The following is a 69,533-nucleotide window of genomic DNA, read 5'->3' as shown; positions in this document are numbered from 1 at the left end:
TCCACCTAAACAGTCAGTTTTTCTCCTTCCCCGAATTACTAACCCAAACTTTGATTTCCCACCTTAAATAAAGCACTCCTGGTCTTCAGCCAGGTGTTAGGGCTTGCTTTTCAGGTTCATGGACACATCATGCTGTGAACAATTCAACCAGAAACTTGCCTTAACTTATCCAGTGATGTTAACCTATAATTTCCTTCCGACCGCTGGAGTGGAAAATTGGTCCAGGTCTGCTTTGCTCCTAAAAATAACAAAACTAAGACATTTTCATTATTATCACGAGTGCTTAAACGACCCACTTCTCTCTCTTCCCTGTCACAAACACCAATTATGTTATGTATGTAAGCATGTTCTTCCTTGCATGTCATGTTAATTGAGTGTAAGCTGCTTTCTTCATTGCATTAATTCATTGTGTTCTTCGTTGCATTTTTTATTTATTCATATTTAATTTATGCATCTTTTCACTGAGCTTTAGATTCAAACTATCTAACTTCTGATTCATTTCAAAAATAATCTCACATGTAACAATTTGTGTCTGTGTGTTTTCTATTTGTGTTTACCTCTTTTAAACGTGATATGGTGGACATCCCTAAACAATCATGAGTTCCGGCTTCAATTTCAACCCAATCATACCCTGTATTCTCTCAATCAAACTCGTTCGGCTTCACCTGACACTGGTCCTTTTTCTTCACAGTGTCCTGTGTGGCCTTCAAATCTCCAGCAAACACAGGCTCAACTCAGCTGCTGTCTTCTTCTCTGTTTCTTTACAGTCTTTTCCTTTAGGTTAAGTCCCAGCATGGCAAATATGACACTCAATGTCCAGTGCTCTTCCACAGTTCTTTGTCCCACTGTTCAACTGCCCAGCCTGTAATTCACAGCACATGTTACATCACTTTGCTTTTCTTAGATGCTTCTGCTGGTTGTCAGTCATCGTCAGTGTTAAATGATTCAGTGGCACTGTCTTTTGCCTGCTGTATTCAAGTCCACGATGTTCTACCGGTCTTCATCAGGAGATTGACTGTCCTTTTAGGTTCTTCTCAGAATCGTGACAAAGTGCTAGGTCAAGCTATAAAATTTCAGCCAAAGACTGGCTTATTCTCCCAATGTTAATCTATCCTTTTTACCGGTTTACTCAAAGTTCCATATTGAGAGAAGTCCACCTGTATTGACACACTAAAGCATATAATTAATATCCTTTTCATTTCTTTTCTTAAAAGCTCCATTTGCTTCATGTGCCTAGAGTTTAACTCGTCTCTCTCTCTGGGTGCACACTTGTCACAGTGAGTTTCCCTTTTATGGGCATGTAGTTCCTGTTTTTTCAGAGTAATCGAACTCTTTTTATTTTTTTATTAAGGTCTACAAACCCTCTGTAACTCTACTAACTCTTTATCTAAAATGTAGCATCATCCACACAATAATTTCATAATCGTCTCACACACACTACCTTTTATATATAGCTCCGACAAGAGTTCAGGAATATAACTCAAAATACGCTTTCCTAAGAGTATTTTAGACATGCTTTTCATAATCAGAAAAAGCAAGTCAAAAAACCACTGAAACCTCTAATCATTCTCACAGCACACACATAACTTAAAAAAATAAAACACACCAGCATTTGTGGCTCAAGATAGGTTACTACTTTAAAATAATATATTGGTCTTAGGTACTGTACAATTCACTCAATCTATATATATATCTATCATAAGTCAGTCAACTCCTATACATCCACAGTAATGAATTCACACTCTATTTATACAATTGTAGTGAGCAAAACCAGCATCTCAGTCACAGGCATTTAGCAATATTTGCAAACAATAGTTATAAAGCTCAATAAGACTCTAAACTGAAAGCAACACTCTCCATGTGCATCACCGCTCCTCATTTGCATTCACACACACACCGTCTAAAAATAGAATCAGCAGCCAGTGCACTGTTGACTCAGAAACTCCTTTCACACAAAAATCTCTTATTTTATATTACACAGACGTCTTATAATTACAACTGCACAGATTTTAGGCCTTTTAACCCCCTACATAATTTTGACAAATTTAAGTTAACGGTACAACCGATAAAGTCCAACTTTTTTGTAATCAATTAAGCAGTATCTGTCCAACAGTTTCTGCCCTCATTTCTAAAATCCCTAACTCAATTTAAAAGTGTCCAACACCCAAGGACCAACCTTTGCTGCCCAAAAAAGCGCAAACACCGTTCCAAACGGTCAAGTGATCCAATCACTAGCTAGTTTGGAGCGTCGTTGTTCTCCACACTTGCCAAGTGAACTATCCCTCCCAGAGGAAAATGCCGAGCGTCCCCGACAAGTTGGAAGCGTCACCTTCTGACAATGCACTTCTTAGCAGTCCAACTGCCGTTCTAGAATAATTTGTAATACTTTGAAACAACAATCAACACCTCAGAACAAGTGTATGACTGACACAGGTCCAACCTGTTTCTGTCCAATGGGGACTCTAACCCACAAAATGACCAATTCCCTATTACACTAAATTCACTCAGCAGTCCAACTGCTTTCTCTTTTCATTCCTTTATTCTCTTTACTCAGTACTTGGGACTCGAACCCACTTGCAAACTTCCGTTATCTTTATTTCAACTTCAATTCTCATGAGATTTTCATCAAAATCAAAACAGACATTTACCAGTAATTTCAGTGAGTAGACTTAAATTTTCAATGTCCAATTTGGCACAATTTGGAATAATTCAACAGGTAGTGCCTTACCTTTGAATAAGCCGGCTTATGTCCACTCACTTCGACCACTGACTCGTGTCTGCCCGTTCGAACTCATCGGAATTTGTCCGTCCTAAACTCCAACTCTCTCCCTCCTCAACCACCGGCCAGTGCACCAAATGTTAAGGGTCCGAAATTGAGGACGAGAGTAAAACAACGATGGTCCAGAAGAGCTTGATCAAAACAATTGATTTTAATGAATACACACAGCGTGGGGAGGTGTAAACTGCAAAACACCAGTTGTAAACCTCCTCCCAAAAATACACTTCAGATTGCCTTTATAACATCAGGGTATTATAACGCCCCCTCTGTTCTTAAGATGCAAATTATGTGCTTGTAAACACAAGCACATAATTTGCATCTTAAGAACATTATTTGCCTCTTCTACAGACAATGATCATTTTGAAGAGATAAATGCAGAGACAGGAGTTCCCCTTTCTGGCATCCTTTTCCAAATATGGTGATGAGGTCCCCATGGACTTGTCCTCCTTCTGTCACCTGTTGTCAAGTAAACTCTAGTGCAACATGTTGCTGAACACATTCAGCATATAAGCTTTTAAGATTATAGATTTAACTCAACGATTTGAAGTGGTTATAACTGCACCTGTAATAAACATGTTAATATGTGATTATGATAACCCCTGTAATACAAATTATAACATAATGCCAACAGCTTCAATAAATGCTTTGATGAAATGATAATTAGTGCAATGATAAAGATGATGGTTATGTAAAATAATCCCTGTAATTCTACAGCGGGCAGGTGAGTTCCAGAAGAGAGTGGTTTACTGGAGAGCAGCAGAAGGCTGTAGTTATGGAGGGTATCCGGCCCAGTTTTATGAGCGAGACAGTAGTTAGACCATGAGGAAAACATAGCAAACAGGACTTACTACTTAGCAGAAACAAGATACAGGAAACAACAATTTACCACCATAATAATAGGACAAGCTGGCAGAGACCCACAGTCGATCCTAAATACACAGCCTTTAGATGAGTAAATGACTTACAGGTGTGCAAAGCAAGCCCGGGCTCAGCAGCTCCACACTCGACTAGATCTGACCCACAAACCTGCCTGTGGAAGAAATACAGAGAAGAAACACCCCAGCCTGCCTGGACTAAAGATACTTTGTGTACGATCACTGAGGAGCTGGCAGTTTTTATAGTGTTTATTTCTGTTTTGTAATGCATCTAATGTATTCTTTCACCACTTCTGATATTTAATATTCAGTTGATAACCACAGAAACTATATATTATAATTCATCAGCCAGGAAGAAGTGACGAAAGGCGAAGACGGCCATGCAGACTGCAGGACGCTGCAGGAGGGTGTCAGCATTCATTAAAGAATCAAAGACATACAGCATGAAACAATATTGTTTAATCTGGTCCAATTTGTCTTGTTAAACAGTGTGTTGCTTATTTGGTTGTTTTGAACATTTCAGTTCCTGTGTGTTGCCACAGGGGGGCACTGGGGAGTTATGGTGTTAGAGAGAAAACGATCAGCATCCAGAAAAGATATGATGGCACAGAGCTTTGGGTCCACCACAGTGCTGCATTATGCAAAGTTAAAACAACAAACGGCTCAGTCGTGTTGATCAGAACTTTCCAAAGTAAGTTGAAGAACTACTGAAGCAAATAAGATGAGAAACATGTAACATTCTTTACCTCAAGTCCCCCGAATCAATAATCAGCTGAAGAAGCATTATTGAGTACAGACAGAAACATCACACTTTCACTACATCCACCTGGATAAGCAGAACTGGGCTCTCTGCCCATTTGTGAACTCACATTATTTACCAACTTCAGAAGTTCAGTTGAAAAGTTGTATTATAATTCACCAAGAAGCAGATTGCAGAGAAGCTCATCGTATGTCTTAAATGCTCAGTAGAAGTGCCCCCTGAATGCCAGCCACATTTAATGCAGCCACGGGTATGTATTAGCTGGCAGCTTATTTGGTTCCTGGGCCCTTTCCACTGAATGACATCTATCTTCACATCACATCACTTCTTCTTTTGTTCATTTATGTTTCCCTTTTCTTTTGGTCTCAGTAATCACTCTCTCTTTACAGTGTTTTTGTCTTTGCACTCTATATTTCTATATCTGATTTATTTCCCACAAATGTCCACTAGATTTCATTCATTTACAGGATACATGGTAACAACAACCTGAGATCTTTTATAAGGAATCATCAGAGTTTCAGAGCGAACGTCCACCTGTAACCATGGTTACTCATTATCACCTGCATCCACAGTGTCAGAGGAGAAACAGGCTGTGCTGCTGTTTAAGCCTGAAATTAATCTGAGCATCACGTATGATTTGATGGTTCAACGTGATCGATTTGTGGGGATTTTTCTTTCGCTCTATGATCTGAATACATTTGTTATTATGAGTAATGATTTTTTTTTTCCATTAGGCCTACACAAGAAAATGAATGCATTGATGTCTGACTCGGTGCATCCGAAATATGAGCCCTAACTTGTAACAGTAAATGTTTGAGCAGTACTTACAGACTCCAGCTCACTGACCCAAGTTTGTATCTCAGCCTGTGACCATCTCATGTTGTGTCTGCTGCAGCAAAAACAGGAGGCAGCTCCTTCTCTGCCTACCTCACCTCAGGGGAGTGTTTCAGAAGTGACGTGGCCCACATAAACTGTGACAGCCTGACTACACTTGCCCTTTATTAAGTTTCATTCATTTTGCACTGAACTGATCCCTGAAGGCCTTGGGCTAACCACGCACTGGATTACAGTTAAACTGTGTTTTCAATCTAATTGACCATTTCGTCTTCCTCCTAATGTTGCAGCACATATTATTTTACACAGAGGTGTTGTGTGCTTCAACAGCATGGCTTGTCATTATTAACAACAGTAATAACACCTCTATGTGAGTGCACTATCATGACATCAAGAACACTGGACAACCTGTACTGTCTTCAGTAGACAAGTTGGGAAAATGCAACATTGGAAGACGATGTCAGAAAATATGAATATCCATCCTCCTGCTACTGCAGCAGTGATGGTGGAACCACCATCTGGGACAAGGAAAACGCTTTCTGACAAAGCATACAACTATTGATCTGCTGCTCCCAACCGGCTCTGGGGTCTCCCTCCTCCTGAAAGAGAAGCAATTGAGAGGGGACGTGCGCAATGGTGAGGCTAGGTGCGCCACTTATGTTAATAGGAAACCGGGTGAAGGCATTCCCAAAGCACGACACACGCAGGGATTTTTCCACTTCTCAGAACCCCATCACTCTTTCCCTGGGTCCTTGGAATGCTCTCCCTAGGTCAGAAAGTCCGGGAGGTGTGTTTTACCTGGTAATCCTGGATAGATATGGTGGGAACAGATCCGACAGGGGTAATTAGGATAAATCTTGTCAACAAAAAACCCAAGCCAGTATTCCACGTCGCTGCTCTACCGCAGCACCAGAGGAACGGGAACCAAAAGCCAGGATTAATTAGTCCTCACGGTATAATTATCTGAGGTTAAAACCAAAGGATTTGATAGATGGAAGCGCCACCGGGTTCAGTGACAGTAACCTGTGGCTGGACTGGATGGCATTAAATGCCGAGGAACAGCAGGTGTCAAATTGTGTGGCTTGTGCGTCGGCTAGACCACGTTTGTTCACAGAACCAGCACCACTAACACATCCAGAGGATCAGTGGGGCTATGACTGTATGCTGCAACTGACCAGAGGAGTGGTGAGCACTGGAAACTGCACGGTGTTGTCCAGTTTATTTCCCCAACCGATAAACATAAAAGGCGGGACCATTTATGCCGAAAAAGATAATTATACGTGTTTTAAGTTCTCCACAGATCACGTGAAATATGAGGTGGGAGAAATTGACCCAAGTTGGTGTTCGGTTACCAAAGGCGGGAGAACCACAAACAATGTAAGTCATGCAAACACTTTGATTGGGACCTGGGGGACGAGAAGTGGGCTTTATTAAGTGCGGACATAAAACTCTTTTGGCTCGTGTTCCTCTGGGGGAGTGGAGACGTCTGGAAAATGGTGAGGCTAGGTGCCACTTATGTTAATAGGAAACCGGGTGAAGGCATTCCCAAAGCACGACACACGCACACTGACAGCTAGGCGCAAAGAGACACGTTCTCTGAAAAGAGAGGGCTTTGGGAACACATGCTTATGATCCTAGGATGGACTCGCCGACCTGGATAGACTCAATAGGAGTGCCCAGGGGAGTTCAAATGAGTATAAGTTGGCAGATCAAATAGCTGCCGGTTTGAAAATATTCCAATAATCGCTGCTCTCTTTCCTGTGACCCCTAACAAGAATGTGGATAGGATTAATTATGTTCACTATAATCTGCTGAGACTCTCTAACCTTACTCGAGATGGGATTAAAGGGCTAGTGGAGCAAGTGGGTCCGACCTCGTTGATGGGGTGCAGAATAGAATGGCTTTAGACATGCTGTTAGCAGAACGAGGCGGTGTATGTGCGATGTTCGGTGATCAATGCTGTACTTTTATTCCTAATAACACAGCTCCAGCGGGTCAGTCACGGGCTTTAGAGGGCTGAAAACGCTCTCTAAGACCATGCACGAACATTCGGGAATTGAGAATCCGCTGGATGGCTGGATGACCTCGGTCTTCGGACAGTGGAAAGGGTTTGTACTTCCCATTATGCTTTCATTAGCTGTGTTGGTGGGTATTTTGGTGACCTGTGGCTGTTGTCTCATTCCTTGTGCCCGAGCTCTGTTAGAAAAGGTGATCACGAAGGCAGTGGATCCAGGAGCAGAAGCCCACATACCCATGATGCCTTTGATGGACATGGGAGTCGTTCTGTGGGACGAGGAGTGAAGCACCTGAAGTATGGTGACCTCTGGTCAGTCAGAGGTCAAAAGGGGAGTGAGAGGTCTGGAAAATGCTTTTGCCATGATGTAATCTGTAATTTCCACAAAGCATGCTGATCAGTGTGATTTTCAATGATTGAACTGTAGTAGAGACGAGCAAACATATTGGTACATCTGAGAAGAGAGAACTTTTGTTATGAAAATGATTTTAATCTTTTACACATGATTGCATTTGAGCTTATTAAAGAGCTGTGGCTCATTTGGGGGCTCGTTCCGGTGGTTGGAGTGAGGACAAGACCAGGGAGGCGCTGGACAGGGTCCGAGGTGGTCAGGCGGACAGACGGAAATCAGTGGTGGAAGTGAGGGGACATTCGCCGCGAACTAAAAAAAAGGTAAGACACTACCTGTTGAAGTGAATTTCCAAAAAGTGTCAGATTGAACACGACAAAATTAGAAAGTCTACTCACTGAAAGTTACTGATGAATGTCTGTTTTGATTTGATTCTGATTGTAATCTCATGAGCATATCGGTTGAAATAAGGATAATGAAGACTAATAAAGGACAGTACTGAGAGAATTTTAGTGTGGTAGGGAATTTGATTATTGTGTGGGTGAAGCCCGTTGGTCATTTGATCTACGTGTGATGGTCAGTTCGTGGGTTCAAGTCCCTTATGTCCACAACGGGAGATCTGCCTCAATCTTATCCGGCTCCGGGTGTAGATTGTTGTTTCAAATTATTATAAATTTTTCTAGAACGACAGCGGCGTCTGTTAAGAAGCGCATTTTCTCCTTGGTAACGCTTGCGCTAAGGCAGGACGCTGACCTTAGACCTACTAGGACAGTAGGGATAGTACCGTCGACAGCGGGGGAGAGGTTGGGAAACTCCGAAATTGCTAGGGGATCGATCGAATCCCCTATTTGCGCTTTTTTGGCTACGATAAATTTGGTTAGGGTATTAGCAATCGGGCCACCGTCAGGGACGGAATACTGGCTAAAATTGGTCGCAAAAAAGTCTGGGACTTTTATCGGTCGGACCGTTATGGGTAAATTTGTCGAAATTTATAGGAACTAAGAGGCCTAAAAAATCTGTGCAGTTGTAAAAATAAGGACGTCTCTGTAAGATAATAATATAATGGTAAGAAATCTTCGGCTGAAGGGAGTCTCTGTATCAGCCTGCTGACTTCTATTTTTAGATGGTGTGTGTTTATGTAAATGAGGAGCAGTGACGCTCATAGTGACTATCGCTTTCGGTTTCGAGTGGATTGAATGTGTAACTATTGTTTGAAAAATTCTGGTAAAATGTCTGTAACTGAGAGGCTGGTTTTGCATATTATGAGAAGATAAATAGAGTCGAATTAAATGTGGTGAATGTGTGATCAGTGACCGAGCTTAAGGGTCACCGCTATGTGTGAGTGCGTGATGAGTTTGACTGAGGGAGAGAATGCTGCAGCTCTGTGAGTTATTTTCAGATAACCTGTGTCTATGTAAATGAAACGGCTGCTAACGTGAGTGCACGAAGGAGTTTGAACAGTTGTTTAATAAAGAACGTGGCTGCGAAATCCCTAGAGTTTTGGGAAGTTTATAGAAATTGTTATGTATTGCTGAATGCGTGTATTTAAAATGCTGGTTTTGTTTATTACCATTTTGTGAGTAAAGTCTTAATTTTTGACATGAGTGTATGACTGTTTTGCTGAGTTTTGAGATAGAATATATGAACTGTGATTTGATTTTTCTTAAGATAAAAAAGGATGTTTGTTTCTGGATCTTGTCAGATTGAATATTCACGTACAGGGAGTGTTATTCATATGAGATGCATTTGTTGGGCTGAAACGCCGCAGAACCATTATGGTTTTACCGTGTCCGCAGATATAAGACGGTCAGAATTACAGTTATTTAACTTTCTGTTTCGTAGTTTCCTGATATTCCGGTGTTTGGAAAAATACATTGAGACACACGAAAGAGACCCAGGTGAAGCTGCCACTGCGTTTTTATCGTTCTGCCAACATGCCTTTAGTCCCTTTGACATAGAGTACCACTGGACCGGGTAACGGACGGTGAAAGTACGAACATATGCAAATGAGTTGGCCGCTGTGAAACGCACAAGGATCTCTGTTTTGGTTTAAAGTGTTTTTGAGGTCATAAGCATGATTTATACATATGGTTAACTGACTGTAAATATTACGTTGCTTTGTTTGTATGGGGATATACATGGGGCTTTGTTTCATTGCTGCAATGATGTTATTGATGAGCTGGGTTTTGAATGTTGTTGTGATGCAAAGCTGGATGATTTGAAGTTAAAGCTGTTTTAATTTAGGCAATACATAACGGGTGATATTGACGTTTGAGTTTTCTTGTGTTTTTACCTGAGGCTTAAATAAACAGATAAGTACCTCTGAGAAACCCGGTCAAATTTTACTGTGCATAATAACACATGGTGCATTTAAGTATAACTCACTGCGGCCTATGTTGTAGTGATAGGACTGATTATAAAAAAAAAAAAAAAAAAAAAAAATTTTGATGACCTTTTGAGATTAAATTGTGAAGATAAGATAAAGTACACAAAGTTTAATAGGATGATTTGAGTTTGTTAAGCACATGGCCATATAATAGTGTTGGGCTGTAGCATGCTGACATATCAGTAGAGAATTGTTAAAGATGAATGAGCTGTCTTGACCCAGAGAAAATGGAGTGGTCGTCCTGTTAGGATCGAATGATACTCCGGCTCGGTGGTCAAGTTCAGACATAAGCCTTAAGCAACCATGAGCCACTAATAAGCGTGACAGATTAATAGATATAAAATTACAGGATTGAGGGTTAAAAAAAATAAATAAATAAAAAATCACAGTGAAATGAGCACGCAATAAAGTGGACTTATTAGGAGTAGAAGAGTTATACAATAGAGGGGAGTTGGTGTTGATTTACCAGTAAAAGCAAAAAACAAAAAATAACATAAAATAAAAACGGGTTGGTTGGTTGAAATAATAAGGTTTAAAAGTGAAGAGTGTTAATCTGGATTTGAGGTTTATATAGGGAACAATCAGCTGGAAAATAACCGAAATGCTGTTGGAGGCGTTCTGTAAAGTGGATATTTCACTCGTGGAAGGGTGTTTGAAATTAACTGTGTTTGCCATGGAGAAACGGAGAATGCCCGTATGAAGTGTCCATATCCGCAACAGTTGAGTTAGATGATTTGGATGAGTATGTAAATAAATGTTTGCTATTGTTTACGGATTAATGGAATTGGCGGACAATGAAAATAACCCGGGGTGGGTGCCATCTAACGCGGCGGAGTTTCTTGTCTCGCTGGTGGAAGCGGCAGAGATGGGTGCCGAGTTTGACATGCTTGGATGAGGGCGTGTTAAGGTGGAACCCGGGTCAGAACAGATGAAGTGTGTTGTGATGAACGGGTGGTCAAGTCACGGATGGCTTATGATAAGTTGGGTTAAACTCTGTGTGTCACCAAGCAGGAGAAGACGAGGAAGCGGCTGTCAGAGTGGCGAGACGGGTTGTGGAAACCGAAAGTGAAGTACAACAGAGTAACTGAGGAGGCGGAGCTAGAAAACGTCATAGGAGGAGGTGAGTGAGTGTGTGGCAGAATGGGTGACAGGGCGACCTCTGGTGAAATAAAAGGGTATAAGCCCTTGAAGGCTCAGCTTGAACAGCTGAAGAAAGCTGTTCGACTGGCTAATGCTGGAACATTAAAAGCGGCTGAAAAAGAATGTCAGGTTATGGAGCTTGAGGTAAGTAAGCTCATCACATCTCAACAAAAGAAATTGAGTGATGAAATAGCTCTGAGCTTGGTGTTTCAAGCTGAAGGAAAAGATGTGAAGAACAACTGAAGCAACTGGAAGAGGAGTCTGTGGGTCACTCAGTGAATAGAAAGACCAAGGCAGAAATGAAGGACCTCAGAGAAGTGCATGACAAGTGCTCTAAGTGGTTGTTTTTGTGGAATGCCGCAAAATCTTGGATGAAGGAGGATGACACGGTCAGAGCAGGGATATGGTGAGTATAATGGCTTCAGTAAAACAACTAAAAGAGGAAAATAAGAAGTTGGAGGAGCAAATGAGGAACTTGACCACAAAAACAGAGGAAACTGCTAGACCCTCAACACCCAAAATATACCCATGGGCTAATTTAATGCCAAGTGCCCCACCCCCACCCTATGCCATGCCGGTGATGACTTTGGATGGAGGACAGGTGCGAGGGCCTAAAGGACAAATAGGAACAGTCCTGGGAGGAGTGGTGAATGTTGAATACACTGGTGGACACATAAGGAGACAAGAGGAAGAAGTAAGAGCAGGGGGCGCCAGCCCTTTAGTGAAGGTGGGAGACTGGAGGCCTCAGCTGCAGATGAAGGCCCAACCTCGCCACCAAGGGGAATTAGGAGTGATATGCTGACGCCGTCCGAGGAACACCTGTTGGATCAGCTAAGACAGGACAGACAGGAGGAGGGGATGCACACCCGAGAGGAGGGGTGGCCCACGATGGAGCTGGGAGCCCGGCCCAAGCACAAGGGATCGCCAGGTCCGCAGAAGGAAGGACAGGCCCAGATGAGGAGATCGGGTGGAGCAGAAAAAATGCCCGACCGGGAACGCTGGGAAGGAGAAGTGCATGGTCCTATGTATGAGGAGCCGGAGGCATTGCTGAAGGTGTTCAAAGCATTGGAACTGGCGAAGAGGAAAATGCTTAAGGATTGGTCAAAGGATATAATAGAGGATGGGGTCTCCTGGAGTGATGAAGAGGAGGATGGCGATGAAGAGGAAGCAGCCGAAGAGGGAGAAGTTGAGTCAGACCCAGGTCCAAGCATAAGGCTGAGAAACCGCGAAGTAAAAAAGGATGAAGGCGGAAAACAGAAGCAGGCCCCTCCAGGTCGGAGAAGATCAATGTTTGGGCCATCAAAGGGAAAGACACAGGTGAAGAAAAATAGAAGAGTAATTTTTGATAGAGGAGTACAGGAGGGACAACTGAATATGCCTCTGATGTCTGGTCCATGTGGTGAACCAGTGTATAGAGCATATAAAATCAGAGATTTGGAAGCATTGGTTAAACAACTTCGCCCATTACAGAAGGAGGGGCTAGTTGGCTGAGGAAACTGACCACACTGACCGAAGCAGAGGAGCTTGCTCTCGGTGATTTTCGCGGGGTCGCTGGGCGCTGCCTCCTGGGGGGAGGATTAGCTGATGTAGAGGGGCTAGCTGGCACCACTACGTATGCTAATGACCTCCCTCTTGCTGAGGTCCAAAGTGCCCTGTTTGATGCTGTTCGTGAAAAGTATCCAACACGCAACACCGCACGATTCCTAAGATAATTTGGGACCCTAAAGACACACCAGGGGAGTTCTTAGCTAAAGCTAAGGAGCAGTGGTTGATGGAGACAGGCATTCATCCAGGTAAGGAGGGCGAAAGTCGGGCGTGGTTCCGTTCTCACCGTTCTAGCAGGACTGCCAAAACAGGTCACAGCAGACTTAGAGAAGAATCCAGACTTTGCAGTGGCAGACTCTGTGCAGTGGGAGAGGCATGTGGTGCATCGCCTCCAGCAGGAACAGGATTCGGTGAATAAACAAAAGAAAGAGCTCGAGGAAGCCCAGGCTCAACTTGTCAGGTTACAGTTGGGGGAAGCCCGCGACAAAATTGACAGTAAGAAAAAGGAAATGAAAGAACAGAGCAAAAAAATCATGGTGGCAAGGCCGGGGCTGATCCGGTGCCTGACTGGCGGATTTGGATCCGAATCTCTATCCTGATGACCGCTGGCCCGCCAATGCACCAGGGCAACGAGACCCGCTGGGAATTGGGGACCGGTGGTTCGCAAAGGGGGCGTGGTGGATCCGGCAGGAGTGGGTTAAGAGCTCAGAGTACGGGGTCTCAACACAACTATGCCAGCTGGGGCAGCTGCTTTATCTGTGGAGCAGAGGGGCACTGGGCTCGAAGTTGCCCAGAGGGCCCCAATAACTACCCGAGGCGGGGCTACTCACGCCAGGCACGCGGAAACATCAGAGGAGGAGCTGCGTACAGGGGGGCGCACCAAGCTCCGAATCCCAGTGCAGCGCCTGTCGCCCAGTATCCAGTCGCTGACTGGGGCTGGGACGGGGAGCAATACTGACGCCGCCCGGAGAGACCGAACAGTGTGGGGGCGGCAGAACCCATGCTGTCGATGACCGTGGAAGGTACAGAACTACCCTTCCTGGTGGACACTGGAGCAACTTATTCTACAGTGAGAGACACACCCGACTGTGCAACGCTTTCAAATAGCACAGTCAGTGTTGTGGGTTTCTCCGGGATTCCGATGACTCTGCCACTGACTGATCCAGCTTTGACGCAGCTGGGAAAACAGACTTTGAAACACCAATATGTGGTGTCACCACAGGTGCCTGTAAATCTCATGGGCAGGGATCTGCTTGTGAAACTGGGAGCAACTATTATGTGTTCGGCAGACGGCCTGACGGTCTCTCTGCCAGGAGGAAAAGAATTCCCGTGCCTGGGATCGCCTTCAAAGACTCAATATCTGGTCAGAGACCCTGAGCAGGCCACAGCAGAAATATACTGGGGACGGCTGGTGGAGGAAGGCATTCTGAGAATATACCAGGAATGGAGACCCTGGATAATGAGCTTGGCCGTCTACTCTGAGCCTAGAGATCCTTACCACGTCACCCTTTTTTATGATAAGGAAGAAGACGACACCTATAGGGAACAATTTGAGAGTGATCTAGAGGAGAAACTTGGAATGTAAAAACACACAATATTTACATTGGACCAGAAGGTGTCGCCGTGGCTGTCAAATTAACGGATGAACAATTGCCCTGGTACAATGTGGGAGAGGATTCAGCCCCTCACATTACTTTGGCGGTCCATGTTGGTCATGAGGCACGAGAACTGGGGCCAATGGTCAAGCGGGCGCTGGACAACTCTTGGTGGCAAGGTACGCAAATTCCAAATGTTTGGTATGCTCCTAAATGTAAAATCTATCGTATACTTTGTTGGTCTAACGATGCTGTGATTTTAGAACACAAAGAAATTTCCAGAACACATGGCAGAGAGAAAACAGATCATCCAGACGCGGTGGCTGAACTCCCCAAACTGCCTGACACATTGTGGTCCAGAGGGCCAACGGATGTGGGTTTGGCTTCCTGTTCACCTGTTCTTTTCGAGCTGAAGTCGGATGCACCCATCAATAAACCACAGTACAGGCACAAACCAGAGGCTGGACGCAGGTATTGCAGAAACCATTGAAGGGCTGTTGCAGGTAGGGGTGTTAGAACCATCACACTCATACTGGAATACGCCTATTTTACCAGTTGAAAAACAGGGCACGGGAAATACAGAATGGCACATGATTTGAGAGCTATTAATGCCATACTACGCACTGAAACTGTTCCTGTGCCTAACCCATACACAGCTCTCACTGCAATTACATGGGACCAGAAATGGTTCACTTGTATTGATTTGGCTAATGCCTTCTTTTGTCTTCCACTGCACGAGTCACTCAGAGACATTTTTCATTTACATACAGAGGCAGACAGTTCAGATATACACGGTTGCCACAGGGCTTTGCACTGTCACCAGGCATTTTCAATCAGGTGCTGAAAGAAGCCCTGTCACCATGTCAACTGCCTGAGGGCTGCACACTAATCCAGTATGTTGATGACCTCCCTAATTGCAGCTCCTTCCGTGGCGGGCGTGTACGGCAGCCTCGCCGCAGTGTTGAACCGACTGGCAGAATGCGGCTTCAAGGTCAGTAAAGAAAAACTGCAGCTGGTCCGACCGGAGGTAACTTTTCTGGGCGGGTGATTGCACACAAATCTGTGGGGTTAATGAGCACACACAGAGACCAAATTCTCACACATCCCAAACCACGAACTGTGAAAGAATTGCTTTCTTTTCTAGGTTTGACAGGTTACAGCAGACAGTTCATTCCAAACTACGCAGGTAAAACCGCCTTTAAGGGACCTGATTAAGAAAGTCGGGCGCTCGAAACCTGAGGGCTGAGTTGTCTTGGACACCGCCACAGAGTCCGCGTTCATTTCATTGAAGCAGGATTTGTCGAGGGCCACTGATTTGGCCACGCCAAATTACGATGAACCATTCTACCTGGATGTTTCTGAAACAAATGACATTGTAAATGGTGTATTGTTTCAGAAAAAAAGGGGAGTAGAGATGTGCTCATGTATGTTAGCATAAAACTGGGCCCAATAGAAGCAAGACATCCAACATGCACACGACACGCAGCAGGGGTCGCATAAAAATCATCCAGAAAACAGCACACATAGTAAGGAACATCCACTGAAAGTGCTCACCACACACAGTGTAGTGGCTTATGTGAACTCACAGGCGTTCACAATGACCCCACTGAAACAACAGAGGTTGAGCAAAGTTCTAGATGCACCTAACCTGACATTCACACATGAAGGCATTAATATGGCAGATTTAATGGGGTCAGGGGAACCACATGATTGCGTGAAGAAAGCCCAGGTTGAAGAGAAAGTGAGAAAGGATCTAAAAGCGGAACCCATAGCAGGAGCAGAGGAGTGGTTCACAGATGGATGCTGCCACAGAGATGAAGAAGGACTTAAAGCAGGGTATGCTGTAGTTCGCAGAGTAGGACAGGAGTATCAGGTAATAGAGGCAGGAAGGATTGAGGGACAGCAGTCAGCCCAGAGAGCTGAAGTGATAGCCCTGATCCGAACGCTGCGGTTGGCCAAGAACCTGAAAGTGAACATTTACACTGACTCAGCATATGCGTTTGGAGCCGCACAGGTGGAGCTGGCTCAGTGGAAGAGAGCTGGATACAGAACTGCAACCAACGCACCGATTTGCCACAAGAAGGAAATGGAGGAACTGGAGAAAGCCCTAGAGGATCCAGAGGAGGTGAGTATTGTAAAATGCAAAGGACATTCACAGGGAGACAATCCGGTGGCAAGAGGAAACCGGACAGCGGATGAAGCTGCAAAAAAGGCCGCAGGCTACAAAGGACAGAGACAAATGGTGCAGGTAACGGCAGAAGAGGAGGGGAGCACCAACACCTTGGAGGAGGTCAGACAGGCTCAGAAGGAAGCATCCCCAGAGGAAAAGGGGGGGTGTGGCAGGCTAGAGGAGCCTGGCAGGAGGAAGGCCTGTGGAGGAGCCGGACGGGCGCCCAGTTTTGACGACTAAAATGGCAAAGCAGAAGGTAAGTGAAGCTCATGGACTGGGCCACGTGGGTATAAAACAGATGGAGAAAAACTTGTGTCGATGGTGGCACCCGGAATTAAGGAACATGGTACAGGAGAAGGCCAGAACATGTCTAATCTGTGGAGCACACAATCCCAAACCAGCAGTGAAACCAGAGCCGGGTAAGTTTTTGATCCCTGAGAGACCAGGAGAGGAGATTGTTATTGATTTCACTGACATGATTGAGACAGACCCGGTGGTGTGAGGTATTTGTTGGTGTGTGTTGATGCCTTGACCGGCTGGCCCGAGGCTTGGCCAACCGGAAGGAAGACGCAAAGAGTGTAATAAAGTGTTTGATTAACCATTACATTCCGCGACACGGGTTTCCCCGAAGGATTAGATCAGATAATGGCACACACTTTAAAAACCAGGATCTGCAAGAAGTAGAGAGAATGTTGGGAGTGCAGCATAAATTTGGGACAGTGTATCATCCCCAGTCTCAGGGAAAAGTAGAAAGAATGAATCTGAACTTAAAAAATAAGATGGCTAAAATATGCGCACAAACAGGGTTAAGTTGGGTAGCTGCACTCCCCATTGCTTTGATGACCATACGATGTTCTGTGAATCAGTCAACAGGCTTTACCCGCACGAGCTGCTGACCGGGAGACAGTTTCCAGCCCCTTGGACAGTGGTCTCGGCGGAGCAGCCCCAGAAAAGGAACAGGTCTCATGCTGAATATTTTAACGAGTTGAAAGCCCTTGTGTCCAGTTTCACAAAACAGGTGACGTGTGAGAACCCCAGAGAGAAAGGAGAGGTCCCTGACGCCAAGGCGGTGTGGCTAAAGGTCATCAAACGCAAGTGGAAGGAACCCAGGTGGACAGGTCCATACGAGGTGACAGGGCGGACGGCTACAGCGGTCCAGCTGAAAGGGAAAGGCGACACCTGGTTCCATTGGACGCAGTGTGCGGCAGCAGACGAGAGCCTAGTGGACGAGGACCCGGCGCCACCGGACACGGGGAGCAACAAATCTAAGAGGCAAAATAAATCCTCTCCCCCGTGCAACGGGCCGATCGGTAGTCTACCCGAAAGGCCGAAGCAAGAAGAACCGCTGAGGAGGAGGTCGCCGCGCCTGCAGAAAGGAGCAACCACAAACTGAGTGGGCGGAGAAGGGTAGCTGAAAAAGAGAAAAAGCAAGCAGCAAAGAGACTCAGAAAAATCACGCTTTGTATTCTTTTATTTTTAATCATTAAATATACGCTGAAAAATGCCACGCCGTGAATTAGACCCTCATGAAGAGAGGGCACAAATTAAAATATTACTTGTTATTGTGAGTTTGATGTCTGTGATGATATTAATTATGGCCGTATGTTTGCTCGTTTATACTTTGCAGAAAAACCCAAGCGAACTGTCCGGACCCGGAGGCCAGCCCACTCCAGCACCACAAGAGGGATCGATTCACGAAACGGGGCCAAGGGTGAGAACACAGCGTGAAATCTCGGGTAGAAAGGATGGGTGTCTCAGCAGATATAAGGGGCTAGAGTTGGACTACGTTAAAGGGTCCACAAGTGCGTATACGTTTGACTTATGTGAAGTGATAGATTGCGAAGGGGTAAATAGCAGCTGGAGGGGATATGATGTGTGGATTTGTAGTCACCCTGCCATATGCACACGGGGAGGGAGCCCTCACTCCAGTCGGGAAGTCACGCTGTCCTGGGGTCTTATACTGCAGGGCAGTGGTGTATTCCTGGTTGGGGAATGTGGTAGGATGGACCGGAGTGGGGTGGCAGCCGCAAGTGCCTGAAGGGTTAAAAGGGATAGCAATACAGAGGGATTTTTCCACTTCTCAGAACCCCATCACTCTTTCCCTGGGTCCTTGGAATGCTCTCCCTAGGTCAGAAAGTCCGGGAGGTGTGTTTTACCTGGTAATCGGGATAGATATGGTGGGAACAGATCCGACAGGGGTAATTAGGATAAATCTTGTCAACCCAAAACCCAAGCCAGTAGGAAACGTGTCGCTCACCGCAGCACCAGAGGAACGGGAACCAAAAGCCAGGCGAGTCCTCACGGTAGATTATACGAGGTTAAAACCAAAGGATTTGATAGAACGCGCCACCGGGTTCAGTGACAGTAACCTGTGGCTGGACTGGATGGCATTAAATGCCGAGGAACAGCAGGTGTCAAATTGTGTGGCTTGTGCGTCGGCTAGACCACGTTTGTTCACAGAACCAGCACCACTACATCCAGAGGATCAGTGGGGCTATGACTGTATGCTGCAACTGACCAGAGGAGTGGTGAGCACTGGAAACTGCACGGTGTTGTCCAGTTTATTTCCCCAACCGATAAACATACAAAGGCGGGACCATTTATGCGAAAAAGATAATTATACGTGTTTTAAGTTCTCCACAGATCACGTGAAATATGAGGTGGGAGAAATTGACCCAAGTTGGTGTTCGGTTACCAAAACGGGAGAACCACAAACAATGTAAGTCATGCAAACACTTTGATTGGGACCTGGGCTAGAAGTGGGCTTTATTATTATTGCGGACATAAAACTCTTTTGGCTCGTGTTCCTCTGGGAAGCGTGGGGACGTGCGCAATGGTGAGGCTAGGTGCGCCACTTATGTTAATAGGAAACCGGGTGAAGGCATTCCCAAAGCACGACACACACGCACACTGACAGCTAGGCGCAAGAGACACGTTCTGGGAAAAAGAGGGGCTGAGGGAACACATGCTTATGATCCTAGGATGGACTCGCCGACCTGGATAGACTCAATAGGAGTGCCCAGGGGAGTTCCAAATGAGTATAAGTTGGCAGATCAAATAGCTGCCGGGTTTGAAAATATTCCAATAATCGCTGCTCTCTTTCCTGTGACCCCTAACAAGAATGTGGATAGGATTAATTATGTTCACTATAATCTGCTGAGACTCTCTAACCTTACTCGAGATGGGATGGAAGGGCTAGTGGAGCAAGTGGGTCCGACCTCGTTGATGGGGGTGCAGAATAGAATGGCTTTAGACATGCTGTTAGCAGAACGAGGCGGTGTATGTGCGATGTTCGGTGATCAATGCTGTACTTTTATTCCTAATAACACAGCTCCAGACGGGTCAGTCACTCGGGCTTTAGAGGGGCTGAAAACGCTCTCTAAGACCATGCACGAACATTCGGGAATTGAGAATCCGCTGGAGGGCTGGATGACCTCGGTCTTCGGACAGTGGAAAGGGTTTGTACTTCCCATTATGCTTTCATTAGCTGTGTTGGTGGGTATTTTGGTGACCTGTGGCTGTTGTCTCATTCCTTGTGCCCGAGCTCTGTTAGAAAAGGTGATCACGAAGGCAGTGGATCCAGGAGCAGAAGCCCACATACCCATGATGCCTTTGATGGACATGGGAGTCGCTGTGTGGGACGAGGAGTGAAGCACCTGAAGTATGGTGACCTCTGGTCAGTCAGAGGTCAAAAGGGGAGTGAGAGGTCTGGAAAATGCTTTTGCCATGATGTAATCTGTAATTTCCACAAAGCATGCTGATCAGTGTGATTTTCAATGATTGAACTGTAGTAGAGACGAGCAAACATATTGGTACATCTGAGAAGAGAGAACTTTGTTATGAAAATGATTTTAATCTTTTACACATGATTGCATTTGAGCTTATTAAAGAGCTGTGGCTCCTGGTCAAGTGAAGGTCAGAAACTCTTGGCAGACGTTAAGGATCAGCCAATACACGGTGAGGAGGACAGGAGCTCTGAAAGGAATGGCAACACACCTGCTTACATACGCCTGGAGTGATTTTTATCTTTTATTACTTATATTCTTTAAAGTTAAGATTTAAGTTTTATCATTTATACCTTATATCTGTTGAGTAAGTTTTAAGTTTCAGTTCAGTTTGAGTAAGTTTCCTTCATGGTTCGAGTGTGACATTTACCCTAGAGATCACACAGAGTTCAGCTGTGTAGGTGCACAGGCCTGATGTCTGGCTAAGACGAGCAGTGTGAGGTTAGCAAAGGTGCAGACGGGGTCATGACACATACATAGCCTACATGGCAGGCACCACACATACACACACTCACACACACACACACACACCATAACAGATCTATTTTGGTAGGTAAGAAGTCAAGATGTGTTTTGCTGCAATTGCAAATTGTGCCGGCAGATTGTCAGAGGCTTACAGGAAGTAGACCTGATCTACAGGAAGATAAGGAAGCGTACGTGGGGCGACACCGGGATGGAGATGAGACGTGATGTTCTGTAAAACTATGTTAAAGTTAGCAGGAACATTTTGTGGTTTAAGTGATGTAAGCTGTACTTTGTCTATTTTTGCAAAAGAGGGGGGCTTTGTTATTGTACCCATATAAAACCTTTGTTTAATCATCGTGAGTTCAGTTCGATTGCTGACTTTGCCCAGCTTTGGACTCCACGCGTGTAATCAATAAATCTTTGCTTTGACCACATCTTCCGGACCAGAGTTGTTATTTGCTTGTGAGCCCTCCGTACTCCTTTTCTCCAACTTTTGAACCTTAACACAATGGAAAACTACCAAATTTGTCAGCGGTGCCCGCTTCAGATTTATTCAACGCAGGAATAATTCAACCATCTTTTTGTTTCTCTTTGTTGAAATAAGGGCCAAGACACTGAGACCTTGTATTGATTATCAGAGGTGATTTTCTGGGATGAATCAGATCACCATGGAGAATAAATATTTTCTGCTCTTGCTCTTGACGAAGGCGGTCGCACTTTTCTCCTCCTCCTCCTCTCCCTTAGCTTCCCTGCTTAGCCTCTTGTGTCCTTGTCTTGTCTCGTGTTTTTTGTATTACTTTTCCCTGAAACACTCTCTCACAGTCTGTTCTCTAAAACCTAAAAGAGGAATTATGGATTTGATCAACTGGTCCCTGAATGCAATTGACACCCTTTTCTCAACGAGAAGTCTGGGCTTGGGTGAGCCTGAGTGCTGAAGATATCTACCTATTTGGAACCATGGTAACAGGGTTCTTGCTGATCGGAGCTGGCTTGGCCCTGGCTTATCGAAGAATTAAGAAAGTGGAACTGGCTGTTCAAACCTGCACAAGGCTGCCCGCTGGGATTGAAACAATGGGACGAGGCGTGAGGTCTCAAAATGGGCTCACTGAGTGCAGCACGGATAAGATCTTGGAGAAGCTTACGGCTGCCATGAATACTCAGAACAAGACCTCTGATTGCAAATTGGATCACAATCAAGATGGCGCCGAGTATGGCAGCCTCGTCGCGAGCTCCCCCAAGCAACAGCTGTTTTTTGTGTTTAATTTTACTTTTTCTTTATTTTTTCACGAGTAGCACATGTCTCCTTGTGTACGACCGACAAACCTTACTGGACATAAAAGACGGACTTTCTCATCACTTTCCGGAGTTCAAGTTTTGCAACACGGACCCTCCGTTTGCAGACCCCCCATTCATCTCACCTGAGACGCCTTTGTTCTGGGCCCGTGGAGGCCGCAAACGCCGACGCAGAGGGAGAAGATCTGGCGTTCTGGTTCGACTGAGACGGCGCACTAACAGACCACCGTTACCCAGCTTATTACTGGCTAATGTGCAGTCTCTGGAGAACAAGCTGTGCGAGCTTCGGGCACGGATCTCATTCCAGCGAGAGATGCGGGACTGCTGCGTGATCTGCCTCACAGAAACCTGGCTATCGGACAAGGTACCGGACTCCGCAGTACAACTACCGGGGTTCTCTGTGCACCGCGCGGACAGGTCACAGGAGCTTACTGGGAAAAGCAGAGGCGGTGGTGTGTGTTTCATGATCAACAACAGCTGGTGTGATTATGCGAACATGCACCCGGTCAAATCCTTCTGCTCACCGGACCTGGAGTACCTGATGGTTAAGTGCCGGCCATTCTGGCTACCGAGGGAATTTACAGCAGTGATTATTACGGCTGTTTACATTTCCCCACAAGCCGACACTGACCGAGCACTCAGGGAACTGTACAGCGCGATCAGCAGTGAGGAAACCTCACACCCAGAGGCGGCGTTTATCACGACCGGGGACTTTAATAAGGGTAACCTGAAGAAAGTCTCACCAAAACTCCACCAACACATCCATTTCAACACTCGTGGAGACCGGCTTCTTGACCACTGCTACACCTCTTTCCGGGATGCGTACAAAGCCCTCCCCGCCCCCCATTCGGCCAATCAGATCACCGCTCCATCCTGCTCCTGCCCGCCTACAGGCAGAAGCTGAAACAGGAAGCTCCAACCCTGAGGGCGGTGCATCGTTGGTCGGACCAATCGGAGTCTACGCTGCGGGACTGTTTTGATCACGCGGACTGGGAAATGTTTCACGTGGCTGCTAAAGACATCGATGAATACACAGACTCAGTCTGCGGATTTATCAGAAAATGCGTGGAAGATGTCGTCCCATCCAGAACAGTTAAATCCTTCCCAAATCAAAACCCTGGATTAGCGGAGATGTTCGCACGGCGCTAGCGGCACGGAGCACCGCTTTTGCCTCCGCGAACACATCGGACTACAAACACGCACATTACCAACTCCGGAAGACGATCAAAGCAGCCAAACGTGAGTACAGGGACAGGGTGGAGCAACAGTTTGACAACCCTCGGAGTATGTGGCAGGGACTAAACACGATCACAGACTTTAGAGGGAAAACCAGCACACCGCAGACCACGGCCTCTCTGTGTGAGGATCTAAACGTATTCTCACGCTAGATTCGACACAGCGAACACCAGGAGACCGGACAGTGTGCGCACCATGGATGACGCCAGTGCGCACACTGTGTCTGAGGAGGATGTGCGGAGGTACTTCAGGAGAGTGAACCCACGCAAAGCTACTGGTCCGGACGGGATTCCCCGGCGCGTCCTCAAGTCATGCGCTGCTCAGCTGGCTGGAGTGTTTACACACATCTTCAACCTTTCCCTCTCTCTGTCTGTAGTCCCAGCCTGCTTCAAATGGCCACCATCGTCCCTGTACCCAAATCCTCCACCATCTCATCATTGAACGACTGGCGACCTGTAGCCCTGACCCCATCGTGAGCAAATGCTTCGAGAAGCTGGTCAGGGACTTCATCTGCTCCGCACTACCCGACTCACTGGACCCTCTACAGTTCGCATACCGCCACAACAGGTCCACTGATGATGCCATAGCCCTGACACTCCATGCTGCCCTGTCACACCTGGAGAAGAGAGACACGTATGTGAGAATGCTGTTTGTAGATTACAGCTCAGCATTCAACACCATCGTTCCCTCGAAGCTGGACAGGAAACTGCAGGATCTAGGACTGAGCAGCTCCCTCTGCAGCTGGATCCTTAGCTTCCTGTCTGACAGACGCCAAGTGGTCAGACTGGGCAGCACCACCTCATCCCCATCACACTGAACACTGGTGCTCCACAGGGGTGTGTACTGAGCCCTCTCCTGTACTCACTCTACACCCACGACTGCACGGCCACTAACAACTCCAACATCATTGTGAAGTTTGCGGACGACACTACAGTGGTGGGTCTTATCACCAACGGTGATGAGACAGCCTACAGGAGGAGGTCAGCGCCTGACCCACTGGTGTCAAGACAACCATCTCACCCTCAACGTCGCAAAGACAAAGGAGCTGATAGTGGACTCCGGAGGTGCAGAGGAGTACACACCCCATCACCATCAACGCGCCGCTGTGGAGAGAGTGAGCAGCTTCCGCTTCCTTGGTGTACATCTGGCTGAGGATCTTACGTGGTCAGTACACATAAACAAGACAGTGAAGAAGGCGCAGCAGCGCCTCTTCTTTCTCAGGAGACTGAAAAGATTCGGCATGAGCCCCGCATCCTCAGGACCTTCTATCGCTGTGCCATTGAGAGCATCCTCACTGGATGCATCACCACCTGGTATGGCAACACCACCGCTTACAACCGCAAAGCTCTCCAGAGAGTAGTGCGGTGTGCTGAACGGATAATTGAGGTGAGCTTCCCTCCTCCAAGACATCTACAGGAAGCGGTGCCTGAGGAAAGCGGGAGGATCATCAAGGACTCCAGTCACCCCAGCCACAAACTGTTCAGACTACTTCCATCAGGAAGGAGGTTCTGCAGCATCCGGTCCCGAACCAGCAGACTGAGAGACAGCTTTTTCCACCAGGCCATCAGACTGCTGAACACTTCATAGACACCTCACCCTCACTACTGGAACTTCAACATTATGCACTCCATACTGTACATTAATGCCACTGTTTTGCACATACCTACCTCTGTATATTTTATATTTTATATATCTTATTTTATTGTTTACTCTATTTCATTTGTAAAACATGTATATACACACACACACACACACACACACACACACACACGTAGAAAACATATTTAGTACACACGCTCAGTAATGTATATACCTTTATATATGGTACATATATTTATTACTTTTTAAATTAACCATTTTTATATTTTGCTTGTTGCACGTTATTGTATTTTGCACAACTCTGTTGCTTGTGAAGCTTGCACACAAGAATTTCACTCGCATGTACTGTACCAGTGTACCTGCACATGTGATGTGACAATAAAGGTGATTTGATTTGATTTGATTTGATTTGACATCTTGGAGAAGCTCACTGCGGTCGTGAGTTCTCAGAATCGGCTCTTTGAGCACAAGAATGACAACATCACGGAGCATAAGTTTGATAACATCATGGAGAAGCTCACGGCTCTCCAACGGGAGATTGAGAGACCAGTGTGTTAGAACAGCTTTGAAATTCATATGAGTTGTTCGCACTAAAGTAAAAACCATCATCACTTCATGGCTGGAGCTGAACAACAACACCCTGATAACGACTGTGTTTAGACTGTTCTTCCCTTTCTATGCAAGGCCACCTGGGTTGGCTGGAAGACTGTTTACTTAGCCTGGCAGGGCGAAGGACACTGTCTCAGCTGAACTCTGGACACACACACACACACACACACACACACAGACATATACACATGCAGATGTACACTCATCCCCCCTCCCCCTCCAAGCGCCTTCGACGCTTATTCCCTTCCGATGCTGATGGTGGATCATGGAGACCAGTGCATAGGCTGCAGGCCTGGATGTCTGTCTACATTGGCTGTCTCTCACCCTTTACCCATCCCTGTTGCTTGTCATGTGTTTCTTTGGTGTATTAGAGTTTTTTCATGTGCTATGTGCAGTTTTTTTCTGTTCTCAAACTGATCTCCCTGTTGGAGCTCAGTCTGGGGGGAGTTATTTTTTTCTCCTTATCTTTCCTCATGTTGTGCATTTTTCCATTTTTATACCTCTCTGACCTGTCTTCCCCATGTGATGTTTGTGTAATGTATGTATGGTCAGAAGTGTAAGATGGCGCTGGCAAAGGTCGGCAGCCTTAACCCAATTTCCTTCGGGGTCAACCTTCAGGATCAATAAAGTTTTATTGAATTGAATTGAATTGAATTGAATTGAACTGAATTGAACTGAAATATCTCTTCCACTCAGCAACTCAGCCTTTGAGCGGTTGCATGATGTCACTGTGTTTACAAAGCTCAATTTGCACAATGCTTACCATCTGGTATCCATACGGGAAAAGGTTGAATGGACGACTGCTTTCAGCATGCCTTGGGGTTACTTTAACCCTTACATGCATGAATTATGACAACCTCAATCTGGATTTTTTTTCTCAAGTATTTTTATTCATCTTTAGGCATGAAAAAAAGATTTTTGAATTTCATTTTTTTTTAAAGATCTGCTTTAAACATCCACTTAGTTGGACAACTGATGTGTATGGAGTGACACATCAGTGTCCAATGTAGTGGTTTATGTGCAAATATACCATCAACACTGACACAAATACTAGAAAACAGCCTTTGAGTAGCTGTCCACTGTAGTGACCACTATGTGTGAAAGGGTTAAGTGATGCCTTTTGGACTAACCAATGCATCAACAGTCTTCCAAGTTTCAGTAAATTATATACTGAAGCACTTTTTGAATTCAACTATGTATTTAGTGGCATTTTAGTTTTAGTTTACCTCCAACAACAAATGGAAGACAGAAGTAAGGAAAGAGTTATAGCATTTATTGGAAAATACGCTTCATGTGAAGGCAGAAAATGATGAATTCCATGTTACAACCTTGTCTGTCCTGGGCTATATTCTAGACCACAGATGGACCAAGAGTGACCTGGATTGGCTGATAAATCTCTGGTCTGCAGATGAGTTTCCTCTCTCTAACTGCCTTGGCTAACATGTGTGATGCAGAGAAGATGGCGTTTGAGAAGTAATAACATATTAATACATTAGCAAGGAAAGTGCTAATGATGATAAAACGGGGACAGCAGCTCTGACCATGTCCAGAATAATAAAGAAGCAAGTTGATCAAGTGCAGGCTCAGGAGCACTTCCAAATCATTATCTGTGAGAATGTCTGAATCTAATACATTTCAGAGGCTGCTTTGTCAACACTCCACCTGCATTTTTCAGGTTGGGCAGCTGCTCAATGGACTACCTGGTCTACCAGTTCTAGAACTAATAGATGTAAATGAGTGCTGACCCTCCCTGTATGCATTCAGCACTCGAGACATTGCAGTAATGTTTCATGTAAAGGTCTGTCAACTTTTAATGGTACTTTATGTGCCTACCATGGTGACCATGGGTAATAGTGAATTAGTTTAATTCTGGAGAAGACGCTTGAGAAATGACTACTAAATCCAAGAAAGTCAGCAGCCATGTAAATTACTCACTGCTGATTCAGGATTCTTTTGAGGGCAATTTTGGTGCCACCCAGCACGATAACGTCATGGTCCAGGGAAGAGTTGTGCTTCTGGTGCTTTTGGCCTGTGTTGGGCAGAGTCGGCCACCAGTGCCAGCCCAGCCTCACCTGCAAGCCATCGGCTGCAATCCTGCATTTCAGGCCACTCCATCCACTCTTCAGTCTGAGGAGAAAGACTGGAAAAAACACACACACAAGACTGACTTAACAGGGAGCTGCTGAGGGAAGGACACAGAGACAAGACAGGGACATGAAAGGGACCAAAAAACAACCAAGACCACCTAAACTAGATATACCGAGAAACTCACTGCACAACACTAAACTAGGAAACACAAGTAGACAATAAACAATACTGAATAAACAAAAGTCAAAAATCCATAAACACAAAAACACTGCATCAGCGACCCAAGTACTTCAAGCCAAAGGCCATAAAAGTAGGCTAAGGAAATCACATCAAGACCCCAGCTGTGACTCTTGGTACAGTCAAAAGTCCACCACAAACTGATCTTGATGAAATAACAAGTAAGCTGCATGTTTTCTGTTTGTTTTAAATCATTTTTGATCATATCATTGCTTGTAATCTCCTTCCATCAACAACTGCAGCTGAGAAACTTGTAGTCTTTTCTAAAGGTAATTACAAGGTAGGGCACAGTAGGGCCACCAAGGGGGGAGGGTGGGCGGCTTTAAGGGTAAAGCAAAGGTTGTCAAAAAGTGGACTGAATCGAAATGTCATGTACATTCCCCATCTTTCAGTACCCAGTGAGAAAATATTGTATAATGTCTTCTATAATGTGGTTGCACATCATTCTTGTGTCTAATACTTAGTTTTCTTATCTCAGCTGTAGTTCTGTTACAATTTGGAGAACCATCTATGGAACCAGTTGGGTCAGCAGCCACGCCCCCTTTATGTTGTTTTTCCAGAAGAATAAAAAATAAGTAAACAAAAATAAATCACATTTTCTATGCACATTGTGTTTAATCTTTTGAATGATGCTGCTCTGAATTTTTAGACATTCCTGTGAACAACAGTATACAACCTTGACGTGAGGAAAATGAAGGGATGACTCAGAGTTAGCGATCTGAGAGCCAGACCAGCCAAAAGCACCCAAGCACTGTGAGTAGGTGGGTTAAACCATACTGACTTGTTTCAGGTGTCAACAACTTGATTCTTTCTTTGGCATAATGAAGATGATTTGGTTTAAGTTTAATACAGTTAATCTTGGGTTTGGTTCTTTTGGGGTCTTTTTGGATTACTTGTGTTTTGGTCTCTTGTCAGTTAGGTTCCTTTTGTGTCCTAGTATCATCCCCATGTCTCCTGTGAGAGTCTGTCGTGTCCTCTGTGTTTGTTTCCCCAGGCTTTGCTTATCTTTCCTCTGTCTTTGTCAAGGCCTCTCTGTCTCTCCCTCTTCCTCAGCTCTGTCATGTCTGCTCGAATCAAGTCCACACGTCTTAGTCATGGTCTCAGTGTACTTCCTGTTTTATTTTGACCATCTCTTGTGTTCAGTGTGTTCAGTTTTGCTTCCCCTCGTTACGTCTAATTTGTTCCTGTCGTGTTCCCATGTGTTTCCACTTCGCTTGTCACCCCACAGTGTCGTCTGTCTTCCTCAGTCCTTGGTCATTTCCATGTACCAAGTATTCAAAGTTTCCTAGTGTTTTTCCAGTTTAGGTTTTTTCATTGGTTCTTTGTTTAGTTTGGTTTTCTTGTTTCGTCTGTGTTTGGTAATCAGCCTTTGTTATCGTTACTCCCTGCCTCCGTTTGTCTGTATTTGGGTTCTCCCTCTTTCAGCAGTTGATTTCTCATAGAGTTGAACACGGTTGTTATCCTTGATCCAAGTTCAAATTATTTGGTTCTCAGCCGGGGCCTGTCTTTGTTTTGTTGTTAGAAATTTTTAATTTAATTCCGTAATCTGATATCACGTTTTCATGTACAAGATCAAAACAAGTATGGTGTTATACTAAAACCACTGAAAGCCAAGAGGTCGGTTTTTACTTTTATGATGAGTAGGTGTGTCGTCCAGTCATTCAGCAGCCGCCATGTCTGTCATCTGTGCTTGATTGAGAAGAATTATTCTCAAATAGAACACAGTGAGAGTGATCCTAAGTTTTTTCTGATGGCTTGAGCACTTTTTTTGTAACTATTGGCTATTTTTGCAAAACTCTACACACAAATAAGAAAACTCTTCACTCAATCAGCAAAACATTGTAGTTTTCTTGTAAAAGCGAATAACCTTTGCTTAACTTTCCACACCTTTGTAAAAATGGTATTTTCGTATCCGACAGTTAACACAAGCCATCACATTAATAAGCACACAATGCACCAACTACACACTGATGGTATGAATGAAAAACACACCTGGCTTTTGCTTTCTCTGTGCACAAGGTAGGCTATGTCAGTTTGAGCTCATACTTTTGTCATAGATCCGTAAGCATAGAGGGATCCAAACTTCTGGTACTGGTGTTTATTCACACACATCAAAACAAACACAAGTGTTTATTTCCAAGTATAGGATTATTTGCAATCGCTATATTGACTATATGGGTTTCTTGGTCTGCAGTGAACATGCTTCCTCTGCTCCCAGCATCTGGTCGTCTAGCAATTCAGTAAAGTAACAATTTCAGTATTTTTACATCTATGGTATTGTTGTGTTTCTCATTAGCATGGCAGTGCTACAAGTCTTACAGTTTTTTCTGATTGCTTAAGCACATTTTTTGTAACTATTGGCTATTTTTGCAAAACTCTACACACAAATAAGAAAACCTGTCACCCAATTATCAAAACATTGTAGTTCTCTTGCAAAAGCGAACACAGCTAGATTAACTCTTCACACCTTCGTAAAAATGGTGTTTTCCTATCAAACAGTTAACACAAGCCATCATCTACTAAGCACACAATGCGCCAACTGCACACTGATGGCATGAATACAAAACACATCTGGCTTTTGCTTTCTCTGTGTACAGATGTCAATTTGAGGTCACACTTTTGTCATAGTGTCATGTAAACATACAAGGATCCAAACTTCAAGTACTGGTGTTTATTCACACTCATCAAAACCAAGACAAAGTCACAACACAAAATAGGAATTTCACAAAAAAAAGGGAAAAAAAAAGACAATCAGCCTACATCATGTCGTCTTTCTGGGTCCGGCCACAAAATTTCGTCCACATCGCATGCGATATCCTCCAGTCCAAGGCGCCGGGGAAAATATCTCCTTGAATGCCGTATCCAGGCCTGACATGATGCCTGGTCAATACCTCCACATGCCTCCATTGCCTGTAAAAGGGCTACCTGTTGATGAGGATGACAGTCGTACACTTTCCAGCGCCAGGCAGAGAAGAACTCCTCGATGGGATTTAAGAATGGAGAGTATGGAGGGAGGTTGAGTGCCATGAAGGATGGGTGGTCTGTAAACCAGTTGTGGACCAAAGCAGCCCTATGGAAACTAACATTGTCCCATATGATGACATATCGGGTCTGCTCTGGTCTCTGAACAGTGAGCATGTCATGCATGGTGTCCAGGAATGCAATAATGTGTGCAGTGTTGTATGAGCCTATGGTTGCATGATGGTGAACAACACCATTTTGGCTTATAGCTGCACACATGGTTATGTTACCACCACATTTTTCTGGGACATTGATGATGGCACGGTGTCCAATAATGTTCCTGCCACGTCTCCTGGTTTTACTGAGGTTAAAACCAGCCTCATCCAGAAAAAGTAGCTCATGTCCCATTGCATCTGCTTCTAGTTCCATCACTCTCTGGACAAGACAAAACAAATGCAACACATCAGGCCCATGCACAGCACTACAGTATGCACTTCCAAATTCAGAACCAATGACACTAGCTTACCTGCACATAGTCATATCGCAGTTGCTTTACACGTTCTGTGTTTCTCTCGAAAGGAACTCTGTAAATTTGCTTCATTCTTATTCTGTGGCGCGCAAGTACACGACTCCGTGCAGAAATGCTTGCACTGTGTATATTTTGAAAGATGGTGTCATTATCAATTATGCGCTGCTGTATTTCGCGCAGTCTTATTGCATTATTGGCAATCACCATGTTCACTATATGGGTCTCTTGCTCTGGAGTGAACATTCTGCCTCTGCCCCCAAGATAAGATAAGATAAGATAAGATAAGATAAGATAAGATAAGATAAGATAAGATAAGATAAGATAAGATAAGATAAGATAAGATAAGATAAGATAAGATAAGATAAGATAAGATAAGATAAGATAAGATAAGATAAGATAAGATAAGATAAGATAAGATAAGATAAGATAACCTTTATTAGTCCCACATGTGGGAAATTTCAGTATTTTTGCATGTATGGTACTGTTGTGTTTCTCATTAGAGTATGGCAGTGCTACAAAGTACTCACCGATTCTCATTTCGAAATGTCCTAATGATGCCTGCCACAGTGTAGTGGCTCAGTTTAGGCTGAACCCGTTGGCCAGCTTCCCTCAGGGTCATCCCATGGTTGATGACATGGTCCACTATTGTAGCTGTGATGTGATCAGTTATTCTGTTTCTTACTCTTCTTACCCTTCCTCTTTCCCCTCCTCGTCCTCTTCTTGCTCCTCCACGTCCTCTTCCTCCAACTTCTTCACCTCCACGTCCTCTCCCTCGGCCTCCTCTGATTCTCACTCTTCTCACTCTTGCTGCTCCTTCCATTGTACTCCACACACACAGCTTACCTGTATTATGGTGCTTAGGCTGATTGCAAAGTGAACTAATTATCTAAAACAGTTTTCACATGTGAAAGTGTGCCAGACAGTTGGCAAAATAGTGTTAATGACACCCATGTGTATAATTTTGCTAGGAGTGTGTTGATCATTTGCAAATTGAGTGTAAAGCATTGAGTTGTGTTTACAGTTGTGCAAAAAGGGTGCTGTGCAGTGGATTGTAGCTACAGGTTTGCAAAGTGTGTGTTACAAAATGGCAAACTGAGTGCAAAGCAGTGTTTGTGCTTTTAGTTTTGCAAACTCAGTGAGTGGTTTTGCCATAAGTATTAATAGTTTTAGAAATTGTGCTATAAGAATCACAGTTAGGGTTTAAGCATTCAGAAAAAACTGTAAGTGACTGAAATGAAAGGCTTGGGGGTATGGGCTCTGACTGAGCTGTCTGTGAGGTGGAGATGGGAAGGCGGTGGGTTGCACGAATGAGAGTCTAAGCGGGAGAATTAGGAGACTGATTGGCTCAAAGAAGGCAGGCAAGAAGATGATTGGACTAGAGCAGGGGTGTCCAACTCCAGGCCTCGAGGGCCGGTGTCCTGCAGGTTTTAGATCTCACCCTGGGTCAACACACCTGAATCACATGATTAGTTCATTACCAGGCTTCTGGAGAACTTCAAGACATGTTGAGGAGGTAATTTAGCCATTTAAATCAGCTAAAACCTGCAGGACAGTGACCCTTGAGGCTGGAGTAATGGTTCAGAGTGAAAATGTGGGAAAGTGGTAGTGATGTAAAGAACAAATAAGCAGCCATATGAGTCATTACAGATCTTCCTTATTGAACTTGCACATAAACTTAATTTGATTTTTTTGTCTCTGCTAAACATTTAAGAACTTGTATAGAAATTTGACACCTAAACCTTTTCTAACTGATTCCACTCCTGCAGGGAAAGCTGACCCACTGTGGTCTTTGAGGATAAACCGATATCCTGCTAAAAAGCATCAAACTGATATTTATTGTCACTACGAAACCTTTAACCTCAAACAAAATGAGTATAGGCTGATTACATCATTTTCCTTTGTGGATGGGAATGAGGGCAACCATGAAATGCTGGAAATGATCTTGTCAAAACAGGTTTTCAGAAGTAGCTGGGTTAAAGTTGATTGACGATTTTCATGACGGGTGAGGGTTATACATGATTATTTATCTGTTGTTTGCTTTCTTCCTATATGCACCCCCTCCCAGAAATGCACACAAAAGTACCCACATACAGTTGTATACACACTTACATACACTGTGTACGTTTCTGTGTATACATTGTACATTTCACGTAGGACTTCCTTGTTTGTCTTGTCTTGCTCTGTCTTATTTCTGATTTAATCTTGTTGTGTATCTCTGTTGTCTCGGTGAAAAAAGGTATAGCACAGAATACACTCACAGGCCACTTTGTTAGGTACACCTATTCAACTGCTCACGAATGTGTATGTGTCAATCACATGGTAGCAACTCAGTATGTTTAGGCATGCAGACATGATCAGTCTGCTTAATTTGAGAGGACTATAGCCAGACTCCTTTGAGCTGATAGGAAGGCAACGGTAACTCAGGTACAAACTACAGTTACAACCAAAGTAGTCTGAACACACAACACATGGACCCTTGAAGCAGATGGGCTGCAGCAGCAGAAGACTGCACCTGGTGCCGTGCCGGTCAGAGGCTGACAGACATGGCAACAGTGTAAGCTGAGACTACAGTTTATATGGGCTCAGCAAAATAGCACAAAATTAGAAAAAATGTTGCCAGATCTGGTAAGTGTCAACTTGTGCTGCAACATTCACAGTAGGGTTATAATTTTGCACAAAGGACATGAAAATATGATCAGGGTGCTGCTGCAGTGGTATCAGGGATATTTTCTTCTTGCACTTTGGGCCCCTGAGCTTCTATACATATATATGCAACAATATTAACATGGATTACTTTTATTGTTCATAATTATAAATTAAAATATAAAAATACACTTTTAAACATGAGTTCGTTCCATAATCCATGAGGGTAATGTGGAAGCCAAGCCAGCCCCTTTAACTCTTTTCAGTGCCGGAGGGCAGCTGCCATCAGGGAGTACCACTGCAGTACTCTGGGCCCTGCTTCAGCAGCTTAACTGACTATTGGCACAATTTTCTCTGGTTTCATTTTCACTTAATTCAAAATAAAATACTAAAAAAAAAGTTCTATCTAGCCATTTCACGTTGACCAATACCTGTTAAACCTGAGCGAGCACACCCCTGTCCAGAGGTTGTCCAGCAGAGGAAGAACAAACTTTGCTTAACCTACTTTTTTGTTGCATGACTCTGTTTGAGCTGGGATATTTGGTTATACTAAAACTGCTGTGACTTTCTGCTGTTGTTCATGAGATGTTTACCACCCTGAGTTTTTTCAGTGGAAAAAAAGACGCATTTGTCGACACAGCTGTTAAGGCATAATTCACCTGTAATAAACTGGACGTGGCTTTTCTTTAGGCATACAAACAGTTTGCGGCTGCGCAGAGTACAGCTGACGGTCAGCGTGAGGATGGATTCATCTTTAGTAACTTCAGACATGACGGGAAATGTCTCCCTCTTGAATTTGTCTCCCTGAAAGCATGGCAGCTTTCCATGAGTGCTCTTTCTCTCTGCCCTTTGGTAAAACTGACTGCAGTCTTGTGATTTAACAATTACACGAGTGCCCACTCCAAAGCAGAATCCTGGCTCCCCACCGGACTTGTAGCACGTGTTGGTGACCAACACAGCAGCGGGAGGAGGGGGCCGAGCCTGCCACACGTCAAACACTTTCTGCTTTCATCATCCACCCCTCTGTCCCCAAACACAAGAGCTCCCACTCTGTCTTTGTTTTCCAGCACAGGAACGACTCGCCGTGGGACTACACCAATCCCTCCAGTAGATAAGTGTGACAGCGGTGTTGTATACAGCTATGTGTGTCTGCAATAAATATGTCTGCCATATTTGGTATTTATCTTCAGAGAGAACGGGAAATGCCAGATTTAGATAACCTGTTAGACAAAAACTGCTAAAATATAAAGGTCCACTTTCCTTTCTCTCTTCTATCAGTGATATGAAAGCATAGCAAGAACATAAAGTAGGCCTACCCTTTGTTTTAGGACTACAAAATGGGATCGATAAAGACAACGACGCATGCGTGCAGAGCTACTCCCGTTCTTGCGGACCGGAAGTTCCAAGAAAGTTTTAAGCAGAGGGACTCATCCTGTCTACATATTCTATCTGTGATTTATCGTAAGCGTTTGGTGCTCTAGTTAAAGGACGTTGCCCTTGTTAAACTTCAACCGAAGAGGTCAGTTTATGTACGTGTGTTCTCCTTGAGCCGACAGCATCTTAGCAGGAGGAGGAAAACAAGGAGGATGGAGGTGAGTCAAATATCTTTGCTAGTGTCTTTCAGTTAGCTTAAGTGTTTCCCTATGACGAGGTGAAGCTCCTGTCACAGCAACGGGAGCTACTGTAGTTACGCTCGCTGCCATACCTGTAGCTCATATTTCCCCTTTAATTAAAATTTAATGTCTCCGCTGTGAATTTATCAAAGCCGCTTTTTACAACATGATGTGAGCTAGCTAGCAGAGGAGAGGAAATGGAAAGAAGCCCGAGACGTTCAACTGTCGGCGCCAGAGTTGACTGAACAGAAGACCCGACTTTATTAAATGCATAATATATATGTATAAAAAACCTTTGACATAAGTCTATTAAAGTTCAGGACCTGTTCCACACACGGGTAAAAAACAAGCAAGTACAAAAAGCACAAGTGTTACTCATTTGCATATTATTATATATAAAATAATAATTATATATAGATTTATTATAATACATAATTAATGTAAACATCAAATACATGACTGTATTCTAATTGTTCTTACTAACAGTCGCCCATTCTTACAGTATTACTGTAGTTTCATTCACTATTTATCTGTAAAGCCAGAGATTCGGTTTTTTTTGTGTTTTTGGATTGACTCTGAAGGCACCGTGTCGAACTGTAATCCAAGTACTTAACCAGACCAGCTACGTGTTTCCTCTTTTAAAAACATGCATGGCTTTGTTCCTCCATCGCGAAACATGAAGGCGTGTGGTTGAAAGACTTTTGGGAGAGAGGTTTGCCTGTAGCTGTAAAACACTGTGCACCTACCCTGAGCAAACTCTATGCAGTACGATTTATTCAGCAAACTTTCCCCCAGTAGATCAGACTTAATGCAAGCCATTACATAAGCTGGTCAGAGACCAAATATTTATTTGAAAGTAGCAGCCTTGCAAATCAAACTGAAATCTCTTTATCGGCATAGCAAAGGGCTTCTTTATTATCATCACCCATGCTCGTAGAAATCATAACTATCTTGTCATGTCTTGTCCTCACTTGCTCTGAAAAGGTTTAAGGAATGAGGATATACCAGCTAGTGAAATGACCGAGAAGAAAAAGCGGGAGAGGTAAACTACAAGGGACATAGATTCTACGTCAGCCCTCCGGCCTCTACTATGGATCAAGAAGAAGTGGTGGCTGCAGCAGCTCGAGAGGATGAAGCCTCCCAGCTGATTTACAGGATCGAGCGTCCTGTCTACAATGAAACTCTGATCCAGACAAAGCTTCTTAAACGCAAAGAAGACACCACCACAAATTGTCAGAAGCTGGCAGAAAAGTTCCAGTAAGTCTTTCTCTGGACATTTCCTGTTAACATGTCGTTGAACAGATCAGCATCGACAGCTCCACACACAAGATCCTGGTCTGCTGTATAAACTGAATCCAGAAGACCGTGGGAAATCTGTGGGAGTTGATGTGCAACCTTAGAATATCCTTTTCATGAGTGGAAAAATAAGATGTTTAAATACATTAAAATGCAAAAAAGTTCCAACACTGATCTTGAAATAGATTATGTTGGATTCTGACAAGTTATTCAGAGCTAAACTGCACAGACCCGGGATTCTCTGTCCCTGCTTTTTATTTGGTAACTGATGCAGCTGGGCAAATGTTCCAAAGTACAAGCAAAAGGGAGAGAAGTCAGGGGACTGGTTAAACAAGTTGCCCGAACAAGGCTGGGAAATGACATGCTGATGCCAGGTCGCTGGGAATTTGGGACTGGGACAGGTGGGAGGGCTTACTCAGGGGAGATGAGGAGATGTTTAAACAAAAAGCAGAGATGTGCATGGGAATGGTACAGCGAGCAACCTGGGAGTTAGTAAAGAACGGGTCTCCACTCATAACCATCCACGACACGCAGGGCAAATGGCAGTGACGCAGAGGGAGTGACAGACCTCAGGGTCTGAGCGGGAATCGACACAGTGACACATTAAAGAGTGCCGTGTCATTTTATAGAAATGCATTTGTTTTCATTTTACAGAGAGAACAACAAACGTGTCATTTCTGCACACAAACGTTTCATAATGTTGTAAAACATCCATGTTTTTTTTAAAATAACTCTTGTGCAGAGTGAGAGTGAAGTTGTGTTGGGGCTTAAATCTGTAAAAGCAGAACAAATATTGCTACATCACTGAAATGATAGTTCTGTGGTGTAAGAATGAACAAACATCTGTTCACCAGTGGAAATCACGTGATGCTGCTATTAAAGGTATAGTAGTGATTTCTCATACCAAAGTTCAGCTAACACGAGGGGGCTTCTTGAATCCTTGAGCTGCAGCCAACAACATGAAAACTGACTCCAGAAAAACTTCAGAGTATCGTCTGTGGTGGATTTTGAAAAATCTGATTGGTGTTGAATATCCACAGGTGTTCTTCAGAGAAGGCCAAGTCAGCAGCTCTGAGCTTCATGCCCATTCTCTCATGGCTGCCGTCGTATCCAGTCAGGAAGTACCTCTTTTCAGATGTGGTCTCAGGTCTCAGCACGGGAGTTGTGCAGCTTCCACAAGGTCAGTAAACTGTGCAGCAGCACTGTGTGAAACGCTGAGGCCGAGTGCAGGGCCGGCTGCCGGCTCCAGAGGAACTGTTTTCTGCTTCATGCTGACTCTGTTTTGGCATCGCTGACACTTTGACACTGTGATGGAATCACTGAACCTCCTGGATTGTTTATTTGGAAACGTGTTATCTTCCCTGCTCCACAGGACTAGCCTACGCTATGCTGGCTGCTGTGCCTCCAGTTTATGGTCTGTACTCCTCCTTCTACCCAGTCCTGCTGTACACCTTCTTTGGCACGTCCAGACACATATCAGTAGGTGAGAGAGCCGCCTCAAAGATTCTCTGTTCTGAGCTCATGGCCCTGTGTGACCTGCTCTACCTACGTACAAGAAAAGATTTACAATATGCTCTTCATTGTTTCATAAGCTCCGCCCTCTTATTTACTTAGTAATGCTTTGCTGCCTGTTATGAGGATAGGGAACTATAGATGATTTGTTTCCAGTCTGATTCTCCTGACATTGTCCAGAATTTGTCTTTCATTGGCTCCACCTCTGTTCTTCATGTCTGCTTTCAAAACACAAAGATGGTGACTGTCAGACGCACTGAGCTGTTTCGCTTTTTGAGAGACTAAGAAATTCTTTAGAAAAGACAAATGTAGGCAAGATGATATCATTTTTTACATGGTTGAGCTTTTTATACTCTATGGTGGTGTTTCTTAATCCACATTAATGGTGTCACATCAAAGTCTTGAAGGCGACGAGTCATTTTTCACAGAGCTGTTTGTGAGTGACTACATGCTGTGTTTGGCTATGAGGTGCACTTGGTTACACAGTGATTCAGATTACGAGATGAAAGGTGTGGAGGAAATGTTTGTATTTGTGCTAACTGTGTGCTTAGCTTTCATGGGAGGATTGTGACATTTCAGCGGCCTCACCCTGTGACATCTTCCTTTCCTTGAAATGGGTCCAAGTCTTAGATGCCAGCTGTGACCTATGAGTCCATCTGACAGTTGGACCCAATGGAGCACCTCACAAACGAGGTGACCTGACAGTGGAAGCACAACAGGAAGTGTTCCCGTAAAACTGTCACATGGGGAGGAAACGATATGTCACATAATGGCAGACTAAGAGACAGACGAGCCTTCCATCAGAAAGCACACACTTGAATGAGCCAAAGTGCTGCAGTGATGTTTAGTGCAACTGTGGGAGAAAGAGGTTTTTGTCTCCTGAAAAAAGACAGGTGCAATAAAAATATTGCATTTCCTTTTGTTGAAGTCAGCTGTGCTTTTATTAAACCTTCTTGGTCCTCTTTGTTGGTGTGATGGTTTGGATATTTCTCTGTAAAGAACAGAAAGAGCTCAAAGAGCTTCGTGCTCTCACAGACTAAACCTAGCATCCTTTCAGACAGAGTGCTTCATGACTCACACACTTTGCATAGTGAGATTCAGTTTCTTCCTTCCGGACGAAGGCTTCTGGTCCCACAGTGCAATGATCCAGTCATAGCTTTGTTACTTTGTAGCTTACAGTATGTTCTTTTGTGTGCAGTAGTTTGTACTGTGGTTATCTGTCTGTGAGGCTGGATGACTCTACCTACGGGTGCAGGTTCTGAAAGCAAATAAGAAAACCCCGTTATCACATGATAGATGAGTACTGTGACTCATTTCCTCTGCCAAGAAGGTTCTGTGTGTGTGTGTGTGTGTCTGTGTGTGTGTGTCTGTGTGTGTCATTCTGTCTTAAAACATGATAACTTGAAAAGTTTAGAATGAATTTTGATAAAACTTTGGGGGTGGAGGGAGTGACATCATATTTGGCTGACATCCACCGAGGTCTTCAAGCTCCACTAATGATTTTGTTGGTTAAAAACTGACAAAACCTTCTAACTTAAACTGTCATTCACACACGTTTGGTGTGTATTGATAATATACAGACAGTACTGTATAGATGCTGCTTACCTTCTTCCTGAGAGTGTTTATGTTATATGGTGACTATAAATATGACATTATTACCTGATCTTCAAACGTTCTTAAAATGTCTTTAAAATTCTGATTAACATTTAGGAAATGATGCTGGGGGTCACGTCTGCATCCAAATGTCAACTTTGACCTCTACTATTCCCTTTAAAGTAAATACTGCCCACAGAGGCTTAACCTCGCGCTCTCCAAGCAGGTTTAAGTGTTTTTAGTCTCAAAGTGATAATCAGCATGTACCCACATCATTTTTCTCAATTCAAAAGTTTCGTAAATGTGAAAACAAAACAACAAAAACTGTAACATTATAATCCCTCAGAATGTGTCTCCTGTGGGAGGTTTTTGAAATCAGAGCTTGATGGATGGTGTAAAAACTTTCTGTGTGGCTTCCAGCTTTTGAACTGGGATTGTAAAACTCCCTGCCTCTAACTACTTAAAGACTGACATAAGCAGCAGGACTGAGATTTCATTAAACCCAGCCTCAGTTGTCTCACCAATCTGCCTGCTTTCTTTTCTCCAACACTGTCACGCTTGTCTCAATTGTCAGTTTAAATCCGTCCAATGAATAGGTCCAATAAACTAGACCTGCTCAACCCTTTGAAGCTGAGGAGCTAATCTGCAAAGATTGTAAATCACCGCTGGCCCAAATCTGGCCTGACATCAGGTTGCTGTGGAAATGATGACGGTTCCCTCTGGCAGAGAACGAGAGGAAATAGTTGGGCTGCTTTTCAAGTGTGAGGCAGGACGGCCTTTACCGTCACAGCGGTGGTGAGAGTAAAGGCCGGTGCAAGCACAAGTCTGCAGTTTCTGTGCTGGATTTGAGAGCTCGTTGTAGTTGACATCAGCTTTGAACCCAGCCTATCATAGCGCTGTGTTTGTGTCGATGACCTGCAGGAACCTTTGCTGTCATAAGTCTGATGATTGGGGGCGTCGCTGTGAGGGAGGCACCAGATAGCATGTATATGAATATCAATGCTACTGGATCCAACGCATCTGATGCCATCAACGTGGAGCTTCGTGATAAGAGCAGGGTCCAGGTGGCCGTGATGGTCACAACCCTGGCGGGACTCATCCAGGTCAGCCTCCCACCTACAGAGCAGCCGTGGCTAATCTCACTGTTTATCCAAAGCAGCAGCAGCATGTATGAATCACTGTTGATGTGTCAACTCGATTTTAAATGTTTCTGTATGAAACATTGTTTTTCAAAAACAGAATGATCCCCTCTTCTTTTGCATTCCTTTCAGATTGTTTTAGGTCTTCTCAGGTTTGGCTTTGTAGCAATCTACCTCACCGAGCCCCTGGTGCGAGGCTTTACCACCGCAGCATCCATGCACGTCGTCATCTCCCAACTGAAGTACTTGCTGGGGGTGGAAACGCAGCGATATTCTGGGTTTCTCTCTGCTATTTATGTGAGTTTTGAGAGGCCCGGCCTTTCTCCGTCCCAGTATGGTCAATGAATCGCTAACACTTACCTTTCTGTCACTACAGAGTGTCAAAGCAGTACTCAGCAGAATCACCAGCACCAATATTGCCACTTTCCTTCTGGGGCTCGGGTGCATCATCTTCCTTTACGTGATCAAAGTTCTCAACGAGCGCTTCAAGAAGAAGCTGCCCATTCCCATTCCTGGAGAGATCATTGTGGTCATTGTGTCTACCAGCATCTCTTATGGTTTGTCGTTGTCAAAGGAATACAAGGTCCATGTGGTTGGAAACATACCAACAGGGTAGGCTGCACACACTGTAGATTTGTTTAAGTGTCTTTTGGTTTAAGCTCCTGTTCTGTGCACGTATGTGACAGAGGTATACAGATGTTGTCTTATTGGTTACAGGCTTCGCCCTCCTGCTGCCCCAAACATCTCGTTGTTGCCCAATTTGGTCACAGATTCTTTTGCTATAGCAATTGTAGGATTCTCCATGGATGTCTCGCTGGCCAAGATCTTTGCCCTGAAACATGGCTACAGTGTGGATGGCAACCAGGTGAGTGTGTCCACGGGGTGAGCTGTTGATGAGCTGCTGGTACTGTGTGTGGCTCTAAATGTTTGGTTAGAAACCTGGATGATGGGACGTCCTCTAGATGTTAGTTGCAAATCTTGTAAAGTTATATTTTTATTCTGCACGCTGATATTGGAAATGCTGCTCACAAAAAGGTTCATTGTTCCAATTTGTTGGAACTTGTTCATTTCATCCACGTCCCCCCCCGCACACACACAGAATCTGACAAAACCCAAAACAAACATACTTTTCAAATCTTTATTCAGCACACAGTCTTCACTGTGCAGCCTGGAAAAGCAAGTAGACTGCTTGAATTCAAGTAAGTTGGAGAACAACAGCCTCCATGTTTTTGTGTAGCTGCAAACATTCCTCCTACAAAGCTGTGTCATCTCATCTCTTAGTGTTACGTGTAAGCATATCCTTGATTTAATAAAGACATCAACTGTTTGTGTTGTTAGTTTAGTCAGATTGAGTTTATCTATAAAATTTTAGAACTCGGTGAAGCAAAACTCCCGTGCTCAATAAGTGCGATCATCATTTGTTGTTGTTGTCTTTATCCTGTCTTCCTTCTCTCACCCAAACCAGTCACAGCAGACGGCCCCGCCCCTCCCTGAGCCTGGTTCTGCCAGGTCTACCTTACAAAATAAAGCACCTTGAGGTCACTGTTGTTGTGATTTGGTGCTGTATGAATAGCACTGAGTTGTCTGTAGCATTGTATAGTTGCCTGACTGTACTGTTTGTTTAAGACTGAACAAAGTGTTTCCTCCAGGCGTGTACGCTCCATCTGCACTTGAACAGTGTAACTTTTTTTATTCATTTATTTCTTTTTTTTAACCGACACATAAATGCAGGTCACGTGATTAAGGACAAACAACCCTGAACTTTTCAAACTCCTGACAGAGGAGGATGCAGTGATGCAGTTTGTTGATGTGGTTTTGTCGCATTTAGCAAAGCACGACTGTGGAAAATGTACGGGTTGCATTTTCCTGAAATTGTCCAAAGCTCACGTGTGAAAATGTTGTTGCAGAAGGACTTTCCTTTCTTTTTGAAGCTCAATGTTTTCAGAGTTTTCCTCCACGTGTCCACTTTCAGGAGCTCATTGCCCTCGGTCTGTGTAACTTCATCAGCTCTTTCTTCCAAACGTTTGCCGTCACCTGCTCCATGTCGAGGAGCCTGGTCCAGGAGAGCACAGGAGGGAAAACACAGGTGACACACACCAACTACAGGAATGATTACACTATCTAAATTGGTGCTGTAAAGCTGTTGTTAGAGTGAGAGAGGTGTGTTGATGGAGTTATTGCTTTTTATGTGTGTGCTTTAGATTGCAGGGCTCCTGGCGTCGCTGCTGGTGCTGGTGGTGGTGGTGGCCATCGGCTTTGTCTTCGAGCCACTCCCTCAGGTGAGTCCCTGTCTGATGTTTGGGCGTTACATGTGAGACTGTACACACCTAAATGTTTTTCTTTGGCTCTCATGTTTGCTTGTGTTTCTCAGACTGCGCTGGCTGCCATCATCATGGTCAACCTAATAGGGATGTTCAAGCAGTTCAGGGACATTCCCAGTCTGTGGAGGACCAGCAAGATTGAACTGGTCAGTCTTTAAAACCAAGCTTAGCTGACTTAGAGTGCACCGTTGTTCTGAGAGGTGTTTTTTGTGAACCTGAGTGAATACACAGTGGAGAAGCTCAACTTTATGCAGAAAGTGTGACTATAATGGACAGGAGTGGAAACGATCAGATAAATGCACGTCGTCTGAAGACATTTGCATATGTAAAAACTGCTTTGTGGTCTTGCAAAACACTTTCTCTTCATGCTAGTTTCATGATACTTTCTTTTTTGTCCTCTCAGGCCATCTGGGTGATTGCCTTCATCGCTTCTGTGCTGCTGGGATTGGACTACGGCCTCCTGGTGGCCGTCACATTCGCCATATTAACAGTGATATACAGGACACAGAGGTAATGATACGAAGCAGCGAGAATATGTGTTTTTACTTGAACTGAAGCTTAAAGGCAGCTGTGAGAGTTTTCAAAGTGATTTGACGAGCAGGTTTGATTTGTGCTCCGAGCTGTTTTCTTTCTCTTCCAGCCCTAAAAGTTCCATCCTGGGCCACGTCGCTAACACGGGGCTCTACTGTGACGTCGACGAGTATGAAGAGGTAAATGTGTGAGAAGAGGAACCTGCTCTGTGTGAAGGCAGGAAAAACATCCACACTGACCAAAACTGCTGTTTGTGTTCTCAGGCGGCTGAATATGAGGGGATTAAGATTTTCCACTCCAACTCTTCAATCTACTTTGCTAACAGTGACCTGTATGTGAACAGCCTCAAGGAGAAGGTAGCACTGTGTTTGTATGTAAGCAGAGACAAACAGAAACCCCTTTTGTGGGGGAAATATGTGAAACACTTATTATCACTGGGTCTTAACTGACTCAGTCTGAGAGGAGCAGCGTGAGCGTGTAATTATCTGGTGGTAGATGTGAGCAGAGCTCTACTTTGAGATGAGCAGGAAGTCCGTTTGCTTGTGATTTAACTGTCTTGGCTACAAATGAAGGTTTGCAGTTGTAGCTGTAGCCTGTTCACGTTACAGCTGAACCTTCACACAGTTCAGTGAAAAAGTTTCTACCTTTGTCATTTCTGCTTTTTATGTGTTCAAATAATTAACAGTAAAAAAACATTTTAAACTTTACTGTGTGTATTGAAACAAAGGTTTATTTAGTGTCTAAGCACCAAGTGGGAAATATTCCCAGCCTCTTCCAGTCTTAACCTAAGGAGTTAGTGCTTTACCAGCAACAACTGATTCCTAGGGATCAGTCTGTGTTGCTACTGTGGTGGCATGTTGAGTCCTTAAAGGGTAAAAAAAGTCCCGCTGTAAGATCATGGATTTAGCTCAGTGTTTACTAGTCACAGCCATACCTGATTGCATCAATAACACAAAGAGACCTGCGCTACAAGAGCTCAAAAAGCAACACATGGTGCCACAATCAGCTGCAAAGGGTAACAGAGTCATTACTTTACTGCTTCAGAGCCTGGACAGTTGATGGAACTATGAATTCTGGGTAATTACTTTTTCACCTAGGTGCAGGTTTGGATAGCTTGTGTTGGTTAAACAATGAAATCACACCTTGAAAACTGCATTTTGCATTTACTGAGGTTATCTTTGAGCAAGATTAACGTTTGTTTTGTGACAAATCAGGAGAAGCACAAATATTACTGAAAGCAGTTGATCATGTGCTTCATGCTTATTGTGTTCACAATGTTAAAGTTTAAAAGTAAAGACGTCAATATATGTTTGTTTTGTAAAACATTATTTCAGTTCTCATTTTTGTTTTTAATATTCAATTCAATTCAACTTTATTTACACAGCACCAAATCACAACAACAGTCGCCTCAAGGCGCTTTATACTGTAAGGTCGACCCTACAATAATACATACAGAGAAAAACCCAACAGTCACATGACCCCCTATGAGCAAGCACTTTGGCGACAGTGGGAAGGAAAAACTCCCTTTTAACAGGAAGAAACCTCCGGCAGAACCAGGCTCAGGGAGGGGCGGGGCCATCTGCTGTGATTGGTTGGGGTGAGAGAAGGAAGACAGGATAAAGACATGCTGTGGAAGAGAGACAGAGGTTAATAACAAGTGTATTATGTAATGTAAAATGAATAATTATCAGAAAAAACTTTTGTTTTTATTCAGGTTTAATTTTTTTATGTTGGATTTTAAGATTTATTTTTACACAGTTGATTATGAGAATCGCGAAAATAAGACGCGAGGTAATGGTAGAGGTAAACGAGTGAGGAAGAATGAAGTGCTGAGTTGGATGTTAACAGCTCTGTTTTAATTATGTTGATCTTTACAGACGGGGCTAAACCCTGAACACTTACAAGCTGCTCGGAAAGCCCAAAAAAAACAAAAGGAGAAGGCGAACAGCAATCAGTCGTCTCCGCTGAAAATCTGTGCCAAGGTGAGTCACTGTTTTTCTTTTCTTGTCTATCCAAACTGTGAGCTTTGTTAACAGGTTAAATACACACTCGTGTGTGTGTGTGTGTGTGTGTGTGTGTGTATATAATGTGTTTTGGTGTGCTACTTTGTTTCTAGTACAAGGATGAGGCAGTGACTCATGAAGTTTTGCCCCAGGGCCACGTGGCGGTGGCGGAGGATCAGAAGAACGGCCAGTTTGGCGACAGACATGGCGACTCAGCCTCGGAGGAGGCGGTCTTCCTTGAGCCTTTCAGCACAGTCCACTCCATTATCCTGGACTGGACGTCTGCAACTTTTATCGACTCAGTGGGAGCTAAAGCCATCAGACAGGTTCTGGCCCTTTCTCCAGTGCTGCACTGCACAGGAGCACCAGCTGCATGCATATTTGCACTGAACTCCAGTGACTGTTTTATGGTGTAGAGCTCAAATACTAAAAACTAATATCTGTTTGTGCAGGTAATTAAAGAGTATGCCACCGTAGATGTCCGGGTGGTCATAGCTGGCTGCAACAGTAAGTGATTCAAGATTATTTATTTGTCACACACATAGTTATACAAGTACAACACGCAGTGAAATGTATCCTGACACACCTCAACTGTGCAAAAGGGGAGAGAACAACATCATATACTTTATTAAGACTTTTCATTTTTATTAGATCTGATAATATCTGTACACATTTTCTGTTTTATATGCACTACCTAAGAAAACGCTATAGAAATTTAAACCCATCCATCCATCCGCTTATCCTTACAAATAGCTGTGGGGACTATTTGTGGACCGTGATATGTTCAAGAAACCAGTTTAAGAGGATTGGTACGGTGGCCCTGAGAGGTCAAACGGACTGCAACTTAAGAAAACACCAGCAATGAGGAAAAACCCTGCAAAAGCACACAAAACACAATGGAAATAGGAAAAAATAGGAACCAAAATATGCTAAGAATTGTGCTGGGAGACACTTAAAAGAAGTGGAGGATCTATTGGAATCCATGCTGTTATGATGATCAAGATTACTCAGACGAGGCAAAGCCTGTGCATGCTGCAACCTCAGGTTCTTGTTTGTAGCTGGATGATGTGGCGCCCCTGTGGTCTGATGCTGCTGTAGCCCATTTGCTTTCCAACATGAGGTGCATTCAGAGAAGCTCTTTGGTGCTCTTTGGTGGTAACAAGTGGTTATTTGAGTCACTCTTACCTTCCCATCACTCTCGTCACAATTTTTCTCTGACATCAACGAGGCATCTTCTCTCAGAGAACTGCTGTTATGTTCTCTTGTTCAGACCATCCTCTGTAAACCTCAGAGATGATCCTGACCAGCACATCTGGCATCTACAGTCATGCCATGTTCATTCTGATGCTCGCCTTGAACTCCAGTTGGTGTCTGCATCGAGCCTCTGTCATGTGATTGGCTGATTTTGATGTTTGCATGAATGAGAACATGATAAGGTCTGTAAGTGGAGATGACAAGTTCCACACACTGAGATCCAGTGGGATCATAATGTAAAAGATGGATGGAAACAGGCAGCAAGCTTTATGACAGAACTCTGTTGATATGAAAGTTTTGGTTTGAATGATTAAGCTTGTGGGTCCTGACACTGAATCACAGGCTGTGTTTGTACTGGCAGCAAAGACTAAAGCCAGTGTTATTCCTGCAGTAACAAACAGGACACTCCTGTTCTGCATGGGATTTGGGACTGAAAATGAGAAGATATCATTTGGAACCAAATGGTAAACATGATGTCACACAATATATTTACAGTTCACTTTCAGTTTATTGCCTCATGAGCGCTCAGGGATGTTTTCAGAGTGGCAGCTAGCCAGAAGAAGGCAGGGATGAAGCTGCAGCGGCTCGTTTCAGACTGCACTCGACAGCAGCTTTGTTACAGTCCAAGAAATGAACACAGCAGGTTGCTTTAAACAGTGGTCCTGAAAAGTTTCCCTTGTGTGCCCTGTAAATGGAACAAAGGTATCACTGCAGGAACGCCTCAGTGTCTGCACTGAACGTTTATTAGCCCTGCTGCAGTGAGTCTTTCCTTCACAAAGTCTGTTGTCATTGATGTAAATACTGAGCCTGCTGCATGTTTCTCTGCAGGAAACCTGCTGGCTGAACTGGACACCTTGAAGTTCTTCACTAAGGACCTGACCACAGACATCCTGTTCCCCACCGTCCACGACGCCGTGCTCCACTGTCAGCACTCAAACTCTCACCCGTCTGTGGCTGCGGTCAGCGACATGACCTGAGAGGATGCAACGTAACTGAGAACAAGTCACAGGAATGGGACGTTGTGGCACTCTCACAACCTCGCTGTGAACTTGTTTTCAGCGGAAATATCAGTGTTTTTCACACTCACAGTGCACTTAAAGAATCTCGTAGCCTTGTTAAAGTTCCAAAGCAGCAAGAACATTGCTTTAATCAGAACCTTCAGAATGTGGTGTCCAGCTATAGCCTGATTTCTCTACAGTGTTGACGTTGCACTTTAGTCATGTTGTAGTTCTCACTGTTTGCTGAAGTACTTTTTAAAGCTGCAGCTTTGTCTACATGATAATGTTAGCAGGTACTTTTGGAAGCCTTGTGTTGTAAACGTAATACTGACCACCTCATTATCACGCTGGTACCAAAGTGTTACCTATAATCTGTCGATATGAGTTTTTTGATTCTGATCTGGAATGACCTTTCTGGTCTGTTTGGAGTGTCATGTTGCTGTTACTGTACATTTGCATTGGTATATGACTCAGTACTACATAAATGCAGTGGATAGCTTTAATTGTGCTGTTAGTGAACGACACAGGAGGCCTTTCAAGCTCCCCTGTGCTTATTTTGTTAAACACTGAAACTCAAATCTGGAATAACTTTTATTTTTTAGTGAACAAGAATAACAACAACAACAAAATCCTTTTGACTGTTTCTTTTGACAAAGCCAAATCAGACACACAAGCACACACTCAGTTGTAGGTCATGTATCTGGGGGTGGCGCTGAACTTGGCGTACGATTTGATGACCTTGTTAACGGCTTCCAGGAAATCTTTCTCTGTGGCGATCTTCCTGCGGGCCCTGATGGCAAACATTCCTGCCTCAGTGCACACGCTGCGGATCTCGGCACCTGAAAGGAAACACCCGATATAAGAGTGCTCAGATTTTCAGTCTAGAGCTGAAAAACTATTAAACCTGCATGTAGACGACCTTTATCTCACGCTGTCAAGCCATTCAAAACAGTTTGTTTGACTTGGCTGAAATACAGGATCGTGTTAAAGGACAGCCGAGACTTGCTTCAGACTCTGATCTACTTTAACATAACATACTTCCAAATTTATAAAAGACAAACCTTTCCAAGTAACAGGTTGCCCCTGTGTGGTCATACATCAGTACTACACTAATAAGTCTGAACTCTTCTAAACTAACAAGGAGTCGACAAACAAATCTGAAAAGTACTGGAAGCCACTCAGGGAAAGCAAGTAGTTTACGGCAGCGGTCCCCAACTTTTTATTTATTTATGTCCAACAATATTTTCACAGACCGGCCTTTATGGTGTCGCGGATCAATACAACAAAATAAAACCAGTACCGGTACCAAAGACCCAGGGAAACTGAGTTAACGATAAAAACCCTAAAAACCATAAATTTCACACCGAGCCTCAACTCTTACGGCCCGGTACCGGTCCGTGGTTTGGGGACCGCTGGTTTAGTGTCTCTGTGACAACGGCATTGTGAAGGAAAGGACAGCTGATGTATGCCACACCCACACGAGCAGGAAACACTAAAAAAGATAAAGAAGCAGCTGAGGGAGACTGTGACATGACAGGAAGTGACGTCTGCTCTGCAGTCTTACCGGTGCTGTTGGGACAGAGGCGAGCCAGCAGCTCAAAGCGAATGTCTCTCTCCACACTCATAGAGCGGGCATGGATCTTGAAGATGTGGGTGCGACCCTGCAACAGGGGTTTTAAAGATGGTTGAATTGGACAGAACTACATCAGAAAAGTGTAACAATCCAACTGGAAACTAACCTCAAGGTCAGGCAGGCTGAATTCAATCTTCCTATCCAGACGTCCGGGCCTCATCAGGGCCGGGTCCAGCGTGTCCGGCCTGTTGGTGGCCATCAGCACTTTGATGTTGCCTCGAGGGTCGAAACCATCCAGCTGATTGATGAGCTCCAGCATGGTCCTTTGGACCTCGTTGTCTCCACCGGCACCGTCATCAAAACGAGCACCTGGCAGGTTCAGAGGGTTACACGCTCACACTCAGAATTGATTTTTCTTCACACTGAATTAAAAGGACTGCTGCACGTTACATAAAAGTAATGTAAATATGAGACTAACCTCCAATAGCATCAATTTCATCAAAGAAGATCAGACAGGCCTTTTTGGTCCTGGCCATCTCAAAGAGCTCACGCACCATCCTGGCTCCCTGTGAACAAGTTCAGGAAAAGTCAGAGCAGACGTTTACGTGAATCAACCTTCCTGATCTAAACTGCAGCTAATCTTTCTTTTCGTGAGCGCACCTCTCCCACGTATTTCTGCACCAGCTCAGAGCCGATGACTCTGATGAAGCAGGCGTCTGTTCTGTTGGCCACAGCCCGGGCACACAGGGTCTTTCCGGTACCGGGGGGCCCGAATAGCAGCACACCTTTAGGAGGCTCGATTCCCAGATTGACAAACCTCTCAGGCTGGTGAGAAGAAAAAGATGACAAGTGAGCTTCCATGTGCAGAAGACAGTTGCTTCACTCATGCCTCAGTGGTGGTTCTAACTTTGGAACACTCACATGGAGCAGCGGAGTTTCGACCACCTCTCTCAGCTTCTCTATCTGCTCCTTGCATCCACCAACATCACTGTAGGTCACATCAGGCTTCTCTTCCACCTAAAGCAAGTGGGCAAAGGAGTTATCACATGCAAGCAGACAGATAACCAAACAATCACAAAGTATTCCTCGCCTCCTAACCTGCATCATGGTGACAGTGGGGTCGATTTTCGGAGGCAGAGGAATGTGGATCTGATACTTGTTTCTGTCAACCCTGGAAAAACAGACAGGACACTAAACTTAGCTTACAGCTGACGGAACCTTCTGGAAACTATGTAACACATTTAAATCATGCTTCTGCCTCACCCCACTCTCATGCCCTCCTCGATGTCAGTTGGAGCCACCTGGTCACTCAGGTCCACCACAAACTTGGCAAATTGTTTGACGTTGATGATGTATTTGGGATCCTCAGAGTCTGCATTGATGATCTTTGTGCATCTTTCAGAAAAAAATAAAGAATCATGAAGCTACATAATGGAAATGCTGTGGAAGGAAGTAGGAAAGCTAAGAAAATTCATGTCGGATTGACAGGAATGTTCCTTGAAACATCCCACAGGGAAGATCAGCGATATAACACCACACTTTACATTTTGGTGATGTTAAAGTTGAACATTTACCTTGCTACCTGCAGCGGCTGCTCGCTCTGCAGTGTCTGCTTGTCAGCAGCTAGATCCCAGAGAGCGGGTGGAGCCAGGCCTGTGTCAGACTCCTTGATGCCTGTGCAATTAAAAAAACAAAAATCAGACACAAAGCATCTTGTGCAGCATTCCAAAGAACCAAAACCGTCCACATATACTCCTCTGATAAAGCTGGACAATCATTCCAAATTTAAGACGATCCATTTTCAACAGCAATGCTGCCCTTACCATTTTTTGAAGTCAACTAGACATGTCTTTTTTAAATCTAAACTGGCCCCATAGCAGTGGGTTGTGGTGGAAAAGGTGATCTCTCTTTGTGTGTTAACTTAGCCCAGAGTACTGGGTGGCCAGGAAAGGCCAGCTAGACAGCTGCATCTAAAGTAACAGGCCATGCAAGCACCAAATAATTAAGTGAGGGGTGAAAATACACGAGGTTTAACTGGCACTTAATGAAACTTGCACAAATGTATTTGTATAGTGCAACAGTGCTATTGAGTCCTGTGTATGTTGCAGGATAATCACTTAACATGCACAGGACAATGCAGCTGCAGTTATCATCAAGTCTGTAACTTTTGTATCGTTTCTGGATGTGACAAAATTCATTCAGGATTTTTAGTCCAGAAGCCTTTTCTGATTTGCATCTCCTGCTGGAATCAACCAGCGACCTTTCGCTTGTCAGCTAATGTGTAAACCACTTCTATAGAGCTACCAAATACTTCCTGTACTACTGTTGGTTGTTAGAAATGAAACTGAGAATATCTGAATACGTTTGAAAATTGTAATGGTGAAATCCAAGTAAAGAAAATCTAAGAAAGCCGGAGTAAAACCCCTGATTTTGACGCAGTACTTGAAATTTGGTCAGACACAAGTGGCTTCTGGAAATTTCGGAGGTTTATAAAGTTAATTCGGCAAATGAGCTTTTCCAATAAATTACGTTTTGTTGCTTATGACCGCTTTTAAACAATCAACAAGTCGAGTAAGAAGCTTACTGAGAACTCTACATCTTACTGCCCTGCTGTGGCACACATGTACTTCTGGATTCGTCGCTCACCCGTCAGCTCATTTATCTTCTTGAGCAGCTGCTGTATGTCATCTTCCACTTGTTTGATCTGTCTGGAATAGGTACTCTGACCCTGGTGGTGAACAGCAAACAACACATTCACTCACTGTGGAATCACTTCCATTTCCTTGACCCTTGCTTGGTGCTGTGGTTTTGTTTGAAATCCATACTTACATATGTTTTGAGCAGAGCGATGTCCCCTTCATCCAAAGCTTTAAAAAAGAATCACAATCACATGAATGCGCGTGCACTCTGACACCGTCGTCGGACTGAGCGATGCAGTATATACAAGACTTTTTATTCCACCGTAAACAGATCATATTTATAACAACATGGTAGCAAATACATTCACCAGGGGCCAACTGTTTTCAACGAGCTAAGCTAACATTAGCCATGTTGCTAGCTGATATCGACGCTTCCTTTCGGGAAATAGTATCCATGTTTTAAATAAATTATTTTAGATATACCTCTAATAGGGGAGTCATCCTTCTCCTCTTCTTTAATCTTCCTTTGGTCGTCTCCCAAATAGTCCGGCATGTCTAATGTGTGAACAAACTGTTTAGTCACGAACAATCGGGACTGCTAAACTCTACAATTACACAGCAGCTTTGGGCTTCCGCCGCTATGCGCCACTTACCGGAACACACAAGCGGGAATTGTATTGAGGATGTACCAGCTTCATGGTTTTTAGAAAAAAAAAAATAAATTTTTTTATCATGGTGGTCTGTTGGGGGGTACAGAAATCTTGTGCGTATCATTTTTACTTCATAATTATTAGAGAAATTGTGTGACATGTTTAGCTAGCGGGGCCAGGTTTTAAGCTACAGATAAAACAAAGACGGCGGAACTACAAGTGACGAGGCGCGATGATACACCCGGAGGGTTTAGCGGTGTGACAGCAGAGCTCGTTCTCGGATTGGCAGTGGCGAAAGGAGGCCCATGTGGTAGACAGCGGGCCATAGACTGTAGCACTTTCTGAAGGTCTCACTTGATTATTTGGGCATCTGAATGTTCGCGTAACCTGCTTTGAAAATGCTGCTGGAAGCGTCGGATGGGGGTGAAACGGTTGTCTACAGAGCAGCTGTCGGTAAGCACTGAAGGAGGTCAGAGAAAGGTAGCTAGTTAAGCAGCCTTTACACACTGACTGCTGCCCTGCTTGTTAGCATGCAGCTAAACAGCGCACACAGCAGGCTAACATTACCGGCTAATTTGAATCTTAGTAAAGTCTCTGCGTTTTTAGTAGTTAGCCGTGTTGTGTCTCGGGTTATCCAAACGGCGTTTGTCGCCGGGTTCACTCGCAGCCGCCAGAGCTTCTCACCAGCTTCACCGGCTAGTTGGCTTCTTATTATTAATGACAGACTAGTTTGGAATTTCACAGCCTTTCATGTGGAGTCATTACCTGGCTGTTACGTAAGGGCTGAACACCTGTGACTCTGACAGGAGTAAATTGAAGACACATGCAGCACTGTTACTGACTGACGGCTGTTAAACTGTGACAGTGTCGCGGCACAGTCTGTCACATGTCAGGGCTGATTTATCTCCACACCTGTTCCAGTCCAATAATAATGCATTTTATATTTTTGTAGCTTTAAAATGACAAAGCAAGAGAGACGCAACATGTTCAGAGTCAGTCCTTTGGGACCGCTTCCTTTGGGACCTCTCTCAGCTGTGGGAGTTCTTGTTTGGAGGATCCTGAGTTGTTTAGTGAGACTTTCCACCATGTTTGGCTCAGTGATGGTTGTGACACATGCACTGAGCTTGGTGCTTGGTGGAATGAAGTATGTTGTTCTTCAGTTCTTCAATAACCATAAGACTGTTCCCACCACAAACACATGACCCTATACTGTGTTCTCTGCATCAGTTCCGTTTTTGCACTGATCACCTGCATTCATGTATATACCAATCTGCTCAGCACTTTTAATTTTTATGTTTATTTATGTGTTTGTCTTACAGTATGTTTCGCACTAAGTACTGCAGCAATTTCCTAATGTTGTAACATTTGGCAATAAAACCCTTTCTGATTCTGAGCATAGTCTGCTTAGTCTCTCTGAAGCTCTTTGCTGCCAAACAGCCTTTTAGTTTCCCAGCTGTCAACCATAGACTGTACATAAAAGACAGCCATAGCTGCCACGGCCCTCCACCTTGGAGTCTTTCTGATGTAAAGCTTTGAAATGTGCAAACCTTTGCAAATGCTTTAGCCCTGACATGCTAATTAACGCCTGAGGCTTTGGTAAAAATCTCTTGCAGTGTTGAAGTTTGTGTACGTGTCGTTCCCTCTTCAGTCTAAAATCGTTTAAAACAAATTGATACATAAATCCATGCTGTGTTTTGGAGATCACTCGATTTTCTACTCTATTATTTGCAGTTTTTTCTTCAGTGTAAAACAAAACTTCAAGTGCAGATGGTTCCAAAGGGCTGACTTAGTTTCCTCTGACTGTACGAGCAGGTTCGATTTCTTAGTGTGAGAAAACATCTTAGGTGATGAGTAATGAGTCAAAGTACTGAAACACTTAGTTTTACAAAGATGTTTAATTTACCAAAATGTCTCTTCCTCCTTATAGCCTCTGCACAGGTTCAGGTGGAGCCTGTGGGTCGGTGGTTTGAGGCCTACATAAGGAGGAGAAACAGGAATGTGTCGTCTTCCTTCCAGGAGCTGGAGGAAGAGGAGGAGTCCTCAGAAGAGTCGGCAGATGAGGAGTTTCAGCTGGAGGAGTACTCCATGCTCCGAAAACTTGATCCTAAAGACTGGAAGGTATGTGAGACTAGATCTCAGCTGTTTGTAAAGAGATCCCTGCTTTGACCCTGACTGACTGACACGCTGCACAGGCGTGCTTTAATGACGCCTGAGTCGATGATAATTCACGTTAGCAACCTCTGCTCTGTTTTTCCTGGTGTGTTTTCAAGTGTTTGAATAAGTTAACTGTGTTGTGCTTGCTTGCCCTGAATCCAAAGTCTTTCCAAACAGAGGAAAATAATCCGCTTTGATGGATGAGCTCTTCACTTTCTGCTGTGCCAGGGCTTTGTTGTACACCAGGCACACGCAGCACGTCATCAGGCGGCGATCAGGGCGTACTGGACTTGTTTTGCCTCGTTCTCTTAGCGGAGCATGTATTTTCAGTGTCGTTCGATCGTATTCATTTAATTGTCTGAGATTAAAATGTGATTCATCGTGAAGTCCTCTGAGTCCCGTTTCTAAAACACACAATTATCCATTTCAAGCTTTTCAGGGACTCTGGTTGTGTTTTTCAGTCTGACCTGACATGTCAACGTTTATGGTGCCGTGTGCTTAGAGCACAGTAGTGCATCTAATCTGTTTGCTGTAAGTCATAGAACATTAGTTTAATGATCTCATGGTGAGGTGTTAACACCTGTGCCAGTGACAGATTCTGCAGTCAGTGCAAATAAAACTTAAATAGATTCACCGCAGTAAGACGAAGCTGAAAACCCCAATCAGAGGTGAGGACAAAGTTCTGAAATGCCTCGCCAAACTTAAACGGTTTTCTATTGGTTCATTGCTACAAACTACAGTAAACACCTTCTGTAGTGAAATGTATTCCACTTAAAATAAGGCATGTATCACAAATAGAAGGGATACATGTGAAGGCGGGAGTTTTTCTTTTTTTCACTTTGACATTTAGAGTTTATCTAGAACGAAAAGGTCGTACGTGGATTGTAGAAGACGGCGCAGATGTAATGTTTTAACGTAAACTCATATTTACTGTATGATGTTGGATCATTTGAAGCAGTGATCTGATAACGGGTGTAACTGTCAGTGTTAACAGAAAGTCAGTGGAACAAGTATGGGACCCTGAGGGACTCCACAAACAGTTTTAGAGCTGTAATATTGTTGTTGAGCGTTTCTCACGTGACACAGCATACTCTCCTGTAACCCTTCAGAATCAAGATCACTATGCTGTGCTTGGGCTTCCACACCTGAGGTACAAGGCGACACAGAAACAGATCAAAGCTGCCCGTAAGTATGTTTCCACCTCCACACGTGTTTCATGTTTCTGGTTTGTTCTAATGACACAGTTTGATCCCAAGTCTCTGCCATTTATCCGTAGACAAATCGATTGTGCTGAAGCACCATCCTGACAAAAGGAAAGCTGCAGGAGAGCAGATTGTGGAAGGAGACAATGACTACTTCACCTGTATCACTAAAGGTACGCAGTGCTGCAACTAATCAACACAACACAGACATTGTTTCTGGAATCTCCTGAACTAACTGGCCCACCTGTTGAACCTCAGCTATGGAAATCTTATCCGACCCTGTGAAGAGGAGAGCCTTCGACAGTGTAGATCCTACCTTCGACAATTCCATGCCTTCCAAGAGTGAAGGGAAAGAGAACTTTTTCGAGGTATTTGCTCCTGTTTTTGAGAGAAATGCCAGATGGTCTTCCAAGAAACATGTGCCCAAACTTGGAACTGTGGAGTCCTCTTTTGAAGAAGTGGATAATTTTTACTCTTTTTGGTAAGTGGAAGAGTGAGAGATACTCCTTTGAATTAAAAACAAGACAGTGTATTGGTTCATGATTTTCTTTTGGGTTAAAGGTACAACTTTGACTCCTGGAGGGAATTTTCATACTTGGATGAAGAGGAAAAGGAAAAGGCTGAATGGTAAGCTCCCGTCTGCCCCAATGAAGCACGTGTTATCCCTCTGTCGTCTAACATGTTTACTCTCCCCCCTTGTAGTCGTGATGAGAGGAGATGGATTGAAAAGCAGAACCGAGCTTCGAGGGCTCAAAGGAAGAAGGAGGAGATGAACAGAATACGAACACTAGTTGGTACAGTCACACACTTAATTAGCAACACAAAGCCCTGAAGTATTGAGCAAATAGCTCCTCCATGTACAGAGATGGTCTGTAAAAAGTGACTGCAGTGCGACTCATCGTCCGTAATGCTTCACTGCAGATACTGCCTACGGCTGCGACCCTAGAATAAAGAAATTCAAAGAAGAAGAAAAGGCCAGGAAGGAGTCTGAGAAGAAAGCCAAAGCTGAGGCCAAGAAGAGAGAGCAGGAAGAGAAGGAGAGGGTAGGTGTCACTCACAGCGGTGAAAGGTCGATTGGCCTAAAGGTGTGTGACTGTTACGTCCAAAGGTAAAGCTAGCGGCATAGAAATCATCTGATTTGGTTCGTGCTGTTAGCTGGGACATTCGTGTTACATTAGCTGGTCCTCTGGTTTTTGAACAATCCATGCTGAGATTATTCTAGTCTGCTAGTGCAGACGTGACAAAGAGAAAATACAACAATAAATAAAGGAGCTGTTACTGCAGGACAGATGTTCACACAGACATCACTTTCCTGTCCTGGTTTTCCTCTAAACCAGGGGTGGGCAATCTCAGTCCACGAGGGCCGGTGTCCCTGCAGGTTTTAGATCTCACCCTGGGTCATCACACCCGAATCACATGATTAGTTCATTACCAGGCCTCTGGAGAACTTCAAGACATGTTGAGAAGGTAATTTATCCATTTAAATCAGCTGTGATGGATCAAGGACACATTTAAAACCTGCAGGGACACCGGCCCTCGTGGACTGGGATTGGGGACTCCTGCTCTAAACTTTGTTCAGGTGCTGTAATTCCTCCATCCTCTCTGTGACCTGGATCACAAAGGAGCAGCTTAACTCGAAGCTGTTATGAAATTTAAAGAGTGGATAGTGTTCACTTCTATTTACCAAAATCTGAGCAGTGAACAGTGTTGGACAGTTTGGTTTTCTTATTGTCATGTTTGGACAAAAACACCACTCAGACTTTGACCCTTGGACGCACACTCAGTGCTTCACACTGTGGGTAATATACATATTTCCCAGCTCGGAGTCAAAGAAGCTTCTTAAAGCTGCTCAGTTCATGCTGTGAGAAGATGCTGAGCTTCAGATGGTCACAGGCTCAGAGTTCTGCGTGTCTGACAGGCCCGGCGGGCGGAGCTGGAGGCAGCTCGACTGGCAAAGGAAAAGGAGGAAGAGGAAGCCAAGCAGGCCGCCCAGCAGGCCAAGAAAGAGAAGGAGATCCAGAAGAAGGCGATCAAGAAGGAGAGGCAGAAACTCAGGACCATGTGCAAGGTAAGCAGCTACAGTGTCAGACATGTTTGCATGCTGCTGCTTGGTGTGTTATCACTATCTGATGCTGTTCCTCTCCACAGAACTGGAACTACTTTGCAGACAACGAGGCTGACAGTGTGAAAATGATGGAGGAAGTGGAGAAACTCTGTGACCGCCTGGAACTAACAAGGTACGAGTGAGTTTTAGCCAAATCACCGTCACCAAAGAGCGTGATGCTTTTGTTTCTTCCTCGACTTTGAAGAAACAAACTGGATTCAGGTTTTCACCATGAGATGATCCTGGATGAGCGTAAAGCTGCTAATAATGTTGGTTACATTTAAACAGCTACCATATAAATGAAAGGAATCACCTGGGATATCATCCATGAAACATTGGGTCAGTTTTGCTCATTGGCAGCTGAAAGAGCCTGCTTCATTACAAGTGTGAAGAACTTTCTGGTTTGACACGATGTGCCAAACTACAGGCTTAAAAGTCTAAGATTTAGTGCAATTATTATTTCATAAAGCCTGAGCAGTGCATTTGATGAGATGTGACAGCATGTGTGTTGTTTCTTTCCAGCCTGCAGTCCCTCAATGAAGTGTTGTCCTCGGGATCTAAAGAGGAGAACAAGGCAGCAGTGGAAAAGCAGGTAAAGGAACTTTTTCTTTGTAGCGCCTCAGGTTTGAAGCCGGAGACCATCAGGAGCCAGCACGTCTCTCAGTGGTCGACAAACATGTTGCTGCTTTTTCCTCAGGTGCAGGAGGTCAATGCTCAGCTGCAGAAGGAGAGGGAGGCTGAGATCCAGGCCAGGCAGGCGGCTCGCAGCTCTGAGCAGGCCAGCGGGGGAGCGGGCGGGGGGAAGGGCTGGAACGAAGAGGACCTCCAGCTGCTCATCAAAGCAGTGAACCTGTTCCCTGCTGGAACCAATGCCAGGTGAGCGCTCGGAATTACAGCTGGCGTTCATCGGGGAACTGTGTGTCAATAAAGCTTGTTTCGTGTTTCCTAGGTGGGAGGTTATTGCCGACTATATGAACATGCACTCCACCAGCGGCATGAAGAGGACGGCCAAAGATGTAATCAACAAAGCCAAGAACCTCCAACGACTCGGTAAGCTCACAAATAAACCTCAGCTTACCACGGTTTTATCTGTAGACACATGGATGCTTTAACCTGCTGCTGTTTACGGTCTCATCCACAGATCCTGTGCAGAAAGATGAAATAAATAGAAAAGCATTTGAAAAGTTCAAGAAGGAGCACACATCAGTGCCGCCCTCCATCGACAACGCTGTGCCCTCAGAGAGGTTTGATGGTAAGTGAAGCTGGGGCAGCTACTGACACACACACACAGAGTGTGCATGTCAAAGACGTGCAGCTTGGTGATAGTATACAGTTCAAAAAAGAGGCACCCACCACATGTGGAGCTGACTGCTGGACTTGATTGTGACTTTTTTTCCTTACATCTCCTCCGTGTGGTGATCGTGTTAGTAATAGATTACACGCACACTTCAGCGTTTCTCTGTAAAATGACTGAAACACATACGCTCACTGCATAAACACACAGGCTACAGTCGCACACATCCCAGTGATGCTCGCTGTGATCAAACACACAGATGTTACAGTGTAACGAGTCAGTGAACTTTACATATGCTTGTACATTTTCCTGCATCATATCAGAGAGCCAACCCACTCACATTTAGTCGAACTGTGATTGGTTGAAGTGTGGGCCTAAGCAGGAAGAGAAACAGTTGAGTTCATGGTGACAAACAGAAGCTTGAAATGACATCATAGATCCAACATGCCTGACAGTGCAGAGTGGCAGTGTTGTTGTTAACACTGCCGTGCTCTGACAGAACAATCACTCCACATGTTTTTGATGCTTCCACTGTGACATTAAACAGCCAGTGTGTAGAGGCTCCCTTTTTCTTACTGCAGCTGAGCTAGTCTCTGTTTGCGGCACAGATACTGTAGATGGCTCGTTTTTGTCTGTCATTATTTAGTAGACGATGTAATGAAAACAATCAATCCTCAGCAGTGTGAGCTTTTGAGAGTTCCTGACTATTGTGTTGTCATGTGTGGCCCCTCAGCCTCGGGCAGTGATGGGAATGCTGCCCCCTGGACCACAGAGGAGCAGAAACTTCTAGAACAAGCCCTGAAGACCTACCCAGTCAACACGCCTGAGCGCTGGGAGAAGATCGCAGCTGCTGTGCGTGGACGAAGCAAGAAGGACTGTATGAAGCGGTATAAGGTATGCTGCGGCCGCGGTCTGTGCTCAGAAGGCTCATTTTTTTTGCATTAAAGTGTTTTTACTGCAGTGTGAAACTCGGCAGCGACAAACTGAGGAGCTAACACGTTTCCTTTTTCCTCTGACAGGAACTGGTGGAGATGGTCAAAGCCAAGAAAGCTGCTCAGGAACAAGTGGCAGCCAAAAATAAAAAATGACAAGAACCACGAGTTAATAGAATCTGTTATTTTAACATTATTGTGTTGGTCTTTATTTTATAATAAAAAGAAGGAAAAAATAACGACTTAAATATTGCATTTGTCCACTTCCTCAGCTTCTCATCCAGAACATCCCACTGCGGATCTGGTTGTAGTCGGGCAGCTGTTCGATTGGACCTGAGAACAAACAAGTTTATTGCTTATCTGCTTTAACATCAGACACATGAGTTTGAAGCTTACGTCTTTAGTTTAAACACAGAGTGAGTTCTAGAGACGCTCTGACCTTTGACTGACTGCATCGTCACACTTTACACTTGAAGCTACGCTCACTTCCTGTTTTGGCTCAAGATTTAAACCCAGAGTTATGATAAACCATTCTTTTCTTTACAGGCGACAGAAAACTGATTAAAAGTGTAAATCAGGGCTAAAAGCCAAAATATCAGCCTGCATATTTCAGTCATTATAGTGATGATCAGTTGCATCAACAGCAGAGTTTTTGACAGAGTTCAAACTGGGATTCACTCCCCACACTGACACTGAGCTGCCGGCTTCCTTCCATCTTATACTTGGTGAGTTTCGTTAAGTTCAGCCTCTGCAGGCGTCCTGTGTTTGAAAACGTACCGACTGCTGCGATGGCAGGAGCTCTGTTATAGATGTATTTGGTGCACACGTCCTTTATGGTGTTGGCGTCGATGGCCTGTGGAGAGACATGACAAACATGGTGGAGGATCAGAGCAAAAAGAGCTTTTCAAACACTATTTCAGGTCCTGCTTAAAGAACACTGTGCCTGGGATGTTACCAGATTTACTTTGAGGTTTACTCGGCCTTACACAGTTTATCACTGTGACTCTGTTATTGTTCTGGTCTAACTGCTTTAAATGTAAAGAAACCTGACCTTATGAAAAATATACTCTTATGATGTATTTTAACTTTAAATATGGAAGAAGCAATAAGCGCACACACACGACGAGTGCTAGAAAGCTCAGCGTTCCCGGGATCTCACTTCCTCATCTGGTTTCAGTTTTTCTACGTTCAACAATCACGAAGGTGGAATTCTGCGACGTTCTCTGACACCACGCTCTAAGAACGCATCAACGTGGAGATGTTGGAGACACGATACAGCAGCATGTGAGTGAGAGAGGGCCCTCCCAGTAAAGACACAGTCTCACCACTATAATCTGTCTAAACAAGTTACCATGGTTACCAGTTAAATAAAAGGGAAGTACAGGCCTCAGTCTGAGCTGCAATAACAGAGACATACTGTTAGCTTTCATTTTTACTCCCTACAACAGTATAACAGAGCTAACTGCAGCTGCTGAATACTGAGAGTGCGCCCAGTTATGAACTTGTACAAAACACAAATACTTACGTTGGATTTCCGGTAACAGTTACTGAGAAAGCAGAAGAATCTGTCGACTCACCTCAATCCGGGCTTCCAGCTCATGAAGAGGGATCCTGCGACTGTAGCACAGCATCTGTCTGCCGATGTCCTCGCAGATTGGGGTGGATCCTGGAGGAAGCAGATCAACACGTGAAACCAGGCACCGCACGACTGCACGCTCTACCGTCACGCTGCCTTACCGTCAAGATGCAGCAGCATGTTGGTCTTGAGCAGATTCTTGGCCCGAGCTACCTCACTCTCCGTCACACTGGTACAAAGAGAAATCCTGACAGGAAGCAGCGACACACAAGCGTTAAACACGTTCACGTCATCAGACTGTCATCAGGTTTAACCTTCTTTAAACCTGACGACTAAAGCACTCACCATTCCATTTGAGTGAAGTGCATCATGTCGTTGATGGTGCTGGGTTCACACACCATGTAGAGTCCCCAGAGGCCTGTGTCTGTGTAGCAGGTGTTGAAGGACTGGAAGCTATGGCACAGGTTCCCCTGACAGGCCATCTGAGCCAGCTTACTGGACAGATTCTAAACTCAGAGGACATAAAAACAAATGATTTGCTGAATAAATGCTGAGCGTGTGGTGAGTATGTGTGGTCAGTTTTTATTTAAAGATGGCGAAGAAGAGGAAGAGCATTCAGCAGCAACACAGAGAAAACGACACGTGCCACATCCAAGGTTTCCTCAGTACTCACCACGCCTCCACCAAACGAGCGGTCCCAGTTTCCAATGAGCGTGTTGGCTACCATGAGTGGGATTGTGTCGGGGTGAGACCATCCGACAGCCTCTACGGCGATGGCGATGTGAGCGAGCGGCATTTTGTCATCACGCACTCGGATCTGAAACGGTAGCAGAGTCCTGAAGCATTCACCAAATTAAAGCTGTTTTAATAACTTGAAATGAAACTCTGCACCAGTTTCACAGTCAACGAATGATTCAAAGCACACAAATACTTAACTGGGGTCTACTGGATCTACTGATATCTAAAGTTCTCAGTACTGTGATACAGGCCTGCAGGAGTTTTGTTTTGAAGGCACCGAGCTGGGTTAGAGCAAATCCAATCTGTGCATGTCTGGACTGAGACGAGCAGCAGGCGACACGATGCCTACGTGTTTATGGAAACTGAGTGCATGACTGTTTTTAAACGTCTTTTAAAACACTTCAAATACAACTTGAACGCAAACTTGTTCTGGTTACTCTGCTAAACAATATCTCACTGTCTCTCCGAGCATGTCCAGCTGCAGTATAATCGTTCATTTCAGGGAATATCCGACACGTCTATCGTCTTCTTCATCTTCAAGGTTTCCATTGGTGAAAGCCTGATGCTGCCGTGTGAACTAGAGAGCACAGCCTGCATGAACCTGCATGATTCAGTCTCACTGGATGATCCAAGTCCGACTGAAAATCAAAACTGTGTGCAGAAAACTCTCGTGCCATGTGACTAAAGTCATATTCACTTGTAGACCCACCTGAACTGAATTTAAGGCATCTTAAGTAGTATGTGTGTTTTAAACATTTTCCATGACGTGGGCAGGCCTGAGCCATCACCCTTCATTTGCATCCTCCTTAGAGACATCCGTGTTACTCTGACACACTTGATCTTATACTTTAAATAACACAATTAGCTGCTCTGTGCTGATGTGACCGTTTGATGCCCAGTTATGCAGTAGTGAGAAACTAAAGTTAGCCTTACCTCACTTCCTGTGAAATGGCACAGTGGAAGAGCCGGGGCTTCGCCTTGATGTCTGCCGGGAAGTTTTCCAAAGTGATACTTGGCCAAATCGATGAGCTCGTCATGACAAACACCTGAGCAGAGAGGGAACGAGTCCTGGAGATCAGATCAACTTTACTCTGGTTCAGAATTTATTGCTTACTTTGAGCAGTGCTCATGCATCAGTGAGTGTTTGCTGCAGGTTGTACAGAAAATGTTAACCAAACACGTGAGCAGACAAATAGCTCTGACCTCCAGCAGCAGCCAACACTATTCTGGGTCCTTTATAGTGAGCGGTGATATACTCCACCAGGTCTCCTCTGTTGATGGTCCTGCATCACAAACACACAGCAGGAAGCTAAGCTGTGCAGGATGCTGTCAGCAAACCTCAGAGTACTTTGTGTTTTTAGGTGTTTGGTCTCACTTGATGTTCTCAGTGGGGCCCAGGATGGTTCTTCCCAGTGCTGTGGACTGGTACGCTGTAGCATGCAGATAATCAAAGACCACCTCTTGCAGATTGGTCTCCACTTCCTGCATCTCTCTAAGGATCACCCCTCGCTCCCTCTCGATCTCCGCCTCTCCCAGCGTGCTGTTCTGGATGATGTCAGCCAGAATCTCCACAGCTTTGGCACAGAGAAATATTTTATACTTTAACACATTCCAGGTTTTTCTTTTGAGATGTTGCTGTGTAACATTCAGCCCTTCTGCCCTCCTGTACCTCTCGGAAGATCCTTGGAGAAAGCTTTGGCATAGTAAACAGTCTGCTCGCGGGATGTGTAGGCATTCAGGTGAGCCCCCATGTTCTCGATCTCCAACTCCAGATCAAGCTGAGAGCGTTTCCTGGTGCCCTGTCACACATTTACACAGACAAAGTGAACAAACTCTAGAATGTTATTTTCAATGTTATTTTTTAAAGAAACTGAACTATTATATTTATGTCATTATTTTGTTATTACGCTGCTGTGAACTATTTGAATGTGTTAATGCTGCACGGGGCAGCATACATTCAAATAAAGACCACTGCTTTAAAAACGTTCCTGCGTAGCTGCCATCACCTTAAATGCCATATGCTCCAGAAAGTGCGCTGTGCCGTTATTTCTCTCGTTCTCATAGCGACTCCCGGCATCTATCCACAAGCCCACCTGGAAGAAAGCAGGAATTAACATCCGCTTCCACAAACTGCTGCTACTGTATCACACCCCCACATCTCAGCCTGTAGTGGTAAAGCTAGCAAATGCTAACATTCTGTGTAATGCCTATTACATTTGGCTGGCTGCTTCACAATGGTCATGGTATTTTAACCACATATTTTCGTGCACGTATTAAAGCAGCCTGTTTTAAACTGTTTACTTCCAACTTACTGTGCAGGTGGGGAGCCCCGAGTCCTCAGATGCCACCCGGAGTCCGTTCTCTAAAGCAGTCACCTTGGTTTCGGGAACATTTAGCGCCACCTGGTGAGCAGCTTGGGTAGCCAAGAGTCTGTACGGTCCAGCGGTGAACTACGGGAGAAGGACAGCCAGAGTTTGCTCCTACCAGTCAGCGATAATGAATAAATCTGCGCCATTGGCGGTTGTATTACACAGGGCACATCCAAACATCACCGTAAGAGTTGATTTGGTGATAGCTAAGATTTCGACGACTGTTAGCTAGCTTAAATAGCTGTTCGGCCATGCACAGAGCTTTTCCTCTGTAACACTGAGCACTGACAACTGTCACAGCTATATCAATTAAATGAGATACTCAAAACATGACTCTGAATCAATTCTTCTTACCCTGATTATTGAATTCTTCTTCAGTAAATGTCTTTGTAAGAAAAATCTCCCAGCAGACGTGAGGCGCTGTACGGACGCCGCCATATTGTTTATCTGTAACGGTGCCGTTCTGCTGACGCAACATCCGCCGGAGATGACGACTTACTTTGTTCATAGTAGGTAAAAAATACCACAGGATTTGATGACAACCGCACAAAGAAATATATTCTTACAATCTCCTTAAATAATAAAAAATAGAGATAAACACATCTGAACAAATAGCTTTATATTTCAGACATTGATCAACCTATTATATGGAAATATGAAATGCCACACGTGTAAATGCCAGTGTAACCGATTGGTTTGTCCGTTAGCTCTGAATAAAGTATTAAAGTAATATATATTTACATTTAGGATACTTAAATTTAAGTGTTCTCAACCATATTTTATGTGATTCTGCAGTCTTTATAAAGAACGTTCTAACGTTTAATCGCTTTTGTTTATTTTGAAAGGGTGTCAGAATTTGCAGGCGGAAGTGTCGGTTTAGCCTAGCGCGGATTTTATTCCGTGAGTTTCAAGTTGGTCTGTTAGCCTCTTCCTAGCAGTTCAGTGTGTGACTGAAATAGTAGAACAAGGCTGAAGTCCAGCTGTATACAGAGCAGAAAGCCTGCTGCTGTAGCTTGCACTGGAGGTTTTTCCTCAGTAACCCGGACTTAATTAATTTTCTGTTGGGTTCAACGGTGTCGTTAGCTGCTAACGGTGCAGCGTTAGCTGTTCACGCTAATTAGTGGTCTCAACTTTAGCCGATGTAATAAAACAGGAGTGTGCAGCCATTAGCGTCGGTGTGGCTTTCAGAAAAGAAATGGCGGGAGGCGGAGATATCATGGACGGTGATCTGGAAGATGGAGAGATCTCTGGGTCCAGCTCGGATACTGAGATGGGACCAGCCACAGTAGCACAAGAAGCTCGACCCCAGGTTCCCTCGACTTTCTGCGGCCAGTCTTTCCAGAACAGAGCTTATGCTCAGGCACTTCCAGCCGAAGCTTATCGCAGCACAGGTAGGACGGCAGAGTCTAGTGACAGTGACCCGGAGTCCTCTGACGAGGAGGCGACTGTTTGGCGCCGGAAACGCCAGAAAGTTACCATTGCTCCACAGCCGCCTGCATGCAACGCCCGGCTAGGGCCGACCCCTCTGCCCGCCCAGGGGACGACGGGTGGCCGCAAGGTGAATAACATTTGGGGCTCTGTAGTACAAGAGCAGTGCCAGGACGCTATCACTGCAGAACTTGGCATATTTGGCATGGATGGTGTTGGCATGTCCAGCAGGAATGTGGAGACTTATAATTTCGTCCTAGCTCGGAAGATAATGGAGAAGGAGAGGGAGATGGAGGCACAGTCAAATGAAGGAGGAGAAGTGAGCATGCTGGATGCTGAGCTGGAGGAGTACATGAAGGGTAGGGGGTCAGAAGAGAACACAGGAGCTGATGCAAAGAGAAAGAGGCCTGCAAAGGAGCGACTGGGCCCCAGAGCAGAGATGGATGTCAAAGGCCGCTATGAGATCACAGAAGTTGACCCTGAAGATAAGGTGATAGATGAGATTGCGTACAGGCTGCAGGAGCCCAAAAAGGAGCTGATCGCTCGAGTTGTCAAAGTAGTTGGCAAGAAAAAAGCCATAGAACTGCTCGGAGAGACCGCCACCCTGGAGGAGAGCGGCGGTGTGTACACCATGGATGGCAGCAGACGCCGGACACCGGGTGGGGTGTATCTCAACCTGTTGAAAAACACCCCCAGTATCACCAAGGCCCAAATCAAGCAGATATTCTTTGAGGAACAGGTGAAGGAGTACAAGAGCAAGAAGGCTGCCCAGAAGAGGAGGCGGCATTTGGTGGCCAAGAAGATGAAGCAGGCCATTGGCACTCTAAACCTGCAGGAGCACGATGACGTCTCCAGAGAGACTTTTGCTAGTGATACCAACGAGGCTCTGGAGTCTCTGGAGGAAGCTGCAGAAGACGAGGAGGCACAAGAGGAAGCTGCTGTGGGCACTGAGGAGACAGCAGTGGTCTACAACGCGGCAGACCTGGAGGTGTTTTGAAAATGGCCTGCTGTCTGAACAACGATGCTAATGAAACACTGAAAGCACTGAATATGTGATTGATACAAAATCCACACTGGTGTCCTTTTTTGTTTATTTTTTTTTTTTAAACCTCAGCAATAAAAGCAGCGCCTCTGTTAACACATAGCTTGTTTCATACAGCATGAACATGTTGATTGGAGCTTTTGCAGTTCAAATGTTGTTTGCCTTTTAAAACCAGTCCTTATCAACAAAATAATGTTGTGATAGTCAAATACATAACCATTTGTTGCTGTAAGCATCATTATAGAAACAGCTCTTGAGTTATTATTTTCATGCACCTCGGTCTGGAAAATAATAAAAGTGGTGACTCAGGTAAAAGAATTAAAAAACTGTAGGGTTCTTATTTTGTACACTCGCTTCCAAACACAAAATAATATAAATATTGAATAAGCGGAGTTTTATTATCATCAGATCATTATTACTGTCCTGTCATTCATACCAAGTGGGGCTTCTCAAAGAAAGCGAAGGCATTGAATGGCAGATGTAAAAGTGCTGAAGTGTCCACTAGATGGCAGCCATGTTCCAACTTCTGCAAGAGCTGATAGCCTTTTTAGTCCAAAGCTGTATATCAAAAGAACCCTTAACTGTTCCATACAGCATATATCAAAATGTATAATATAAAAGAATAACTCAAGAATTAAACTGAAAAATGCAAAACTGCATGTGTAAGAGACTGCCACCTACTATAGTAAAGGTTAAACTAACAGAGTTCACAGGTGTCTTGCTTAATTTGTGTAACTCTGGTACAAATGTACACAGTCCCCATGGCTTAGCCGTGTCACACATATGGCCTGGGGGCGAGAATCAGGCACACATGAAAGCTTATGAAAATGTAAAAGGAGGAATTATGTTTTTACAATTAAAAATAAATATATGTATTTATTCATCCATTGAGCACCACAAATAATAAACGTCCACCACGTTAGACCTTTCACATTTTTCATTTATTTATGCAGGTGGTTAGGACAGAGTGTACTCCTAAATGACATCCTCAGTTACAACTTAAACATTTCTGCACTGATGAAAATTTCAGTTCCTGCTTTTGTTTGGATTTTTTTTGCGACACTACTACTCAACAAGTAGTGTCTTGATCAGGAATCCTAAATGTCAGCTGAAGAATGATGGATTTGCTACTTCATGGACAACGTTTTGCAGTTGATGGAACCATGAATACTGCTTTCTACAAGAAAATCATGAAGGACATCCTCAGTTACAACTTAAACATTTCTGCACTGATGAAACCAAACATATACTTGATTCAGAGGAATCAAATATATGTTTGGTTTTTTGAATTTCTGAAACCTGTGCTGTGCTTTCAACATCTGCAAAGGCCAAACAGCTGAAATCTGAAGGCACAAATCTTGGTTGAGGTTCACTAACACTTTGTTTTACAAAGTCTCGCTTCTAAGTGTTGTCTATCTCAGTGTGTTAGCCCAGGGTGCACCCCGCCTCCTGCCCTAAGACAGCTGGAGCTGTCTTAGGGCAGGGATGTATATATGTATATATATCAGTTATAGGATTTAAAGGTGTAATGATGGCACTTCTATGCTGGTAGAAGTAAAATTTCCAAGGAGGGATCTTCCAGCAAGTTCACCCCAGGGTGCAGAGAAACAGTCCAAAACAAACAAACCAACAAGAGCTACATCTCAGACTCTATAGACCTCAGCTAGTTAATAACAGTAT

At 44.4% G+C, this 69,533-nt stretch overlaps 6 protein-coding genes across 8 annotated transcripts; 3 read left to right on the top strand and 3 right to left on the bottom strand.

The window, feature by feature from the left end:
* Positions 1-30,502: 30,502 nt before the first annotated feature.
* LOC120434054 lies at positions 30,503-31,501 on the bottom strand. Of its 2 annotated transcripts, XM_039601493.1 has the most exons (3): positions 31,454-31,501; positions 31,247-31,328; positions 30,503-31,155 (listed from the first exon to the last, which is right to left on the bottom strand). In XM_039601493.1, the coding sequence occupies exons 2-3, from the start codon at positions 31,319-31,321 to the stop codon at positions 30,511-30,513; spliced, it is 720 nt and encodes a 239-aa protein (XP_039457427.1). In that variant the 5' UTR covers positions 31,322-31,328; positions 31,454-31,501; the 3' UTR covers positions 30,503-30,510. The 2 variants fall into 2 exon arrangements, with proteins under 2 accessions (XP_039457427.1, XP_039457426.1); XM_039601492.1 differs by having other exon boundaries at positions 31,247-31,501.
* A 3,776-nt stretch (positions 31,502-35,277) lies between these two features.
* slc26a5 (solute carrier family 26 member 5) lies at positions 35,278-48,783 on the top strand. Its single transcript, XM_031740362.2, has 18 exons — positions 35,278-35,484; positions 36,490-36,762; positions 37,842-37,981; positions 38,174-38,284; positions 40,828-41,009; positions 41,178-41,342; positions 41,422-41,657; positions 41,763-41,910; positions 43,018-43,131; positions 43,247-43,324; positions 43,417-43,512; positions 43,770-43,876; positions 44,007-44,076; positions 44,161-44,253; positions 45,775-45,879; positions 46,014-46,226; positions 46,353-46,407; positions 47,983-48,783. The coding sequence occupies exons 2-18, from the start codon at positions 36,596-36,598 to the stop codon at positions 48,129-48,131; spliced, it is 2,229 nt and encodes a 742-aa protein (XP_031596222.1). The 5' UTR covers positions 35,278-35,484; positions 36,490-36,595; the 3' UTR covers positions 48,132-48,783.
* On the bottom strand, positions 48,731-53,724 carry psmc2 (proteasome 26S subunit, ATPase 2). Of its 2 annotated transcripts, XM_031740364.2 has the most exons (13): positions 53,018-53,724; positions 52,848-52,919; positions 52,555-52,592; positions 52,372-52,453; positions 51,300-51,399; positions 50,989-51,120; positions 50,824-50,896; positions 50,647-50,742; positions 50,386-50,550; positions 50,204-50,291; positions 49,892-50,094; positions 49,717-49,813; positions 48,731-48,991 (listed from the first exon to the last, which is right to left on the bottom strand). In XM_031740364.2, exons 1-13 carry the CDS (start codon positions 53,172-53,174, stop codon positions 48,834-48,836), a joined length of 1,461 nt encoding a protein of 486 aa, XP_031596224.2. In that variant the 5' UTR covers positions 53,175-53,724; the 3' UTR covers positions 48,731-48,833. The 2 variants fall into 2 exon arrangements, with proteins under 2 accessions (XP_031596224.2, XP_039456918.1); XM_039600984.1 differs by lacking the exon at positions 53,018-53,724 and having other exon boundaries at positions 52,848-53,011.
* On the top strand, positions 53,329-60,942 carry dnajc2 (DnaJ (Hsp40) homolog, subfamily C, member 2). Its single transcript, XM_031740363.2, has 16 exons — positions 53,329-53,467; positions 54,942-55,132; positions 56,278-56,353; positions 56,445-56,543; positions 56,629-56,851; positions 56,932-56,997; positions 57,073-57,164; positions 57,292-57,413; positions 58,289-58,438; positions 58,519-58,607; positions 58,997-59,066; positions 59,172-59,350; positions 59,424-59,524; positions 59,616-59,726; positions 60,502-60,662; positions 60,788-60,942. The coding sequence occupies exons 1-16, from the start codon at positions 53,413-53,415 to the stop codon at positions 60,854-60,856; spliced, it is 1,854 nt and encodes a 617-aa protein (XP_031596223.1). The 5' UTR covers positions 53,329-53,412; the 3' UTR covers positions 60,857-60,942.
* On the bottom strand, positions 60,870-65,891 carry pmpcb (peptidase, mitochondrial processing subunit beta). Its single transcript, XM_031740365.2, has 13 exons — positions 65,738-65,891; positions 65,327-65,464; positions 65,021-65,107; positions 64,684-64,813; positions 64,390-64,588; positions 64,218-64,297; positions 63,948-64,060; positions 62,950-63,093; positions 62,622-62,782; positions 62,438-62,523; positions 62,278-62,366; positions 61,478-61,553; positions 60,870-61,033 (listed from the first exon to the last, which is right to left on the bottom strand). The coding sequence occupies exons 1-13, from the start codon at positions 65,819-65,821 to the stop codon at positions 60,969-60,971; spliced, it is 1,452 nt and encodes a 483-aa protein (XP_031596225.1). The 5' UTR covers positions 65,822-65,891; the 3' UTR covers positions 60,870-60,968.
* Positions 65,892-66,199: 308 nt separating this feature from the next.
* phax (phosphorylated adaptor for RNA export) lies at positions 66,200-67,955 on the top strand. Its single transcript, XM_031740367.2, has one exon. It carries the CDS (start codon positions 66,579-66,581, stop codon positions 67,806-67,808), a length of 1,230 nt encoding a protein of 409 aa, XP_031596227.1. The 5' UTR covers positions 66,200-66,578; the 3' UTR covers positions 67,809-67,955.
* Positions 67,956-69,533: the final 1,578 nt, after the last annotated feature.

The sequence above is a fragment of the Oreochromis aureus genome, linkage group 17 (assembly GCF_013358895.1).
Source record: "Oreochromis aureus strain Israel breed Guangdong linkage group 17, ZZ_aureus, whole genome shotgun sequence".
NCBI classification, from domain to species: domain Eukaryota; kingdom Metazoa; phylum Chordata; class Actinopteri; order Cichliformes; family Cichlidae; genus Oreochromis; species Oreochromis aureus.
The sequence above is the reverse complement of the archived record's forward strand: the minus strand, read 5'-3'. Positions and strand labels throughout refer to the sequence as shown.

Excerpts from the sequence above, each read along its gene's own strand:
- LOC120434054 (XM_039601492.1), bottom strand. The coding sequence starts at position 31,492 with ATGTTCACTCCAGAGCAAGAGACCCATATAGTGAACATGGTGATTGCC. Across the intron at positions 31,156-31,246 it reads TGCGATATGACTATGTGCAG|AGAGTGATGGAACTAGAAGC; the intron begins GTAAGCTAGTGT and ends TGTCTTGTCCAG.
- pmpcb (XM_031740365.2), bottom strand. The coding sequence starts at position 65,821 with ATGGCGGCGTCCGTACAGCGCCTCACGTCTGCTGGGAGATTTTTCTTA. Across the intron at positions 65,465-65,737 it reads AGAAGAATTCAATAATCAGG|TTCACCGCTGGACCGTACAG; the intron begins GTAAGAAGAATT and ends CTTCTCCCGTAG. Across the intron at positions 62,524-62,621 it reads CACTTCACTCAAATGGAATG|GATTTCTCTTTGTACCAGTG; the intron begins GTGAGTGCTTTA and ends GCTTCCTGTCAG.
- psmc2 (XM_031740364.2), bottom strand. The coding sequence starts at position 53,174 with ATGTCACACAATTTCTCTAATAATTATGAAGTAAAAATGATACGCACA. Across the intron at positions 52,920-53,017 it reads ATTCCCGCTTGTGTGTTCCG|ACATGCCGGACTATTTGGGA; the intron begins GTAAGTGGCGCA and ends TTCACACATTAG. Across the intron at positions 50,897-50,988 it reads GAGGAGGGCATGAGAGTGGG|GGTTGACAGAAACAAGTATC; the intron begins GTGAGGCAGAAG and ends CTGTTTTTCCAG.
- dnajc2 (XM_031740363.2), top strand. The coding sequence starts at position 53,413 with ATGCTGCTGGAAGCGTCGGATGGGGGTGAAACGGTTGTCTACAGAGCA. Across the intron at positions 56,544-56,628 it reads CTTCACCTGTATCACTAAAG|CTATGGAAATCTTATCCGAC; the intron begins GTACGCAGTGCT and ends GTTGAACCTCAG. Across the intron at positions 57,165-57,291 it reads CAGAATACGAACACTAGTTG|ATACTGCCTACGGCTGCGAC; the intron begins GTACAGTCACAC and ends GCTTCACTGCAG.
- slc26a5 (XM_031740362.2), top strand. The coding sequence starts at position 36,596 with ATGGATCAAGAAGAAGTGGTGGCTGCAGCAGCTCGAGAGGATGAAGCC. Across the intron at positions 36,763-37,841 it reads AAGCTGGCAGAAAAGTTCCA|GTGTTCTTCAGAGAAGGCCA; the intron begins GTAAGTCTTTCT and ends GAATATCCACAG. Across the intron at positions 43,513-43,769 it reads GGACCAGCAAGATTGAACTG|GCCATCTGGGTGATTGCCTT; the intron begins GTCAGTCTTTAA and ends TTGTCCTCTCAG.
- phax (XM_031740367.2), top strand. The coding sequence starts at position 66,579 with ATGGCGGGAGGCGGAGATATCATGGACGGTGATCTGGAAGATGGAGAG.